The 72,089-nt window shown below is 39.4% G+C and overlaps 1 long non-coding RNA gene across 1 annotated transcript; it reads right to left on the bottom strand.

The window, feature by feature from the left end:
- Positions 1-23,091: 23,091 nt before the first annotated feature.
- Positions 23,092-57,253, bottom strand: LOC144247161 (uncharacterized). Its single transcript, XR_013340865.2, has 3 exons — positions 56,727-57,253; positions 32,148-32,242; positions 23,092-30,382 (listed from the first exon to the last, which is right to left on the bottom strand). It is a non-coding gene; the product is annotated as an uncharacterized LOC144247161 (long non-coding RNA).
- Positions 57,254-72,089: the final 14,836 nt, after the last annotated feature.

The raw sequence follows: 72,089 nt of genomic DNA, 5'->3' as shown, positions 1-72,089 counted from the left end.
AAAATAAATCACATTAATTGTGGTTCAAGAATCAACATTAAGTTCTTTCTAACCATGTCAAGCCACCTCAACTTCAGAATGACTGACAGTAAAGTGAAAGTAGTTTCAGCCACAGTTTTCTTGGCAGACACATGAGCATCTCACAGCACTGCCATAAGGGCAGCGAGAGAGTGGAAAAGGTGGCCCAGAAAAGTTTCGAATGCCCAACTTTTGCAAGTGTTCAAAGCCTGGTTGATTAGGGCCCAGAGTAACCCTGTCTAGTGGATGGTGTCCCTGCCCATGGGCGGGTCAGAATTGTGCTATGGCAGCCAGGAGGGCAAACCCTAATTTTCTCTTATACCTATTAGAAGGCTTTCCAAGAATAGAGGCAATATTTTGTGAAATGGGAATAGTCACTTAGGTCCCGTTGCGACTTCTGCAATCATGAGTAGAAAGATAAGCCACGTACAGAACAGAATCTGAGCCCAATATGGTCTCATGTCTCTTGTCCCAGGATCACAGCAGGCAAGTTACCAAAACTCCGCCTCTGCTTAAAATGGACATAATATTCTTCATAGCTGCTATTGTAAAAATTCAATATGTTGCCTGAGACTACCAAAAATATACATGATGCAATCATGTATGCTACATTTTTAGGTAAAGTAGCTGTAACAATCTTTAGAAAAAAGACAGCACATGTTGGTGGAAAAGAAGGAAACTGAGGCATGAATTGTTCTGGGCAGCAAGGGTTTCTTTTCTGTCTTTGCACTGTATCCCATTTTTTAGTTAATATTAAAGAAATTTGCAGTGCCTGTGTGTCTCCATATTTTCTCACTGTCTCTAGAAACTTTAATATCCTGGCCTGAGGATATAGCTCTGAATGAAACTAGAAACCTTAGGGAGCTAGTTGAAAACAGACTAAACAGGGAAATAGGTTTCCCAAGCACACATTTCCTTTTATTTAGCCACAAAAACATCACTTTTAACAGCTTCCCTGAATGCACATATAACCCTTTCTTCATTTAGACTGGACATACAAAAGCCCATAATTTGATTTGTTTAGCTGACATTTGTAACCTTCACTCCCTGTGGCTTGTTGTAGAACAGGCTATAGAACAACACGTCCTACCCGAGGGAGGGATGAGCTCTGGAACTGAAGGAAAGAGCTGCATGAGCAACATGCTGCCTTCAGGGAAAAAGAGAGATAGGAACCTGCCTGGTCTACCCCTCAAAGGGGAGCAGAGTACAACATCCCTATTGCAGTAGGGGATGTTTCCTGAGTCAGGGTCTTGGGACAAAGCTGAAAGATTAACCCCCCACCTACCTGCCTGATGAGAAACTGCTCTGAAGTGTAAATTATGTATTGCCCAGCCCCATTCCAGAGTTATACCATGTTATGTTAATCATTCAGGGAAAGAACTAGAATCCAGCTTTCCTGATGTTCAAGTGATGCCTCTAATTCATAAGCCAAAGGATTGCTCTTTCCTCTGTAGTGAGTATTTTTTCTCATTACTTGTGAGCAGAGTGCTGAGAGTGAACCTGAGGATGCAGATCCATCCTGGGGCTTAAGACTATTGCCAGAGGATGGAGGGTGGATTGCTGGGGTTTTATGGAAGAGTACTTATGCTAAAGGTGGGCAAAAACCCTCTCCTTGCCTTTTGAAGTGATGGGAAATTTTTTGTCTTTGAAACAAAAAATAAATCTAAGCCTTTAGTTTGGGTCTGAGGTCTAAGGAGGGTGGTAAGTGGTAGTAAGTACACCCCTATCTCAGAACAAAGTACAGAGATTTACAACAAGAAGTTCCTCTGGTTTATGTAGTTTTAGGTCCCATCTTTGTATCTCTCTTATTTGCTGTGTACCTCACAGGAAGCATTCACATTAATTCTGAACCCTGTGCAATGCCAAGAGCACTCTTATGGTCCCCTCCAGGTCAAATGCAAATACTCAAACCCTCAAGATGATCAGTTAGGGAGTTTATCCCCCTTTGCAGAAGAGCTCCACCATCTGTGGTGGACATATACATCCCTTTATAGATCCAATATGGAAGATTTTGTCTTCATACATACACATACAAGCACACTATGGGTATCCTACAGGATATATGTGAGTGTTTCTGATAGAAGCATTAGGTCCAAAGGGCTTTACATAATTTTCCTTGCAATTGGAGAGCATAAAGATTCAGTGAAATTACATATGTTCACATGAGAATGCAGAGGCAGCAATCATTCATGCACTGGAAAGTGGTCAAAAGAAGTTGTCCTCATTTCCTCCACACAAGCCATTTCCAAACGCAATTGCACGTACGAAGTCCTTGCTGTAAAGAGCCTGGCACAAGCTGAAGATGTTAGATTACTTATTTTTCTCCTCCACTTACAATAGTGGTGAAACCTAAGTGATGCTCAGGTCCTTCAGGCACAACTCTAATACTGTTTTAGATTATATTATCAGACAACATGAGCATAACGATACCGAATCTTCCTGTCTATAGTATTTGCACTCCATTAATGCCTGAACATGCAGCAGTTTCAGTCTAATAAAAGAGATCCTGCCTGAGAAATTTTTAGTCTAAATAAGCAAAGATGGAGGAGCTATTTCAAGAGACCTCGCTGAGGGATTAAGGGATGTCAGACTTTCTGGCAGGAAGCCTGTGGGAGGTCAGGGAACTGAACCGAGGGCTGCAAACCCCCAGCAGCATCAGTCTCCAAATTGCTCTTTACCTGGCAGCTGTCTGCCAGAGAGATGTGGTGGTTGCTAAATGAAAAGCAGATGGAGTTAAGTTTAGTTAAAGTAGACAGTCATAACAACAAAGAGCTCTCATCTAATCACCCAGCAGCAGTAGGGCTGAAAATGTAATCAAGTTGTTTTCTATAAATCATTTTCACAAGATAAGAGGCCTGGCTATACAGCATGGCTCACTAAGTATTTACACTGTAAACTTTCCTGCCCTCAGCACCACCCTTTGCTTTGAATTATTGCTTTAATGAATTTAATCATGAAATGTAACAGTTGGATAATAAGGACCCTATAAACTTCCCCCTCCTTTCCTTTTAAATTAAATTACATACGGTAGTAAAAACATGATTATTTGAAGGTTGCATTTATGAGAATTCTTGCCCTCTGAGGAGGGTGGTGAGAAAAAAAAAAGAATTAAAGTTTTTACTTACAAGAGAAAACAGCTTGTGGAAATAATTATACAACTTGTGAGCCCTGCACAGCATCTGTATTTAACAACTTTATACTCAAGCCTTTAGAAACAGGCAAGTAGTCTGTCTTTCAGACAGTTGAATATATAAAGTGTCTCAGTTATTGTACTATTTTACTAATGTAATACCAAGATAAAGTGATTGAATCTTCTGAAGGGGAGGGATGCTGATAATGCCTATTGTAATGAGGAACAATAATGGGCATAAAAGTTTATTAGCTCCACAGGTCACTGCACAGCAACAGCAGAGAAGCAGTAAAAGGGAAATTCAGTCGTGTTCTGTTGGAGCCTGCAGCATGCACTGAACCTCCTCATTTGGTGGGTTCACAGGCCCCCAAATGGCAAAGGTCCCTAGCAGAGGGGAGAGTCAGGGAACAGAGCTTTGCTGCTTCAGCTGCACCCCAGCCTGTTTCTGGCATTCACACAGCTCTTCTAGTTTCCTCTGAATGGGGTTTTAAAAGATTTTCAAGATTAACATGTTTTGGTTTACAGTCCATGTTCCCATTCACTTCTAGGTTCTTACAGGCTGGCCACGCCAACATCTTTTCCTACAACCCCAACCCCTTACACTGAAGGAAATTGAAAAGAATGATTCACTCCAATATTAAACTCCTGCCCACTTAGGTCACTGCTGTGGTCTCTGAAGGATTTAAAGTAAATAAAGGAGTTGGATGACATTGTGTTTTTTACTTACTTTGTTTAAAGATATGCATTGTTTTTTCTGAACAGACAAAGCACTTTCCCTTATTTTGAGTTCTTGCATTTCAGTTATGCTGGAAAACTGTGATGTTTGCCAGGCTGGTCTGTTTCCTGCTGCCAACATCTTCCTGACAATGTTTGAATGACTACTGAGACAGACATGTCCCAGGGCTGCCCTGCAAGCTCAGGTCTATCAGAAGACAGAAACAGGACTGGCACTTTATGAGCTCTCTCAGATGAGTTTTTCTTTCTATCTCATACACTAATTTTAATGGTACAAGTTGCTTGCATGCATACATTCAAGTGATGGCAGCAGAAGCAAAACAGCAAAAGAAAGTGAGCTATTTTAACAGTGTATTTTCAGAGGATTTAGATGCTTGCCTCATTTGGTATCTAGAAGTTGCACCTGTTTAAATAGTTGATTTGATAATAATATCTAAAAAGTCTTTGTTAAACCCATTAAAAAATCTCTGCAATTTAAATACAAACTCTGTATTCATTACTGCATGAAATTCAGCCATTCAATAATGAATATAGCCTCATTTGGTGCAGTAGTTTTTATATTCCTCTCCTACAGTTTGAAATCTGACAACATTGCAGCAAACAAACAGCAGATGGGATTGTAACAGGGCTTTTAAACTAATGAGTATCCATAATTCTGCACTAAGACTCAGTCTCTGCCCTTGGACGGCATTTAGGGTGCTGGTAATGCCACTAACAAAATAAGGCAGATTTCTGTTTGTCTCTCACACAAGTGAAATATTATCAGTACAGTGTGCAGGAGTGTGCTGATGTTGTACATCAAGGGCAGGAGTTTGAGATGGAGGAGAGGGGGAGAAAGGGAAGTTGCATGAAGACATCAGCACAGTGCTGGGGCCAGAATAAATCCTGGGGATGGGGTTTATGAGCTGTGGTGTGTTACACACTCCCAAGGCTCTGGGACAGCCCACAGAGGGGCCTGAGAGAGGTCTAGAGTTAGCTTTGAGCCCAGAAAGAGTGAGCCTGCCTCTGTCCAAAATCTAATGAATCTCTGTCATCCCGCCAAGACAAAAGGAAGGAAATGTTAATAGATGCATCAAAGTCCAGCTCACACAAGCATCCCCCTGGGATATTGGACCAGCTGTGAGAAACACTTCAATCAGTCATGTAGGGCTTTGCTCCCTCCTCACAGGGCTTCTTGTAGATTTTATCCCAGGGAGATTTCATATGAAAGGCATATTTCATATGAAAGCCAAAACCAGGGTCTTCTCCCCAGTCCTCCAGACCCATAATAACAGGGTCACTCTCCCCCAGGAGCTCTCTGAGTGATCTCCTGGGTCTTGCCTTCTTGGCTGCTTCTGTGTTTTAACTTCCCAGCTGCCAGAACCTCAGCAGCACAGAGTGCCTGGGCACCGAGCAGCCCTTGGGACACAGGCTCAGGTCCCCTCATGCCTGTACCCCCAGGGATGAGCCCCTGGTGGGGTCTGTCAGGGTCTATCACCAGGTCTGTGGGGCTGTCTTCCCAGGACCAGAAATTGTCTGAATAAACAAGGGAAACAACAAACTGGCCAAGGTGACTTTGCAGGTTTGCAGACATATCTGCCTTGCCCTAGGGGGAATTTAAACAATTACACTCAGCAAACTGGGTTGCTCAGCTAAAAATTCTCTGTGACCGTGTTAAGGCTGGCAGCTAAAATAGAGGGAATGCATTTTCCTGCATTATTAGAAGTAACAGACTACTTTGCTGTTTTTTTAAAATTTAGTTTTACTATTTCCTTCACAAACTGCTAGGCACTTCTAAACACAAACCAGCTTTTGCCCTTTCAACTTTCCTCACATTACAGCCCAGCTAACTCCATTAGCAAGTAAAGTAAATAGCCAGAGCACTCTTGAGAGTCTAAATTCCCTGAAGGTAATAACTGTGTAAAACACATAGGAGTTGTTTTTTCAAGGCAAGGAAATTGAAAGCTTTTAGTTTTTCATTAAGCCAGCTTAGTATTTTGGTAGGCCTTGGCACTATTTATTAACAATTTATAAAGTCAAACTGGGGTGAATCTACGTAAGTGATACATATTTCTGGACTGAGATGAGGGCCTTGTGCTATTTTTCCTGAACTCCATATAAATAGTGCTTAATAAGTTCCGACTTGGCTTTTCCTATTAAACAGTTTGCCTGTGTGAAGTGAACTCAAGTCACTGCAACTTCCTGCAAGAATTACCCTTCAATGCAGTACTGATATTAGGAAGCAGCTTTCCAGTCTGCCATTAGTTCAAAATTCAATATTTAGAAACAATACCAGTATGAGGAGCCTTTGAGCTCTCACAAAAGGATCAGAAGGTGCTATATCCTTATGCAGGAAGGGGCAGGGATGAATGAGTAAGAATAAAAAAAACGCCCCACAAAGGAGAAGAACAGGAGAAGACATTGTCACAGATGTGATCCCATGGGAACCTAAGTCCATCAGCTTATGTTGCAAGGACATGCAGGTTCAATCTTTTACCTGACATATTTTCTAGCTCTAGCCTGACTTTCCTGGTCTCATCTTTTAGAACTTCAAGTCTTTGTTCCCCTAAATGCTCTTTCCTTTTGGCAGTTCTAGTGAAGCAATGGTTAGACCAATCCTATATTAGTTCTTCCAAGGTATTTGCAACGCTCAGCAAAGCAGTGAAAATGTAGAAATAAAAAACTCAGGTATTAACTTTGTCACCAGTTAATATGATGGGTGCTTTCACTGAGAAAAGCTCTGATTATGAGATGCTCACCTGAGGCCTCATTCATTCTGTAATATACGTGTGCTACCTCAAGGGAGGACACAGGACAGACACACAGATGTGCACAGTGGTTTTCTTCTGATATTCCTGCAGGGCTCGTGTGCTTTCTATAAGCAGCTACAAACTGACTGGTATTGCTCAAAAATCCACCAACTCGCAAATGCTGACAACATCGAGTTTCTAGCTGTGAAGATTGTTATATTAATGTTATTTAAGGTAGAATCAGACTGACATTTAACTCACTGTTTTCTACTCACTAAACTCCTCTGATAGTCTAAGGGCATCCTAGCTCTTTGATAATTTGGGCTTTCACCATTTGTGGCATCATGCAGCATCAGAGGCTCTGGGTTTAATTCTTTGGGCAGCCTTTCTCAGTTTTCCTGTCTGCAATACATGCTGCTGAGACAATGTCATTCTCCAGAGAATGTAGGGCAGAATTAACTTTTTGCAAGACTTTTTTGTGTGTGTATTTTCAGTTTGCTGAGGCTCACATCTTGATTTTAAAAGGAGCAGAGCCCTGGGAATTGATGCATTGATAGTGGGCTTGAGAGACAATACATAAAATTATTGTGGGATTACATACAGACTAAATTGAAAAAAAGGTAAATCAATGCCCCCAAAGTTTCCTGATTATTTAATTTCTTATGCTTTACACTCTGGAGGTCGTGGGGCTGTTCAAGACTGAGATGGCAATTATAAACAGCAATTAGTGGAGTATGCTATCTGTTCACTTTGACAAAGCCTCTGTTATGAAGCTCTTCATATATGAAGAGAAAGTAATAATTTAGTATCTTTTGCGTGGCAGTGTTTCTGCAGTAATCCATTTCAGAAACAAAAATGGAAGTGGGATAAGTAGGCAGAGGAAAAAGCCCAACCCTGTTTGTTCATCCCTTCCCATGAGGCACCAAAAAGGCAGGTATTCTCACTATATCTATGCTTAGGTGTAACACAAAACTTCCCTTTCTATTAGAAATCTCTATTTTAAAAATCAATTTTAAAAAATTAATTGCAAAATGGTATTGCAGCTAAAATTAAAAAAAAAAAAATTGAAGATTCATTACACCACTCATTGCCCATTTCTTTCTGATAACTGCTCAAGGAACCAGGATGATTAATTCAGATGTAGAGATATGCACTGTAACTCACAGGCTTTCCACCTTCCAGTGAAATGGAAAAAATTGGACTGAGTTCATTGAAAGCAAACTGTCTTCTATTGTTCTCTGTTACTGACTGAACCAAGACTGTTCCACTAAGGCCTTCTGCTCACACTGAGAACTGGTGCAGTTTTGTTGATTTTTCTCTCTTTTTAAAGAATCCAATTTGTAAAGTAAGTCTCAGTTTGCTTGTAAACAGGTTTATTTATGTTTTTATCAATACCTTCTATCAGATTGTACTCTCCTAAGGGAACAGAAATATAATTTCTTTTCCAATCTGCTGTGCTAAACAGACTTTTTCCTTTACTCATTCAAGGTCAGGTCTAGATCCAGACATCTGTTTTCAACATCATGTTTTGCATGATGCTTCTCAGATTACACTCTGTGGTAGCAAGAGTGGGTGGGACACGAGCACTTTACAGAGTATTTAAAAAATCAGTTGCATCTTTCTTGCATGTTGCTATGGCCAAGTTCCCAGAAATCTGTCCATGTCCAGCTTAAAGACCAGAAGCCACTCTCTTTGGAAATGTTTGACATATGGGTTACTTTGGTACTTTGCTCTTTACTGTGAATGTTTTCCTGATAAAATTTCACAGATTTTCCATGAATGCACATGAACTAGTGAACTCAACGCTTTTTTTTCGGGAGCTCTATTATCACGATTGCTTGATGGCAATAAATATGGACTTTTAAGTCCAAAATATTGCTTTGGAGTGATAAATATGTGATTTAGTGCTCACAGGAGATAAGTGGCTATAGCTCTGTGTCTGATTTTGTTGTCAGCCAATATGACACGCCTACTTCTGGGTTACTGGTATGGCACACATAAAAGACCATCACCTTCCTCTTTGCTACTCCTCTATTAGTAAATACAGGACTGTTTAGCTAATACTGATACATTAATAGTGAGTTCCTTACAATGCTCTGCTGTTTAGGGATAATACTTTTGTGTTCTAAACCCCATCAGAAAGAATACTAAGCCTCACATCAAAAGCCTGAAAATTATCCTAATCTGGATAAATAATTTATCCCAAATTTGACTTGATTTCTTTGTTATACAAGTGATACCATTTTGTCTTGACCTGCAATCTTCTCTTCTGACCTTCAGAGCAGCCACTTGCAGTTCTGCCTCCAGCCTGGCTGCCTGCTCTGTGGGGCTGGGCATGATCCCCTAACTGTGGCCCTTCTGGACCAGGGCGCTGTACACTGTCCTGCACTCATTTGGCATTCATGCACCCCAATTCTCCTGCTGTGAGGCTCACATCATGATATTTCTATATATAAATGACAAGGTAATACTTCTGGAGTTTGTTGCACAAAAGAGGCAGAAGACACAAGCCTCAGTGTGATTTGGCAACACAAATAGCCTATAGAGCCTTTATGAGGACTTAGAAACCCTGCAAGGCAGATCTGACTTACAATCCCTCTTTCCCATCCTGACATTTCCAGCTTGGTCACAGCAGTCATGAAATAATTATGAAGGGCAGAAGGACTCCTGTAAGAATTGATCTATATTTACATGAGATTCTGTTGCAGAAGAGGTTTTTCAGATTAGAAATCAACTGTACTCACAGTGAAACAAAATCATTTATTATTTAACCCTGAGATGGCAGAGGCAAAGTAAGTTCATCATTATTATTTAGCTTTAAGCTAAGAAAAATACATACTAATGTTGGAATTTAGTTTCTCTTCTGCTACATCTTCCCCAATTTGACTACTTTTTTTAACATGCCCGTCTTGATATCAGATCTTTTCTCTTCCTGTCCTATATCATCATTAACAAGAGCTGAATCAGAAAACCCCACTTGCTACACCGTATGCATATGCATTAGTATATCATATACACTCTATATGCAATAATACATTATATAGACATTATATGCAATAATAATTGAGTGGCCTTCAGGGTTAATAAAAATGCCAACTTCTACGTCATTATTGGCAGTAGTATTTTTTCTATAAAAGGTTATGATGCTGTTTTGCAGCATCTATTTGGTCCTTGGAAGGAAGAAGGAAGGGAGGAGAAATGGACACTCAACAGCTTTTTGGGCATAGTCTCTAGCTGCCAATCATACACGACATCATCACTTTTGGGATGATAAATACATGGAAATACCCTCTCTGTGGTGTTTGTGGGTGTTAGTGCAGTTGTCTGACTACTCTGTTCTGCTTCAGCCTCAGGTAGATACCTTTCACACCCTCCACTAATCAATAGCAATCACACATGCCATCTGCCAGCTGCACAGATGCACAGCAGGAATTTCACTTCCACCAGTGCTGGCTGAAGCACACATCTCTCGTGTGTCCAGAGATCAGGCTGCTCAGCACCCAACTCTTCCCTGAGCACAGTAAAACCCTGTAGCTTGCTGCAGTAGCTGCCATGTGGTGCTTCAGGCTTCTTGCCATTAGAGTGACCTGGCTTCCCAGAAGCTTTCCAAGTTTTTGCAGTGGCAGCGTCCTCCCATAGTATCTGGTGCTGCTCAGACATGCCACCGACAGAAATAAAAACAGGAATAATGGCATTTTTTGAATAGGTCTCTGTTTCCACAAATAAGGTGCAGAAGAGCTACCTGCTAACAGGATATTTGAAACTCCTAAAACTTCAACCTGACCTGCAAATAACCCGTGTGACATCCCCTTTTAAAGAATTACCGACGTCTCAAAACAATAAATATAATTTATGAATATATTTGAGACCAGAATTCATAAAGTTCATCCAAAGTCCTTTCAACCTTCAGCTTTTAATTTTTACCAATTTTACAAGACATTTATATTCCTGCACATTCTGCAGAGAGACAAGGATTTTTTGTTACGTGCTGTAATTTACAGGATCATTGTTCAACACACCTGTGTTTCCATAATTGTGAGAGTCCAGAATTTCTTGTTTAAAAGTTTAATAACTTCATTTACTATGATACTCAAATTTTACAGTGCACATTATATGCAACTTCGAAGCACTGCATAAAATATTTATACCATGCCTAGATGTGGCAGCTACATTTGCGATTACATTTTTATTCCTGTTAATTATAAATCAAACATGAAGTGGTGATTGCTTTTTTTGTTCCCTTGGCAAGAATATTTGCAATAAAACTATCTCTGTGCAGAGTCCTTCTGACAGCTCACCAGCACATTAAACTCCAAATTACGAAGAAAATTCCTATATAAAATGCACAAGATATTATTCTGTGGAAGTTTTCAAGGTCTCCTTCAGGCCTCCTACTTGACTTTGGCTTTGCATAAATTGTAAAGCTTCATCTGAGTGGTGTTCATGACAGATAATGGCATCATAACTCTTCATCAGTACTTTTCTGGATCATCCAGTTTTCCTGCTAGAGGCTGCCTGCAGCTCAGCCATCAGCAATATTGCCTGTGTTCGTGCAAAGATACACTGAAACAGGCAGCAAACTTTTAGGTAAATGCTCTGATGGTATTCCACTGAAAACTAACCTGTTTGCTTTGCTGAATAAAGTAGGGATTGTGAAATCAGTAATCCTGATTCTCATTCTGCCAGCCCTGCCAGCTCAAACCCAGCCATTCCATCTCTTCCTCTAAGTATCTGAGGGGCATTTAGCCTTGTTAACACATATAAATCATTTTGTTTTGCTATCCTACAAGTTAAGAGTGGTATGCTCATGTAACTTTACAGTCTGTTCTCCAGTTATGACTGATTCAGCTTAACAGAACTGCAAACTGCTCTATAAATTATAGAGAATGACATCTGTGGTAATGCTGGTGTACTTGTTATAAGTAAGTCGTCTGAATCCTTCTACACCAGCTTCAATCCTATTTCTCCTTGGTCTAACTGCATGCTCTCCATCTTCACACTTGTACAGCTGCAGAAGAAATTGTTTAGTCAGATTTTATTTTTTTTTTAATAAATTTGTACAAATGGACCACCCTCTACTCACTGGTACTGAATAGCAAGTACATAATTACTGTAACAGTGCTAAAAGCCTTGATGGTACATGTATGTAGGACTGGATGTCATAATTTTAACAGCACACACTGTTTTATGCATCATTAACATTTCAGCTGAAATCCTCATGTCCTAGAGACCAGCTTAAAATTGTGTTCTTTGTAAGGTTGAATGTCCTATTATTTTAGGACATAATTCTATTAGAAAAATAAACTCCTAAGCTGAATTTTTAATTAGAGTTTCCATTTAATGACATGAATTTTGTTCCTAACTGGAATTTTTAGTAACTCATTTAATTACTGATATAGATCTCATTTCTTTCTTTTTTTTTTCCTAGTAGCAAATTCCACAAACATATTGATTTAAAAAATTCAATTAATGATTTTTACACACAAATCATTCATCAGCAATTCATTATAGGTGTTTGCTACTTCAAAATCAAGATAGCAGTAGCTTTGATTAGAAACATGAGCTTATGTACCATAAAATGCTTCCAAGCCTTGATAGGCTAAACTACATTGCTAATGCCATGTGTCATAAACAGATAGTAAATAAAAAGCTCATTAGCTTAATGGATTTTTTCTCCCCAAATGCTATTTTACTGTTACTGTAGGCAAGAGAAAGGGCAGTAAACAGGTGCCTAGTACAGGGATATTCCTTTCTGTATTCAAATAAATTCAAATGCTGAAATTCTATTTTTTATCCTTTTAAGGCTGAAGACAAAAGGCCTTGCACAGCAGACATCATCATACCAAAACCTTCACAAACCCCCACCTCCAGCCAGCAGTGATACAGTGAGAAATATTTGGACAATTCAAAGAGCAGTCTGCAGTGAAGCCAGCTCATGATGTAACTACAGCCTCACCCCTCTCCTTCATAGTTTTAGGCTGAGATTTCTAGAGTCCTAAATGACTGTGCAAATGGGAAGAGCAGACTCACTGCAAGCATTCGACCAAAATTCTCTAATGTAAATCAATGATCAAGGCTTTGCAGCTTGTTTTAGGAACAGGTTTTAGTCAGGCTCTAGAACAGACAAAAATCATTGAACCAACTTTGATCTTCTCAGTCTCTGAAATAATGAGTTGGTGTTGGACTGCAGATTTATGAGCAAGTAGCTGTTAGGCAGGTATGCCTGCGACAGAATATAAGCATTTATTCCTACAGAGAAAAAAAAAAGCCAACTCATCAACAAAGTTTGCATAAAAAGAAAGGAAAGATTAAATAACCATGAATTAAAAATCATTTCCCAGAGGGAGCTCCTCAAACCCCCCTTTAAAAGCCTGATGTGTGATAGTATTTGATCATCAATAAAGGCAATAAAATGCAGAGTTTTGAGTCCTCAATCCCAAGTTCAATATTAATTTTTATGGAGAAATCTAGGTGCTACTTCTTGATTTGTAATGTCAATATTTTTACAGAAAAAAATACTCAGAAACAAAAGGAGATTAATTAAAAAACTCATGCTTGAAATAATATTTTGAAGTGTCAATCAAGGAAATTTGCAGATGAGACAATCACAGCTATCTGTGCAAGGAGTCCACCTCACATAATTTCTGGGATGCAATCAGAATGGAAAGGGTCCAGGAGGACTCCAGGCTACAACTTGTGCTTGTTCTTGTCCCACATTGATGGTTTTCATTAGGTCTCCTACTCAGACAGGCTGGGAGACAGAACTCCAAGCTTTCCCCAAGACTTTCCCCTTCCCCTTCCTGCCCCTGCCTATGCTGAGCAGTGCTATGGCCCAGAGGAGCACCTTAATAATGTGGATTTTACTGGGGAAAGGGGTACAGAGTTGTTTTAGAAAAAAAAAAAATTAGCATAATCCAGGAGGTGTTTCCTAGTTGTTGTGCTGTTGCTCAGCATGGGCAGAGATCACCTCCAGTGCTGTCTCCACTGAGGTCAGAGTTGGGCAGTTAAGTAGAGCAATCAATCAAGAATGTATTCTATACCTGGGAAACAAAATAGACCATGAAACTGAATTCACTGCTATTAAAAAGGACTCTTAGTACGGAATTGTCTTTGCATTTATTTCAGTTGGGAGTTTCTGCAGCTATGCTGTGAAAGGTCAGGGTAATGACAACAGCATGGAGCTTTACCCTCTGCTCATGTTTCCAGCTACAGCTTTTGCCTATCAGCCACACTTGCAATGCTGAGAAAAGGTGAAACTGTTCTTACACAGCTGAGGGAGGAGTGTTAGCTACAGAAAAGGATGCATTTTGCACAGTGGTTGCATATTATCTTGGATTAAATGCTTGAAGGGAAACTTGTACCCCAGGTGCCTGGGTGGGTAGAGAAATGACAACCACAGTTGTATGGGGTTCCAAGTGCATGTCATTCTAAGAAAACAGTCGTGAGTATTGTGACAGCTGCAGCACTGGAGAGCAAGGAAAACTTACAGTCAGGGTGACAAATGGAACTTCTACATTCCCTTGCAGAAGAGAATGTCTGTTCTTATGACAATTCCTGAATTTCTAAATAATAACTATATTACAGAAGAGAACAAAAAAGTCTCTTCAATGATTAAGTAATTAACATTTAAAGTATTGAGGGAAATAATAGAAGAATAGATTTCTGAGTCAGTTTTGATGACAATTATTCTGGTGGGAAAAGGAGGTGGATTCTCAGCTTTCAGGGAAGTTCCATTTGGGATTTCAGCGTGATTGTTCCTGGTCCTTCACAACGGACAGCAAAAGATATGGCTCCAACAAAGGCTTTCCTTTTAATTGCAAATTCAGACATTTAAATGTCTTCGTTCAGGAAGGCAAGATGAACAATCAAAAAACCTTGTGCTATCTGGAAAAGGGTAAGTTCCCTACAGGAGGAGAAGTGAGGAGAAGACTCACCAGCACAATTCTGAGCTATGCCCCTGCTCTGCCCTCCCCCCAGGCCTCCATGGGTGTTTTCCACAGGACAACTCTAGGGCACAGTGTCCATTGACACCACAGGACAATGCAGAGTCCAAGCAGAGAAGGATTTGAAGTCTATCTGATCTGCTAAGACTTAAATAAAAGGACAACAGAGAACAACCACCAAAATAATCCCAAACTAAGTCAATCAAAGTCTCTTGACCTTGTAAGAGGTGAGGTATGGGTAAGGGGATAAAAGCAGAGCTTACTGGTACTTACCATCTACCAATATCTTTGCCAACAGGGTAATTTTGCCAGTGATTGCTACATTTATCATGAGTGTAAAGTGCTGGACCATATTCCTTTCATGGGGACATTTTGTTCCCCCCAGCTCTGGCTGTCAGTCACATTTTGGTTAAGCTGTTTCTTCTAACTGTCTTTCAGAAAGCTAAAACCCTAGCAGCAGCCATTAAAATTATGTGTGTTAGCATTTGAGAAAGGGAGGCCACATGTGAGCTCTTCAGCTCACAATTAGCCATCACTTCAGCCCCCAAAAGTCTTTTGTTATCCTACCCAGTGAGTCTGACCTCCTGGCACCCTGGTCAGCACATCCTGTCCTTTCCTCCAGCTTGTCTGTCCTCTTTTACATAAAAGAAGGATCTGCAGTGCTAGTGCTCTGCAGGATCATGGGGCTGAAAAGCCAAAGCTGCTCACTTCTGCAGCCCCCACACACCTCTCGGATCTGCATTCCAGACCCTCTGAAAAGGAGGCTAAGAGATAAAACAATGTCTTTGAGAACAGGCAGCACGCAGAGGCTGGTGTAATTTGTATGACTGTAAACACAGGAGTCTATTTTTCACATATTGCACAGAACAAATCCCTGAAAGGCAATGAAAACAAACACCTCCAAATAATATTTTTGTACTGTGTGGAAGCATCTCCATTGCAGCTGTTTTGATATATGAAACCATCAGCAATAAATATTTTTTTTCAGAGAAAGAGTTTTTCAGGTCAATGTGGTTTTGTCTGCAAACTCAGAAAAAGGAGGGAGAGACCTCCCGATGCTTTTCCCCAGCACAGTATTCAGTGCTTATTAGTAAATCAAAATTAATTGCCCCATGATTTTGCCATTTCCATTATTTCACCTCAGAGGAAAACAACTCCTGGATTTTTCTGTAGCACCCAGTTTTCCTACAGTACTGATGAATCAGACAGCAGTGATGAAAACTGGACAGAGAATAAACTGGAATGCTTGTCCTTACAAATACCTTGACATTCCCATGAAAAGCAGTGGCCTGCTCTAATATGTGTCATATCATCATACTCTTCTGAGTTTTGCATCTGTTACCCATGCTTGTCACTACTTCCATGAACAAAATTCATTTTCTCCTGCAAGTCTGAGTAGCCAACAGGAACATCATAACTTTGCAATGGAAAGGGAATTTTTTTCATAGCTGATTGAATGACCCGAATAAAATGCCAAGTCAGTGTTTGGTTATCTACCTGTAATCATCTATTCCTAGTGCAAGGACCTGAGAGGGCAGCAGAAGACTAGCAGTCGAGGGAAGAAACAATCTTTGCTCTCTGATGCACTTTGTTACACAGAGGACTAACATCCTTTCTGGGAAGGGGCTTTCTAGTAAAGGTAATGACTTATTTCAACTTGCTTTTATAAAGAAGAGGCATTGCTGGAATGGAAGGTACTTATCAACTTATGTTTATCTTCTGGAAATTTGCCCCAGGCAACAAGTTTCTTTGATGCTTATCATGAGCTTCCCTTTTACAGCACAGTACAAGTTATTGACACCCATAATCCTAACACAGCCCTTTCAGAATTACTCCAGGCCTATTAATATTTTAAATGAAGAATGCAGGGTATACAAGAAGTTTTGCAATACCAGAATTTGAAAGTTCTGGCCCAATCTATTCAAAGTTAATTGAAAAAAAAAAAAAATCCAAAAACTGAGCAACTGGCTGGGCTATCTAATCCTCTACTGTCTAGACTCAAGAATTGCTGTCCACCACATCTTACAAGAATGTAAATTGCACATCTGAAAATGTAAATGGAATCTCAAAATATGTGAGTTTACAAAAGATGCCATGAGAAAAATTGAAGGAAACTGATTAACTGCAGAAGTATCAAAATGCAAACCTGTTCTCTAATGAAAGAAAAATAATTCAGTTCTTTCTGTCATTTTCTACTGTGTGGCTTTAATAAACTCCAAGAAGCTGTTTGGGAGGGGGAGCTATCCATGTGCCCACACAGCTTCAAGCTTATCTTTCTGTAAAATAATGAATTGCTTTATATCCATCCCCTACAGCATGACCCAGCTGCCAAGTAACAAGGTAGTAGACTGAGTGGGTTTCCTGTGCTTGATTGCTTCTTAATCATATTCTGTGCACAAAATGCCTTAGAAATCTATTTTACTTTGTATTGTGTTCTCTGTTCAGAATGAGAATTAATTCAGCACCAAATTAGTACCTGAGAAAATCAGAGTCACAAAGCCCCCTGCATATAGCAGTGCAGACATACAAAGCAAAAAAACCAATCAACATATTTTGAATGTTTAATCCCACATAAGAATCTGGAACAAAAAGTCATTCATTATATTGTTTCAGAAGAACAAGTAGAAACTTACCTTTCAGGTTACTAATTCTTTGAAAAAAGGAAAAAAAAATCCAACTTCATTACCTCACATATCCTCTATTTGTATGGTTACAGTTTTAGCTCTTAATCTGTGGCTTTTCCAGATGCATTTCAAGAACAAATGTGAAGCATCAATCATCTGGCAGTTAGCTGTGGAAATCTTCCGCAAATTAAACAGTAACAGTAAGATAGATAAATCTCATCTGTGTAAATGTATGCAGGACACCAGGTGATTTAGGAGTGCTACCTTTCACAATATATCCATTCAAACAGTATTTCTTAGGTATATTGAGTGGCATTAATTTGCTTAAGAACTCGAGTTCCCTCAAGATCATAAAAAGCATCATTTCTTTTGCAAAAGGCTTAGTACACCATTAATAGAGTTTTCTTTTGCCTTGCTAGTTTAAGTAAACTGACTGGTGTTTTACAATTATTATACTTTTGTTTCTATTTAATTTTTTTTCTCTCAAATTTCAATCAGATTTGCCTTGCTTGCATGAAGATGCTGACAATAACCCATAGACTGGAAGAAATGGACAGTCTCCCATCAGGCACTCAAACTCCTCTCTAAACAGAGTAGAATTCCCAGGGTGACAGCATGTGGGTTATATCCCTGTTCCACAGAAAAATGGAAAGGTATGATCTGTGCCTGGCATCAGAAATCCTGACTCTCAGAATGGCATATGAGCATATCCTTTAACTCTGATTTTGGTCAAAAATTATACACCAGAGAGAGACTCACAAAAGCCTGCACTGTAAGTAGAATCCTAGGAATTTTCTCTAAAACATCCTAGGAGTTTTCTCTGTAAAACCACTTCATCCCACTGCTTTTCCCAGCAGGAACCAAGCAGAAACAAGAGAAGACAGGTCACCTCTTGCCCCAGGGTTGCTGTTCTTCCTTTCTTGTGACAAACACCTGAAGGCCTCCAGTGACCATCCTGACAGGGGCAGCACTTTAAGAACAAATCTTGTCACTCTGCTTAAGGGAGCTCAAAAGATTAAGAGGGAATAAGAGTTAGAGGACAAAAGGGAGGAAAATGTTTTCAAGAGGGAAATACCTGGCTGGGTGTGGAGGAGGGCAAGAGAGCAGCTGCTGAGATGCTTCTGTAAAGCTCTACCTCAGTTTGGAGGATATTCAAGAGTATGGGAGGGATGCACATGGCACAGATGCTTTACATGATTGCACATCCATTTCTTAAAAAACAGAATTCAGGCAATTGCTGTGTGTCTTTCAGGTCCACAGGACATTTTCTTTAACTTCTCTTTTTCCCATGAGACTATGAACAGCTTACAGGAGTTTTAAACTGAGTCGAGCAGGACTTAGATGTAGAGAAAGTATCAAATTAACCTGAGCAAAAGAAAAGATTACACTTTAGATGGAGGATAAAAGTGTCATAAAAATATATCTGTGTGTGTGTGTGTGGTGCATGTTGCCTATCTATATTTACAGATATGTGGAGAACCATATTCATTTTGTAAGTGCTACAGTGAGCCTGGGAGGTTAACAACATTCTTATCCCAAAAAGCAGTCCAGGAGTTGTGGATGTCATTTACTCAACCTACTGAATATGGACTCAGTGATGATATCTGTGTTATCAACATAAAACCGTAACACACAGAATTAAAACAAACAAACAAACAAACAAACAAACAACAAAAAAAAAACAAACAAAAAACCAAACCAAAACAAAAAAACAACAACAACAACAAATGGAAAATTATATTAAAGAAAAAAAAAAAGAAACAAACTAGCCCACTGAATGATTGTATTCTGGAAGGAATGAGGAATGGAGGTAAAGTTACTGCTTGACTATAGCAAAAACACTTGCCAGATTTCCTCATGTATTTTATTTTAATAATAAATTTAACAATTTGTAGCCTATGATTTCTCATGTCAACTTCCTTATTGTCCTAAGGAGTTCCTGTACATAACTGACCCATCTCAAGACATATCTTTGTGTCAGCTGTCTGATTTCCCTCACTGAGATGGCCAACTTAAACTTATAAGTTCTTGCCATTGTCCTTATCTGTGGTCATCTTCTTCTGACCAAATGCTGTAGTTTAGATTTTCCCTTTGATTTTCTGGTTACAGTCCAGCTTCCTAAACATTCACTAAACCCAGTAAAAGCAGGACTTCAAGTAATTTCACATGGGGAGGAGGTAATCTTTGACATCAAGGTCAATATATGCATATATAACTGAATGCTCTTTTTGCCAAAGAAAATGCATGTTAAACATGTCAATTATTAACCAAAGTGCCACACTTGTGCTGAAACATTCCCTCCTTACACCATACTGTAAAAATAAACATAACTGCATGCAGTACTAAGGGTTCAAGACATGCACTGATTCCTAGTTATCATAAATATGCAAAATTTGACAATCAAGTATGGCCAAGGCAACTGCAGGTCTTAAATCCTCTTACATATTCAACAGAGGCACTTTTGCTAAGTCGCTGCATGAAGTGGAACCCAGGCTTGGATTTTCTGCTTCTCGTGTCCTCTCACTATGTTAGGCAGTTAAGTGAGCACTCCACTCAGGAGGATTTCTGCATGGAGTTTCTGAGGCCCCTCCTGGACTGCAAACTCCCACCAGCATTCAGTCTAGAAGGCTTCTTCTGACTGAGCTCCTCTGGTCTTCATCTGCCTTAAAAACCCTGTGGTGGAAAAGGCAAAGAGATTTGCAGAGTGAGTGAGTGAGTGCAGAGGGCTTGGTGGGGCCAGTTGGAGTGCACGGGACTTCAGCCAGTCAGCAGCTGTTCCCTGATGGCTGTAAGGTGTTTTGGGGAATGTTGTAAAGCAGACCTCACAACATCTGATGCTGCCTTGTGAGAAATTTATATTGCAGTTTTGTTGGATTTTAAAACCCTTGTTGTTTTTCATAGAATTTTCATAGTCTCAATAAATGCATCTACTAATGCTGTTGTACCTTTATTTCATATCTTAATACAAAAACACAGGAAATTAAAAATGTTATTAGATGATACATCTTTTACTCTTTAATTACCAACAAAAATATAAGGACACTCTGGAATGTTGATTTTTAATGAGATGATAAAAATATTCAGGTTGCATCAGCCATTCCAATATTACAGCAATGAAAGCCAAACAACCTCCACTAACTTTTATATAATGTATAACTTGTACATAATGTATTAGGTGATATGAAGCCAAATTACCTACAGAAGACTTTTTTTTAAAGAGTGCACACACAGACTGAATCCCTGATGAACATTTTAAGAGTGCTACTCAGAAGAAACCAAAGGAATTGTGCTAAAACTCACCAAAAAATTCCCACTAAGTTTTCTGCAAGTTTATATTTATTACTGAAACCCTTCCACATTTAAATATTCTAACAGCCCCTGTGAAATAATGTCAAATCCATTGAAATAACATTGGGAACCTTTCTTACAAACCTTTACTGATAAGGAGGAATAGCATAGGAGCCTCTGGCCATCATGGCAATGGCATCAGTCAGGGACATGACTTTTTGCTAAAGTTCACAGATAACTGAACTCAAAGTAGCATTCACATGGGTACAGCAGTGCCTTCCAAGATCTGAAACAATAGACGTTCAAACTGTAAAATATTTTTCTGCAGAGAAAAGCTTTTAGGATCCAGGACTCAATGCAATCTGCTGTTTTCCTTGGAGAGGTGTATTATGGAGTCAAGGAGGAGAAAAAGGTTTCCTGTTTGGAGGAAGAAACCTGTATCCATTCATCTGCAGCTGCACTTGCTCACAAAACTAGATTACCTGCCACTAAGATAAATTCATGGACTGGTGTGCTGAGAAAAAAGGCAGTATTGTAAAATCCAAGATAAAAACATGGTATTAAAAGCATGTTATTATAAGGAAATTGATGCAAATGACATGGCTCTGAAATCTGCTGTGTTTAGAGAATGTCTTTTTGTAGCACAGCCACACTTTTATGTAGGTACTTGTGTCCACTCTTTCAAAGCTCTCACAGCTAGGAGCCAGATGAAGAGGTCTCAGCTTGGTGATGGGACAAATGTCCTGGTTTCAGCTGAGATAGATTTAGTTTTCTTCCTAGAAGTTGGTATAATGCTGTGTGTTTGGAATCAGTATGAGAATAACGCTGATATCACACTGATGGTTTAAGTTGTTGCTAAATAGCAATTACTTATCCTAAGTAATCATTATTATTGTTTTTATTATTATTATTATTAGTAGTAGTAGTAGTAGTAGTAATACTACCTTTAATGCAATTTTTAAGCTGTTCTTGTCCCAATCCATGGTTTTAACCTCCTTCTGATTCTTCTCCAAATCCCACTGTGGGGTGGGTGGGGAGCTGAGCAAGCATTTGTGAAGGGCTTAGTTGCTGGCTGCAGTTAAACCAAAACAATATAGATTTAAAATTCTGGGGAAGGAGTCAGTAAAAGAAGCTGGGGTATACAGGCTCCATTCAGGCAGCAGTAAACCTTTTGTACTCTTAAATCCCATGTAAAATATTATCCTTTAAGGGACCTAAACTGCACAGCAGCCTCTGTCATGCTTCGGCACGTTCTCGTGTTAACAACAAGAGACACACAACTCTACTCAACCACCCATTTAATTGAAGTGCTGGATAATATATTAAAAATTACAAAATACCCTGCACTGTTGTGAAGGTGGAGGAAGAGCAGATCCTTCAGTAAATGCTAATTGTCCCAAAGAAACTTTCTAATGTCTCAAGGCAGGAAAGTTTACTAGCAGGTTCAGTAAAAGCTGGCAGGAGGCACTTTATTTCATGTTTCCATCTGCCAGTTATATTTCATGAAATGAAAGATTGTCCCTTCACCCCATAAATTCACCTTTTTTACTGCAGAAATTTTACATTAAATACCAATAACATTGTTTCAGAGGATCAACCAAAGGACATAACTGGCAATTAAAGAGCTCAAATTATATAATAATTTTCTGTGTTGACTTATTTCAAGAGTTTACTGAATTTCTATTGAAATGGTATTCCTAAGGGGCTTAGAAATGTTTTAAGCATATGTTCCAGAGCTACAGTCCCAGCACTGAATACTAATATCCCAGTTTGAGATGTGTGCTCTCATGTGTCACAGATATCATAGTTTCTGTTCATTTTCCATGAATTATTGAAATTAAGAATTATTTCCTGTTTTCTTTATCAAATCAACACTTACTACCAGCAGAGCTGGAAGGACTAAAATCCAGGAAATGTGCTGCAGTAGATAAGAATTGAAAGCAGTGTGTTGAGGATCGTACCTGTATTTACATATTTGTATATTATTAAGTAATTGAAAGAGCCTGCCCGTGTTGTATAATTCATGCATCATAAATAAACACAAACCAGATAACTGGAAGCAAAGGCTCACAGTAGCAACAATTCATTCCTCCCCTGCAGTGACTGTCTGGGCAATTCTCCACTTTGTGCTGCAAAATTCCCACTATCCAACCCTTTGAAAGATTGTTTCAGCTATATATGGGAAATACTATACAAGGTCTTCTTAGGATCAAGAAGTAAAAACAAGGGGTATGAGAGTGCACACAAATTCAAAAGTTAATCTTAGGAATTTGATTTGTGTACTGCATAGGTTTTGAATAGCAGGAATATGAAGAAAAAAGGAGTAAATAACGTCAGTGTAAGAGCTAGTGTAAATCAGATTGTACACAGGTCCAGAGGCATTATGTAGCTATTTAAAGGTGTTCACGGGTTTATATCACCTGTCAGTGACTTAAAAAGGCAGCCCAAAGCTAAGAGTCTAAAGCAATATGTAGCCACGTAAATCAGTGCCTTTCCCAGCTTAAGGCATGTTGAAGAATGTGGATGTATGCGTGCAGATTTATTTAAAAAAATGAAGAACAGAAAGAGTTCAGAACAAAACCTTGCACTTTCTATGCTGTTCTTGTAGGAGACAGCATGGAAGGTGCCAAGAGGTAACAATTATTGATCAAGTTGTCCAATACTTGCTCAAGACTCCTGTGTGACCTAGCAGGGGGTTTTGGATGGAGATGGATTTAAATTAGTCTGGAGCATTCCACAGCTCTCTCCAATATGCACCACAGTTTTTGAGCTCTCCATACTGTTAATACATAGGCAAAATACATTAAAATATGTCTTCAATTAAAAAGCTTGATCAAAACAGAACCTCACTTTTTCTTTTAATGTGGATTTGATGCAAATTAGTTTTGATATTACATGAGACCTGTCTATGACAGACTGCATATACTTAGAGAAAAGTTATATTGAAAATATCTAAATCTTCAGTCAAAATTTCAGAAGGCACCAAACTGGTGAAGAGCCAAGCTTAGAATCTGAAACCAAAGCATATTAAGGTGATAAAAGGTTTTTCAACAACAGCTTTCCTTTCCAACAGTTGTCTTTGTTTCAATTATTTAGTCTAGACTGGTGCTATAGCTACATCATATGATGTCCAGAAAAAAACAGCAAAGATAGTTTGTTTTCCTCTTCCAATCTATCAATTAAAATAAGATACTAGAAGATGAGATACACTAAAATTCTGAAAGTTGTGGCAGAGGGACAAAATGCCTCAGCTCACTGAAGAGCAGTAAAATCTATTTAAGAAACAGAAATCATTAACTGCAAAACACGGCCTGATATACAGAAAAATTGATTTATCCCGTATATTTATTGTACTTATATCAATTATTTAGGTATATTTTTAAGAATTTTCTTTATATCTATATTTTTTTGTAAGCTTTATGGTCTTAGTGTCTAACAATTCTTAACTGTACCAATCATTTTCATATTGCAAAACTAAATAAGGTTTTGGTTTTTTTTCCAGTGGGTATGAACAGTTAAATATCCCAGATCACAATCTTATCCAGGCAATCTAGATTAAATTAAAGATGTATGTTGATGAGAGAGAACAAATTTTAACAGTTTCTGGAGGCAAGAAGTATTTTTCCCAGGCTGGTCCACATCAAGATAAGAAAACTTCCTCTCAAGCTTTCATTTTTGTAGGCCTGACATACAGAATCTGTGATCCCTGCATTTTTTCTACAGTCAGTATTTTTAAAAGCAGGTTTGTTTCAAATGGTCTCTATGTCTGTTTTCTCTTTTTCTAAAAATATAATTCCCATTTTTCTCACCCCTTATTTACAAAACCTGACTTGCCATTTTGCATTCGTTCATAGCACAGCATGACAAAGAACTGCCAGCAGGAAACAAGGATTAAGGTCTTGACTTTTCTCAAGTTAGCAGAAAGTGAATATTTTATTCTTTTACTCAAAAACCCTGAGCATATGCTACATCTTTTCCAAGGACACCAAAATATTTCATTATGTATTTTAGACAGCTATAAATATATTTTACTTTCCAAAACCAGTGGATATTTCTTCTCCTAAAACCATCCTGGGCTCTTGGTTAAGTCTATATTCAGATATTCTTCAAAGAACTCCTTGGAGTCCCTTTTTTCAAAAAGGAAAACTTATTACAGACCCAACGTTTGTCCCAGTTGCTACAGTTAAGTGAGAATTGAGTTTGAGTACAAAAATCCATTTTAATACAACCTAGCAATTTATGTTTCAGGGGATATTTTTTTTAAATTATTATTATATTTGCATAAAGAAGCTGGGACAACTTTACAGACCTTGGGGCTTAGAAAGGCAAAAATAAATATGATTAGTAGAGAGAGAAAATGCCTTTTCTGAAAAATTAGAGAACACCTAGTTTGACTCACATCTCATAATACAGGGGTGCATAGAAGAAACTTCAATTAAACCTTCCTCTCTCTCTCACGAGGGTGACACCACAGGAAATCCTGCACATGGTCTGGTACTACTGGCAGAGACAGTTGCCACAGGCAGAGGCTAACTGAGAAAAGTCCATGTCACACCAGTAAACCCCAGGGGCTTTGCTGTAGATTGGGGAACATCATGCATCATCTTAGGCCAGTGAAAGATCTCAATGAAATGATTGCTCAGACTCAATGCTCTCCAGCATTTTGCCATTTCTGTGCAACAGGAGCTAATGTGGCCAGATTTTGGATCATATAAAGCCAGTAATAAAAGAACAAATATTGAAGGTATTCTCACAAAAGCCCAATTTACCAGAGAGATTTTTGTGTAAAAATAGTTATTTATTAATATTCTGCAGCAGGGAGTTTAAGGTACATGCAATCTTTGCAAATAGGACTCATTTATTTTTCAGAGTGATTCTATTGGGCTTCACTGGAAATACGGAATAGCCTTTACCAAGTATTATTTCTGGAATAGAACTAAAGATGACATTTGAAATTAAACTGGTGCCAAAAACCTATTTTCAGACATCCTGTAAGTCTTTCCTTGCAAAGTTTAATAATGCTCCTGTCTCTTTTCAGTACAGCTTTTGTGTGTAGATTCAAACTGTCTCCTGAGCACAAGAAGCAATATTCAATGTGTAGCACCTGAACATTCACTTCTCCATATCCCAAACACCTGAGCAACTCAAATAATCATTTCTCACAGTGATGTGAGAGGGGTGTCTTGGAAGAGTCTGTGGGACAAATAAGCACTCGAACACATTGCACCAGTGCTGTTATGATCTTGACTTCCTAAGTGCTGAGCTAACACAAACTGATAACACTGCCACTTCATCACTTGGCAGTATCTGCACACTTTATGTTCCACAATGCCATAAATGATACCTGTTACCAAAAATAACATTCACACAACCAGCCATGAAGACAACACATTTGACTACCATGCTCCTGACAATCCAAATAAGGTTTTGAATATTTCCCAACCTTGGAATCAGGTCTTGCTGTACAACCCTCTTTCTGTTTGATATTATCAGCCAGTGCCAAGCCAGTAGTCACTGCTGAACTACTGCACTATTTGATTGGTGAAATGTGGTTATCCTGGGCAATCCATTAGGATGGGCCACTGCAGTCTACCAGAGTTCTCAGAGAGCTTTAATATGTGAAATTACTTCATTTCCTGACCTGGATACCCAGGCTGCTGCCGACCCAGACAACATATTCTCTGGATACGCAGCTTCCCTGAGGTCCAAGACTGATAACGTCTCCAAGAGAGACGTCTCAGCAGCACAGCAAACCTAGATTTGCAGCTCAACAGCTTTTTTTTTTTTCTTTCATTTTCCAGGGTCAAGTTTCAACCTCAGCTGGCTTAGACTCCCAGATCTAACCCACAGCATCAGGAAGCCAGCAGGCTTGAAAACAGACTCTGAATAGGAACCTTGGATTTTTTTCCTCCTTTCCTACCTCTTGCAGATGGACCCACTCCATTTGCTTACACAACAGGCTTCTTAATCCAGGAAGCATTAAGTCATTCCTGCTTCACCTTCAAGATGTAGAAGCTTGGTCCAATTTGTTTGGTCTGTTTTTATTTTTTATTTACTTTATGAGCTAACAAATTCTGCTTTACATCATCTCATTGTTAGAAGTACATAGTAGTAATACATCCATAAACACAATTTTTATATATTATTAACAAAACACAGGCAGTTTGTAGTAAGTCTTACAAAAAACCCAAAAAGCTAAATGCCAGTGTCACATTGTTAATGAGAAAGACAATAATTTTTCTTCTTCCAATTTTTTCTCTTTTTGAAGGACTAATATACTAGAAAGAACTAACTGAAATACCCCTCTAGGTAGCTATTAGGTTGTGAGACAACAAAAAAGCATTATGAAAACATTAGCTTAAGCAAACAATAATTATAACACAAATGAAAAGTTGTTTTAATTTCCTATACCCAGGAATAATATTGCTGGTCCTCATTTTTGGACAGAAAAGTAGAAACATGTGGCTTTTCAGTACAGAAGGAAAAAAGGACTCTTCCAAATACAATATTAATTTCAGTTCTAGCCATACCAAATAAGTATGTTAGTGATTTATTGTCAGTTTGATTTATGGCATCAGCAAGGTCCTGCCAAATTACCAGTTCCTCAAACTGTGGTTTCCATTCAGCTCCTCCACAGTTCACAGGAAAGTACAGCTCAAAAGATGTGATATGGTGCCTAAAGGGACTTGATGTAAGAGAAACCAGGAGATAGCAGAGAGCAATCTGCTAAGGAAAATGTAGCTTGGCAGGAAATGCCCGGAAAATGTGAAGCAAAGGAAGACTGAATCAGACTGGAAGCCAAGGCTGTTATTTATGAAATCAAGCCTAAATTACTGCATAATGTTGTATCTTCCAAACCGAAGGAACAGCACACGCAAGAAAACTTGCTCAAAATAACCTTGCTGTCTTGTTAGAGACTTCCTCTCCTGAATCACCTACTATCCTGAGCTAGTGGGTAACCTGAGGTATTAAACACACACCCATGCATCATAATTTAGAGCCATGGTTGCATTCCTTTGAAGATTTAAAACTGTTTGACGGGAGAAGCATCTGCAATTAAAATCTGAGTCAACAAGCAGAAGTCAAAATACAAGATAAGGTCACACAGATAGAAGAAAACATCTGCTTTATACACTTTACAGAACATAATGATACCATGTCTTGGAGAAAACAACTGTTTCATTTTAATTTTAGAAAATAAAATAAATAATGATGACTGAAAAGATGCAGCATGATTTATAACACAAAGACAGGAAAGAAGAAACTGTTTCTAAGGCAGTATTAGGACAATACTTTGCCTGAAGCCCATGATCCACTTTCACAAATTTGCTGTTGTGAAAATGTATTTAAAAGTAAATAAATTTTATGTGGTGTTTGGAATCTGAGCAGATAAAAGCTGATAAACAAAGACTATATCACCAATATTTAAATCTTGATAAATCTTACAATCAAGATGCCAGGGGTCTTAATTATAAATAATGGTGGAGTCCTAATTATAAGTAATTTTAGTTCTCCTTCATGTATCAGCCACAAATAAGCTGCAAGAAAATCTAGTTTCTAATTGTATAAGCACATTTTTGTCGTTGTGCTGCTTGAAGTCAGCAGTGGGGTTATGAGAACACTCAGCAGTCGTAAGGGACCTTCTCCTGCAAGAGTGAAAAAGGTGGCAGAAGTCACTCAGCAGAAGTGACAATGGCAGCAGATTGGGAACCCTGTTAGAGCAGGTCCAGAGGGCCATGACGATAAACTGAGGGCTGGAGCACCTCTCCTGTGAGGCAGGATGAGACTGCTGGGACTGACATTTTGTAGCAACCTTCCAGTACCTAAATAAGGCCTATAAAAAGGGAAAGAGAGATTTTTTTACACAGACATATAGTGCTAAGATGAATGGGTAAGGTTTTAAACTCAAAGAAGGCAGTTTAGATAGATATTAGGAAGAAATTCTTTACTGTGAGGGTGGTGAGGCACTGAAACAGGTTGCCCAGAGAAGTTGTAGGTACACCACCCCTGGAAGTGTTCAAGGGCCTCTGAGTAACCTGGTCTAGTGGAAGGTGTCCCTGTCAATGACAGGGGTATTGGAACTAGGTGATCTTTGAACTAGATGATCTTTAAAGTCCCTTCAAATCCAAACCCTTCCATGGTTATATGAACCTAAAACCAAGAACAAACCTAGACACAGCTCTCTATGAAAAGCTAACAGCCTGATGTAGACTTACCCATGGTTCAGCCAGAGTTGAACAAACAGCCCTTCCCTGACAGATAGCATAAACTGGCAAGGGATCTGGCAGAAAGTGCAGCAGCAGCATCTGCCTTTCTTTGAACTAAATTTACAAATGGGTTTCTCATTTCCTTACTATACATGTAATTTACAACCCCAACAGCTTTGTCCCTCTTACCCTACTTAGTTTTTCAGGTTTGGGTTTTTTTTTGTTGTTTGTTTGTTTGTTTTTTTCTCTTTGGTTAAGGAATGAGTTGTCCATGTTTTTTTCTCTTTGGTTACGGAATGAGTTGTCCATTTCCTCTTTCAGTTTTTAGTTCCCTCATACCCTTCTTGCACCATAATTTAGCTATGATTTATTTTATGATCCTGTTCCAAACAGGTGTCTGTTTTCTGGCTGCCCCTACAAACATAGTTTCAGAGACCAGATGGTAATAGTTAGCTGCCTTCTGCACCTGCATGGATGAGAGCAGATCTGAAGAACCTCTGCTGTATGTTGAGAGCTCAGAGCAATATTTAAATAATCCTGTGGTTAAAATAAGAAGCCAACTGTATCTGTTTTGGCACTGAAACTGTGGTGATCATTAGTGGAGCTGAATTTAAGACAGAAAATGGGTTTGGGAAACTTAGATAAAGGCAGGAAATTTTGACATATCATCAGCCAAAAGGGCACCTCAGGAAAACAGTACGAATGAACAATGCCTGCCCGCATCCCTTCTGTCACAGGGTCTCTTACTGCAATCACACAAATTAACTCAGTTACTGTATTTCAGACGAAATCCAGATGTCAATGTTCAGCTAAGGGTTTGGGGACTTCTTAATTAAGTACAGTAGAGCAGTGTTAATTTTCCAAACACACAACCGCTTCAATTGGTTCCTGGACCAATTTAACCTACAATGCTCTGACAGAGGATAAGAAAGGTGTGGGAGAGAGATTTGAAGCCTGAGGTTTTTGAAAGAGATAATCAGCCTGAGAACTAGTGAGCTAAAAAGAGTGGGGGAGAGAAAGAGAAGCGAGGATTATAAAGGAAACTAAGGAACATTCTTCAAATCCATGCAGCATAAATGTGGGAGACAGTTACTGAAAGAAACAAGTAAGAGGTTGGATGGTTGGATAGGGCTTTGAGCCACCAAAAAAAAAAAAAAAAGAAAAGAAAAAGAAAAAAAAAGTAAAAAAAAAAGCCAAATCAGTGAAGAGTAAGAAAAAATCTGGAAGTAATCATTAGAAATTTCAGTCCAGGGAAAATCTGTACACTGGAATTACATTTCCAGACACAAACTGAAGGAAGATATTTGTCTCTAATTCATGCAGAACAACAGCAGTTCTAGGCACCAGGTCAGCTATTCGGCTGCACAGCAGAGGAGTCAGGTTCAAGGAGTAGAAAGTCCCATCTCTAAACCAGATCAACAAGGTTCACAGGAAAAGACTCCTACCTCCACAGGCACTTATCAACAAGGTTCACAGGAAAAGACTCCTACCTCCACAGGCACTTCTCCATGGAAACCTTTGCCAGCTCTTCTGTGCTGAACATTCAGGAGGTTAATTTCTTGGTGGGATTCAGGGAACTACCTTCTTGGTGGGATTTCTGCTCCTCGGTGTTTTTCACCACATTGTAGAGCTCCCTGGGAGCTAGCAGCAATGTTGGGTACCTCACTGGGTTCTCCAAGTCAATGATTAGAGGCTTCAGGTACTTTTCCTGGAGGAATAACAAGACACCAGCATGTCAGTAGCTCTCTGCACAGCACAAGGACACTTCCTCTCTGGCATATATTTTTTGTAATTAAAAAGAAGAATGCAGCATAAAAAACCCCCCAAACTGTCACATAAATAAAAATATATGATCTTTCTAAGACACTACAAAACACCAGTAGCATACACTGGCAAAAGTGTGCACAGATTCATTAATGCAGTGTTGAACTTTATATTTCAAAGGGCAATTCCATAAAAGCAGGTAGTTTCTCCTGACTGCTACACTTTAGAAATTCACTGCCAAAGTAATCACTCTTTAGATTTGAGACTCATATTATTCAGTGGGAGAAAATAAATCTCTCTAAGAGTTCTGTTAGCAGAGAGGAATTATAAGTCTTTAGAGGTATTACTGATTTCAATATTAATATCACTATTCCACAAATCTAGTTTTCTAATAATTTTCTGAATCTGTGATCAAAATTTTCAGTCAGGTATTTCTTTTTAGACCCCATAGTTTTCTAATTCCAGGGAGAGAAGATTATAATAACATTTCTTCAAATCCCTGTTAAGAATCACCTCACGTACAGAAAAAATAAGTGCCTTGTAAAGATTGATAGGCTTAAGTAGTTTTTCCTCTATTAGAGTTGAATAATATTTAAGACTTCCTTATCTTGAAATTACTCTATTTAATAGAAAATCTCAAAACTCATCAGTGCAATTCTATTTTGGTGGAAACAAGCAATTTTGCTCAAAATTTTCTCACATGCTCTAAAACCTATGCATTTTTCCATGTTTGTTATATATAAAATTAATAGTCATTTTTAACCTGCCAATCACTTTATTGGCACATTTGCATTATAGGACTCCTGTTTTGGGTTTTTTTAAATGTTATTTTTATGCCAGAAAGCATGGCTTGAAGGTAGACACTGCCCAAGAGTGATTTGATCCTCATGGAATTTATGAAAAATGTTATTAGAAAGGACAGGATACTAATTATAAGAATCTGTATAGACTGGTAATAGAACTGGTAAATATGTTAAGTCTCAGACTCTTGGGAAGGACCAAAGTCAAAACAATTTATTCCTTTTAATTATTAAGAAACTACTTTAAATATTTTTTTTCTCCTTTGCCTTGTGTTGCCAAGAAATCTTGTGATGTTATACACCAAACTAAATCAGAGGATTCATGTTGTCATGGGAAATACACAACTATGAGACAGACTATGCATTTGGTCATGGGTTAAACCAAAGGTCTATTTTGAAAAGTGAATCTTGGAAATAGTCAGCAGACACTTTTGGAAGGACTACGGGGGTGAGTGAAAGGTCTGTCATGCATCTGCAGTAGATGCATTCAAGAGGAATCCAGAAATGTCTCTTTAAGAGCCCCCCATTATTAGTCATGATTAATTTAATGAACTTTTGAATAAACTGATCTCTAATGTAGAGTAGCTTTTTATCATGCATTGTGGGAAATACTAAATAATAATATCATGCAAGATAATACCTCTTATATATTTGCAATAAGTCCACTAATCTCTAGCTCTGTATTGTTATGCCTTCTCTGTGTGTGACTCTTACATAAAATGGTCAAATACAATTTTTAGCTCTTTATCATTTGCTTCCATTTTGGATTAGCAGGCAATATAAAGGTGTGTGTGATTGTCTCTCTTTTGCAGGGCTACTCATATAAGAGAACAATCAGATCATCAATTGCCAAAAGAGGTACAGAGTAGAGGGGAAGAAAAGTGTAATGATTCTTGGAAGAGTCCTTACCTTTCAGAAAGCAGTTCTTCCAAGGACTATTTTCTTCTTCTCCTTCAGCATTATGCACTCTTTTTTCCTCTCTTCCGCATCATAATCATGAAGATCTGTATACCAAGGATTCAATATTTACAAGCAGGATGAAGCAGAAGTTATTTATTCCTCTTATTTCAAAGTGCAGAGGGGAGGTTGGACCAAAAGCCAGAGGCACACTTGCCAGAGTTATCTTAGGTCAATACTTTAGGGAGCCAAGGGACATTAGAGGCACTGGCACATGCCCCTACCCCTTCCCTCCCTACAGGCTTCTCCTGGCCAAGGGACATTTTCCCACCTATTTCAGATGAGATCTTACTAGCCATCAGTCTTTTGCCCCCACTACTACAGCCCATTTCTCAGCCAACGGGCTCCTGAATCCCAGCTATTCCTCACTCCAGTTATCACCATGTTTCAGCTATGAGGGAAAACATTCCTCTGAAAAACGAGGCACTAGAGGTGGGTGAGAGCACTTAAAGTGCTATAAAGTGTTTGGACAAAACACAGACCAAAATGCATTTTTCCCATGGTGCTTTCAGCCCAAAGATTACTTTTGGCTGAACCAATATCAAATGAGATCTATTCAGCTCATATCTGCAGAGCTGCTCTAGGCTGACACTGGTAGAACCAGAAGCAAAATGCTTACTTTTCTGGTTGAAATTATTAATTATTTAGAAACAAATCTATCATAGGCAGAGCATTTCAGTAATAAGACTATCACAGGCAGAGCATTTCCTTCAATTATTTCAAATTAACATTTTGTTTATAGCACAGAGTAGGCCTTTTCCTTTCCATAGTTCAAAGTGAACCCTGGGAGTTCTAAATATGCCTCCCGGTGATTTAATTAAAAGATAAATATTCATTCAAAAAAAAAAAAAAAAAAAAAAAAGAAAATATGGAAAGAAGTAAAGCTACAATTAAAAAAGTGGCAGCTGTCAGGAAAGAAGTTCACTGAATAAGAAGTGAAAAGGAAAACAGAAGTGACTAACAAAAGTGTATGAATTCAGACAAAGAAGAAATGAAAGAAAAGAAGTTCTGAATGTGAATGGGAGGTAAAGAGTAAACAATGCACAGGGAATATACTGTTTTGTACACACAGGTGACCAAGTGAGGGACAGATCCACCAGGGCTTGCTTCGCTTTGCAGGGCGGAGGAGCAGAGCTATGGTTCCCCAAAAGGTTGTTGTTCCCCACAACACAAGACTTACAGCATACAACAAATCCCACCCTATTCTGGGGTAGAAGGCTAACCAAAGGAGGGTTCATTACAGGAGTCAGGATCCTATCTGAAGAGCCTTTGGAAGCCAGTGCCAGATGCTGAGGGGGAGCAGGAAAGCAGCCAAGTCTGATGCATGCTGTGTGCATGAAAGCCTTATGCACTGATGGCCTCTACCACACTATGAGAGCAGTAGAAGTGGAGTATGAAGTGAAGTGGGTGTAGATTGCCAAAGACAGGAGATGGGATGGAATCTTAACTGAGTTAGAGGGTATGTCCTGATGCCAAGGTCTGTCCCAGTGCCAAGGTGCATTGCACATGCACAAGTTAATCAAAGACCACCACAGTGCTTCACAGCCTACCAGCATGCTGAGCTCCACATGCTTTTGAGGAAGCAGAAATGATGAGCAGCACCAGCCTCACACTGGTGTGCTGAGATAAAGCTGCTGTTGTGCTGCCTGAAAAGCTTGCCCGCAGCCTGTACCCACAACAGCATGGGGGGAGAATCCCTCCACTTCAGCCTCTGCTTCCTGGAGAGCTTCAGGTGCTCCATCATGATGCATTTTCCTGCTGTCAGAGCTCCACCACTACACTGATGCTGCCAATGAGTCAGCCAGCCTTCAGTTCTCTCAGGCATGTAATTATAATTGCCTGTAATTTCAAATGACTACAGAAAATTGTGTTTCTGTTGATGATACAGTTATGAAGTAAGTGTTCTCCTAGCTCGCATTCTTTTAACTGCTTAGTTTAAAGATTTTCATCTCTTAAAAACCACATCAGATGTCCTATTATTTCATATTGACCACTGAGTGTTCACAAAAACCTGTTCCATTTCACAGCTTTCTGGTGATACAACTCCCTGATATCCTTTTTGTCTGTCTCCTTTTTGTTCAGTCTCCAGATTGTAGTCTTTTCAACTTAAACATGGAGACATTATACTGGCCTAAAAAGGAAAATTTTAAAGCACCACTGGTAGAATCAACTATACACTTAGTTCCAGAAATCATGACTGAAATACATTTTGCCTTTCTGTATGGTATTTTCTACTGGTTGAATCAAACAATGAATTGCAATTTAAAAAAAAAAAAAAAAAAAGGGAGAGAACAGATTTACTGTCAATATTAAATTGCAGCAGTGAACCTGAAATTTAAGTTCCTGCCATTTAATACAGTCAGTAATTTTTAAGGATGGGGGTATTCCATCCATCACCATGTCTATGGATGTCACTGACCAGGTCCAGTGCATGATGCTAAGCTCTGCTGTTCATGCTCCCTTTTCAGAGTAGCTGTGTTAAAAACAGTGTGAGTAAAACAAATGGGTCCTATGGATTTAGAAAGCTGAGGTATTTCTGGTCCTATCCAGTGAGTATACACTCCATAACCGGTTTTGGATTAAGTCAGCAAGCAAGCTGATTTTCTTATTGCTTCTCAGAGTAAGAAAGGTTTCTTCTAGAAAACAATAAAAGTGTTAAAAGGAAGACCCCACCTAGCTGAACATTCCCTTCTCAAAAACTTTCTTCCACAAGGACATTTCCACATAGCTTCCATTAACATCAGGGGAAGGTAAGCACACATGGAAACAAACTATACAGCCTGAAGAATTGTAATATGCACATTCACTTGCACAAGAATATACACTCTTCACATCTCCACCCAGAAAGTGGAAATCTAGCAGAACAAGGATATTAAAAAGCCTAACTGATCTTGTCAGGAACTCCAGACAATTTTTAATTCTCCATCTCTTGGAGGAGAGGATTAGGAAACAGTTTTATAACTTGGGTGGGGAGAAACTGTTGGATTGCAATAAAGATTCTGGGCTGATGCAACAGCTCAGCATTTCTGAGTTCCTGTCTCTCTGGTTATGATGAGGTTCTGCTCATGAGTATCCCAGCTGAAGCTCAGGAAGGCAGCAATAAGTTTCAAAGCCTTGGGGTTGTTGCCAAGGAAGTGGAGTGTTCTCAGAGAGAAAAATGAGAGAACATAGCTGTCTCTATGTTCATATCTTCAGTATTACTGCTGTGACTGCAGGAGCTGGTGGTATAGCTGTACCTGAGAAAGCCAAAGGCTGGGCCCTACTTTGAAAATGTTGCTTTGGGCATGAAGAATTGATATAAATGTAAGGTTCAGATGTATCTGATAAAAAATTAGTCCCTGAACAAACCAAACCTGAGTTTCCAATACATAAGGAATTATTTTAATTTTTTTTTCCACAGAAACTGTCACTTTTTCATCAAAAAAAAAAAAAATTAAAACCTGGATATTTTAATATAAAATGAATTTAATACAAGAAAATCACAGTTCCAGTAATTCAACCTTTTATTTGCCTAGATGAGTCTAAATCTTCAGTTGAAATATGTTTCTCAGACATCCTGTGAGATTCGCTTGAAACATATGCTTCTTTTCCCTCTAAACAAGACTGTGTTGCATCAAATAATTTTTCTTCTAAAATTTTGATCTGTGGGAGGTAGAATAAGCTTTTAGGTATCTGAAACAGAACTCTGATAAGCCCCATCAAAATCTTTTATCTTTCTACCAGAAGGCTGGATGATCAGCTATACAGCACCTTGGAACTGTTCAAAGGCTTTTGCTAACTGGTAATATAAAGATCAGAGCCCGTTTGCCTACAATCATATTCAAAAGAGGAGATACACATCAAATCCAGAGAGCTGGAAAAAAATCTCTAGGCTGTATAAGTGGAAGCCACAATGCCTGAAGCAGCTTTTCATCTCTTTCACCTCTACAAAATTTTCTCGTCTTCAAAACTCCCATATGCTGCAGCCCCATGGAACCATTTACTTTCAAATACATATTTATATACCTACCCTGCCAAGGGTAATGTTAGGACTCCAAAAGAAATGGATAATCATACAAGTTTGAATTCATTGCCAGTCTGCTGCAAGCATGAAAAAGCAGCTTACTCTTTTTTTGCCACTGATGTTCTGGTTTTGTCTGGGGTAGAGTTAACTTTCTTCCCAGTGGCTGTATGGAGCTGTATTTTGGGTTTGTGATGTAACAGAATTTGTTATTGCTGAGCAGGGCTTGCACACAGCCAAGGCCTTTTCAGATCCTCACCCCACCAGTGAGGGGGCTGGGGCTGCACAAGGACCTGGGGGGTGCACAGCTGGGGCAGGTGACCCCAGGTGACAAGAGGAATATCCCAGACCATATGGCATCATGCTCAGCATATAGAGCTGGACAAAGAAGGATGAAGGGGGCATGCTCAGAGTGTTGGCATTTCCCTTCCCAAGTTGCCTGTACATATGAGGAAGCAGAGGTTTCCTGGGGATGGCTGAACACCTGCCTACCCAGGGGAAATGGTGAATGCACTCCTTGTTCAATTTAGCTGGTGTGCAAGGATTTTGCTTTCCCTATTCATCTCAACTCAGATCTCTCACTTTTACCCTTCTGATTTTCTCCCCTATCCCACAAAGAGGGAGTAACCAGTGGCTGTATGGAGCTTAGTTGCCAGCTGAGGTTAAACTGCAACAATTTTGTAGATCTTCATCAGAACAATGGTATTTATCCTGAAAAAAGGGCATCACAAAATATTACCCTTGTCTTCATTTCACATTCACTTCCCTGAAAAAGCTATGGGATTAGACATAAGGAAAAGTACAAGGAATCTTCAGAATACGTCAGTGATTTAAAACACCTATAATGTACTTTTGATGGTAGAAGTGAATGCTGCTAAAAATTAAATGCACATGATGTGTGGGGATACTGCTGAGTTTTGTTCGTCTGTGACGGCAATGCAAAGTATTCAAACTGCCTGACTCCTCTCAAAATGATTCACTCTATTTAACTAAATCTGAAAGAAATTGTGTGGCAGTACATGCATAATAGATGCTTTTGCATTCAAAAAAATCATGCATATACATTACCTAAAAGGCAAACACACATCAGCCAAGCAAGGCTCACAATGATTAATCATATTCTCATTTCCATCTATCTTCCAACTTAATATGGTGGCAACATTGTTATTATCTGAAACTGAGCTAAAGTCCACAGCAGTGCCTGCTGTGATTATTGATAAGCTGTGGCTTGATAAATATTTTAACTCTTGATAAAGCCCAGTGCACTATGCATTTTAATAGCACTCAACCTTTCTCAAATCTTCATATGGGCAAGAAACTGCAGCTCATGAGACAAAGTCTGATCTACTGGTCAGACACAGACAAAGCAGTGCAGGGCAGAAATCTGCTTCACAGAAATGTCACAGTCTCCTCCAAAGATAATGTAATTGGTAGTATTTGAAAAGGACTACTTTGATCACTATGCACAAATCTTTGTCTAAGTGCTCTGAACATCCTGTAGATGTAGTTTTCTGCATCCTGTAGATGTAGAGGTAGATTTCTGCAGATTTCCAGCCAAGGACCATCATATTCCTAGCCCTGGTGCTGATGTCACGGACCACTCAGTAGCCTGAGGAAATTCCTTGTTGCAGCTCCACTTCCAGTCATCTCTGTAGAATGGTATGGTGAAAGAAAACAAACTGAACAGCTCTGGGGAAGTTTGGAAACATGTTTATGCCTAGTTGTGGCAGATACTGCTGACCAGGTCTCCTTTCAGACTCCCACAGCTCTTGAGTAACACGTTTTGTGCTGACCACATAACATGCTGCAGGCACCTCCTTCCCCTATGAAACCCTGTGAAACCCTTAGCAAATTTCAGAATTCCCTTCTTTACTTCCTGCCTCTGCAAGCAATGTCAGAGGCCACGTAAATAACTTGCCATGGGTCAGGGACTATGACTTTACACAGTGAGTCTGCATACCTAAATATAAAATAACAAGCAGCCTATGTATGTGCTCAAGATGCATCAGACCAGAACTGATTTCCAAAGGAGGGAATTGCCCTGAGGCAATGCAGGTTACTTCTGGAACTCAAAAGTATTGTGGGAAAGTATTATATACTTCCAATAGTTTTGCATTTTTTTTTTCTGAGGCCTTTCAAAATGATGGGATAATGAACAAGACTGGCCTGATGAAACATTTCATCCATCACTGAAGGCTGGGGATGGGTGATCACCTCTGGCTCTCCTATGGGAAAGGACTAGATGATCATTGTAGGCCCCTTCCTACTGAAATAGTTCTATTCTATTCTATTCTATTCTATTCTATTCTATTCTATTCTATTCCATTCCATTCCATTCCATTCCATTCCATTCCAAAAAGGTGCCTAGTCTGCAAATTGGTGCTTGTCTGTGATTCCCCTGGCTGATTTTCTCACAGTCCCAGATCCTCCAAACTTTGTCACCACATAGCAGGGCACTATTCATGCCTCTTCTTTCTCCTGGAAGGAGAACTTAGTCTCCAAATATATGTATTTTCAGGCCAAGGTCCCTCAATTTCAAAAACTAGTACTGAACATTCATCAGAAATGAAAATGTGGAGATGCAAAAATCCTACATAGTATGCAGCCCCAAGATCAGACGGCAGCCTTGAACATCCATTCTTGGCACATGAGTTTTGTAGTGTCAACCAGAATTCATAAGAAACATTCGAATTGTCATAACTCTTCCTCTTCTTTTTTTTTTTTTTTGTTTTGTTTTTTCCCAGGGGAGTTTGGGTTTCACCCCACTAAAAATTCAGCTTGTAATACTTCAAAGCATTTAATCTTCCCTGTTTTACAGGAACAAACAGAGTATGCCACATTTCCCAGTAATATAAACAAACTCCATCTAGCAAAATGAAGTATGTCTTCAGTAAAAATAGGAATTTCCCTTTGCTCTTCATTAATTATCTCAATCCTAACCAAAGAATCCAGTGGCTTGTGTAAAGTGGGGTAATGATTGTGATTTGAACTCTATTTCCACACAGCTGGAGAACATCTCTTTACCTCATCCAAAAAAATAAAAATCAGAATTGCCATCTCTGTTCCCCTGTTTGCTTCAGCAGTCATTCCCATTTGTGTTAATTCTAGGTGACTTCTTCAGCAGGGTTCAAACAATGCAGCTCTGGCTAATTTCATTATTCAAAATGCACTTATAAACTCCACTTTATTCAGATGACAGGATGGGGTTGCTACAGAGTATTTATTTAACCTTCTAACATCTATAATGCCATGGTGGCACAGAAACATCAGGGATAAATCTATGTGACTCCAGTTGCTGGCACAAGAGGAAAAACTGTCAGGAAAAAAGTGTTGCCAGATTCCACTGCTCTCCAATAAAGAGACCTAGTCAGCAGGTTGTTTTGTTTTGTTTTGGTTTTTTTTTTTTTTTTTTTTTGTAGAAGTGTCTCTGAAGAGAAAATATCTTCCTGAAAATGACTGGAGAGAAGTAATACTAATTTTTCTATAACTTTTTGATCTACCACTAAGAAGGTATTTAACCCCTAATTTTCCATTTGTGCTCAGCATTGTGGTTTAGGTTGATTAAAAAATAGCATGTACCTGCATGAGCTACTGTGGTACACAACAGGGACAGAAGTCTAGATCCCCTTATATTCCCCTTTTCTCAAAAGCACAGTGTTCAGGGGAGGATGCAGCATAGATTGTTTGGTCCACCAAGAGTAGAATGGTCATGAAGAACCTGAGCTACAGTGACTATGCCAAAACTCAGGTGCAAATACTTAAAAAATAGTCCAAATTCAAAGCAGATGTTTAAATGCAATTTTTAAATGTTTTGTTGAGACAACTGCCTTTTTATAATTTTTTAACAGAATTTTTTACTTAACTGATGCTTTTACAGCTAATTTTTGCATTTTTCACAACTCAGGGTTGCATAGGTATGCTGAAGTATGAGGGGGTTTTGTTTCTTTCAGAAATATCCAGTTTGCAGAAATATCCAGTTTCCATTGGAAAGCCCCAGCTTCCTTACAGTCACTAAAGAGGATTGTATTTTACTTAGGTCACAAATTATATTCCTTTAGCAGCTGTTGAAATTAGGAGAGCATCTAAGTCAGTCAAAGATACCCTCCTAAGGTAAATTTTCTGTACAGAGCAGAACTGAATAGAATTTTAATGAGTATAATATAACATGAAAAAGAATAAATCCTACTGACTTTTTTCCCCCATAAATATGCATATGATAGCAACACATTTCTCCTAGTCTAGCTGTTTTCCAAAAATAAACAAACAGTTTGACACTGAATCTGCTTTGAATTTCAAAGGTAGTGATGGAAAAGAGAGGAGAGGACTAGATACCATGTGGTTTTGCACAGAATTGGTTGAACACTCTCGAAGAAAAATAAAGCTATGTCATTAGGGATTTCTGCCCTTGAAAAAGATATACATTTCCAGCCATTTCTAAATTTTGCTTATGTCCCAGACAGCTCCAAGCCTTAATATGCTGATTTTGCTGGAAAAAAGGTTTTTTAAACATGGTTTAGTAATGCCAATAAGTATCCTGATAGGCAAATAAAGCTATAGGAACAAATTCATAGACTGGGATAAGACAAGAGTTTTGAATCTGAGTAAATATTTCCACACAGTCAAATCATTTAAATCACCAGAATTCACATTTCCCCTGTCTCTGGAACAGTTAATGGTGTGGCTAATTCAAAATTATTTTCACCAACCATAGGAACACTTTGATTTGCCTTCAGAATAACTTGAGTGAGTGTCCAAACTAGAAAATCATGTTCACATGAGGAAATTCCTTGTGTTGAACTGGATAGAGTCATCATATAAGATATTATGAACCACAGCTGAAAGTAATGATATTAATATAAACTGAAACAATAAACCAGACATCATGCCATTTAAACTTATTTTCTTTCCTGTAAGATAACAATGCCACAAGAGAATGCAAGAGTTTTTCACTGAGGTGGCATTAGTGGGATGTGGGAGTTCAGATTTCAGCCTTCTCATCATTACTTTCCTAGATTTATTTACATCATGGGAAAATGATGACCACTGAAGGTCACTTAGTTCATTTTCCTCCTCAAGCAGTGTCAGTTATGAGTTTAATCAAGCCAGGTCACTCATGTGTTTATTGTGTTCAACATTAAATAAATACTGTGTATAAGCTTAAAGAAAAAGAAAAATTAACTGAATTGAAAAATCAGCTTCTAAGGAACTAAAAGAGCCTCAAACCCAACAAATCATGCCAAAAATTTTAAATCATTGATTTCTACTAAACGAGGTGTTCTTTAATGGCTGTTGCCTCTGAAATAATTTTGTGGTAATGCCAATTGCCATTGCTTTACTGGCAGTGATGACAGATTCTTTGCTGTCTGAGGCTTGAGGTGAAGACTTAAGTTACTTTTTTTCTACGCTGTCCAGGATCAGCCACAAATAAGATGCAGCTGAGTGGTGTTTCTTGGGAAAACAGCTTGAACTGTGCTTACAGAACAAGAATGAAATGAGAAAATTGCATCAGAAATGCAGCACTTCAAAAACATCTGATAGCATTAATTCAGTTTATGTGAGTCCTGATACTGCTCAACTCTGTGCTGACTAGGAATGGACAAGAAGCAAAACACAGATTCCCCACCAAGCTCATTCTGTAGAGAATGTGAATCTGAACTATGAACTTGCTCTGATTTGGCACTTGAGGGGTTTCTAGGAGGTGCCCCCTTTCCTGCTTTGGTCAGAACTGACCAGGGTTGGCCAGCGTTGCAAAATCAACAACATAAATGTTTAACTTCTGGCACTGTGCTCTGAGAAGTTACCAGGCTTACTGCTGGGATATCAGAAACCTAATTCAAAACCTGAATTTCCAGTTTTAGTTCTCATTTGTTCTCAGCTTAAAGCCAAATGCCTGTTCAACTCTAATCTTTCTGAAAGCTTTAGCTCTCCCAAATCTTTCAGTATTCTATCCACTCCTGAAATACAAGTTCTAGCTTCCTCAACTTGCAGCAATGATATTGGTTAAAATGTATGTTAGGCATTTGCCATTCAATCCTTCAGGGTAAGAAGATCCTGCAGCATTCACCCTGAGTTTTACAAACACAGCTTTCTTCTGTCTGCCCTTAATACAATCCTGCTGCTTTTTGAGGCTCCAGCAAGGATGCAGCATGTGGTAGATAATGGCTTCCCCTTTCCCACTGTGTGTGGGAAATATGTAAGTCTCCTTACTGAAAAAATGTTGTTTTGTACTGTCACAGGGGATAGAAGTAAATCTCATTTCAGCCTGAAGCATTTCTTTCAGTCAAAAATCTGAAAGTCAGAATTTCAGAGTGGGCCAAAAAGCATCTTTGTGCTTACTACTGATGTCTTTCACTGGTTACAGATGCACAGTTAGTCCTGACTGTCCACACACCAGGCATTGAAATGCCACCCTCTTGCCTTGGGGACACAGTGTGCATCACCCAATCTGGATTCTGCTGGTGAGTCTGACCAGTGAGAGTCACCCACTCTGTCACTGAGCCAGCAGACAAAATCTCATCCTGCCTCTTTGCCTTGTCCTCCTGAGCAGGAGCACCCAGACATGGGAAGCTCAGCAGAAAGTCTCAGCACAGATGATAATATTAGCAGAGAGTGGTTCTCAAGCCATCCAGCTGTGGACTTTCTGAAGCATCAAGCACTTACTTCTGTGGTGAGAGGTGAGAAGAACAAGTGCCATATTTTTCTCTGCTGCACATTGATATAATAGAGGAAGGGATTTTTCTGTTAGCTCTCACTTCACTTTCTTGACAGGCTGCAGCTGCAGCTTGAGTTGATTTCAAGGTGAAAGAGGTGTCTAAGAGCTTTTGAAAGTCTCAGTGAACCCTTATCTGCCTACCCTTAAAAATGTAGCCCAAGGTCATGGAGCCACCAAGCTGGCAGACTTCCTCTGGGGGTCACCTCTGAACCACACTCATCAGGGCCTTTTCTGGGGAGGTATGTGAGTGAGTGTTGTGCTGTTAGGGTGAAACCATGGTGATCCTGGAAAAAGCTCTGTCCTACAGCAGCTGCCAGCTCTTCAATTCACTTTGTATTAGAAAACACATATTCTTCTAGCTGGGGAAAATAGTTCTGAAGTAGTGTGGTAGTAGAAATGAATAATAAATTGTGTGCATTTGTCAAAAAGCAGAGCTTTCAGTTTCCTTGGAAACAGAGCATTTTGTGGGTTTATGGTACTGCACTCAGCAGCTGAGTCCTGAGTGAGTATATACATGGCTACAAAGGCCAGGCTCTCTTGGCTGAAAGTTTCAGTGTCTATTACATGTTTGGCAAAACACAGCTAAAGACTTCTCTGACTGGGCAACTCAGAAACCATAATGATGGGAAAAACTTTTTCATCAAAAATAAGTGCAGTTAAAGGAAGAGAACATTATTTGAAATCTTCTCTGCTTAGTCACTGATGAAATTTGTATTTTATTTTGTTGCAGAATGAAACTGTGGTCAGAATCTAGGTTTGATAGTTCTGTGATCCTCCTCTAAGCAGCCAAAATACTAGCCAAACCCACTCCTTTTGTCTCTGGACAGAAACAAAAACTAAGACAGTAATTACAGCATAACCATACCATAAGTAAGACAAAAAATTATTCTCATTAAAACAATATTTAAGAAACTAGCAAATAGTAGAGTCCTCACAGTCAGAGACAGAATCCCAAAGGCCCACAGAAAAAAATCACCCTTCATCTCCTCAAGGCATCCAGACTGACACCATTTTTCCTTATAAATCCCCTTCACTTCCAGTTATCCAACAAGAGGAATCTAGCCTGAGGATTAAGCATTTACTCAGAACTACTTCTCCTTCTAAGGCTGTAACACCTAAAAGCTGTCAGCAACACTTGTCACCAAATATTCGCTTTACTCAGAGCCAGAAATCCAATCAGTTTTAACAGTGGCCAGCAGCAATTTGGGAATATTTCTCTGGGCACAAAAGCACTTTTCCCCAGCAGCTCTGCAGCCCATGGTGTCAAATAGTTTTTCCAGGCACCATGTTAGAGCCTGAAAAATACAATTTTCTTTTTCCATTTGTCTTGGTCCATTGCTCTGCCATGCTGTATTTCAGTCCAATCTGCAAGAAGATTGTGAACTGGAGGTTTCAGTAAAATGAGGATTTGTAAGCCTGAGGAGCAAAGCATATAGTTAAAGGATGTGACAAGGGAATCATATCACAGAATCACAGAATATGCAGATTTGGAAGGGACCCACAAGGATCACAATGCAACTCCTGCCCTGCACAGCACCATCCCCAAGTCACACCATGTCCAAATGCTTCTTGAACTCTGTCAGGCTTGAGGTTGTGACCACCTCCCTGGAGAGCCTGTTCCAATGCCCAAATACCCTCGGGTGAAGAATCTTTTCCTAATATCCAACCCAAACTTCCCCTGACACAAACTTCAGGCCTTTTCCTTTAATTCTGTCACTGGACACCTCAGACTCACCAAAGAGGAAAAAGGCCAAAACAAAATTAATTTCTCTTCTCCTTTTCACTAAGATATGGATGTCTCAATCCTTAGCACAATATTTTTTCTGGTTTTGGCAGTATGTCCCTGCTCCCTAAGGAGTATATTGGATATCTGTTCATGATGGCTGCAACAGCCCTGGAGTAAAAATCTTAGAGAAAATATAATGAGAATTCTCTCACACCCAATCCAAACATACATGACACCTTTTCCACCACATTTAGGAGAGACAGTGAGGGACTCCAGCTTCCAGCTGCAAAGCTGGAGAACAGATGTTTCAGCTGCATTGTGGACACAGGTGTGAGGATGTACAAATGTAAAACAATGAAGTTTAAAGGGAATATTTATCCAATTGAGTAGGAGGTGTGGTGAATGGTAGATAGCAGATTTCTGACATCCTGGAAAATTTTTGCAAATTATCAGGTCTGTAAGATTACTGCTAGTTTATGCTAGCTAACCTAGAAGTACCACATGACTTACCAAAAGCTGTCACCAGGGGCAGTGCTCTGGGATGATTGCACAGCTCTGCCAGCTCAGCCAAACCCATCAGGTTCATACAGCTACAATTCTCCTACTTCTGGACAGAAGTCGCATGAGTGGTGTCATCAGGTGTCAGGAGCTGTGTGAGAGAGGACGTGGTGACAGCTCTTATGGCTGAGAATAAGAAATCCCTGAAGCTTTTCACACCATCCTCACTTCCACCAAAAACCAGTCAGAGCACAGCTGGGAGGAATGGGGACTTTATTTTGCAGAAAAGCAATCGCTTTCAGCTGTGTTTCATTTCTAGCGCTGCCCTCTCGAGGGACTTAACCAGAAACATGAATGAAAATCAAAGCCAAATGTCTTGTGCAAGTCCCTGTAATGTCAGGGAAGGTGTCACCCAGCCCCAGAAGTGGAGCAGTGCTTGGAGGTGCTCCTCACATGGCAGGGGCAGTGATGGCAGCAGTGCTCACCCAAAACCATTCACACTGCTGTTCTAGTCCTTCTCTCACCAGAAAGCATTGCCAGAGCAAGAGAGGCTCTGCCACCCACTGCCACAGACAGAGGAAGAGGCTTCCCTGGGCGTTTCACAGTGCTCCAAACTGAAAAAGGCACAGGAATAAAATCCTACAAAGTGCTTTAGAACAAATAAATTGACCAGGATCTGAAGAAAAGATAGGCTTGCTTTTTTGTTCTCCAGGAGAGCATTTAAATGATCCCCTGGACCAAATAACTAAATTTCCCTCCCCTCTATATGCAGCATTGAATTTCATGATATAAAACTTCAAATTTTTTTCCTTCCTGTGGTTAAACCTGTATGGCATATAATTGGTTAACAGTTCCTGACAGAAATCTTTGCACTGCAGTTGGCACAGAAATGTCAATTTTAATTCAGCATTTTACATTCAATAGAAATTCTAAGCTCATATATAGGAGAATTTTTTCTTGTGGAAAGAATCAGCAAAGCTTGTATGTGGTAGAGTAGTGTCAAGATGTGCACTATGGCCATGAAAATTAGTCTTTACGGTAGATGTGTGATGTGTATGTATGAATATTACATATGTATATACATGCACACACAAAATTTATTTCCAGCATTAAGGTCATCATGTTAGAGTCATTTACACTTCCAAGACTGATTTAATCCTCTTGATGCTGTTTTTGTCAAGCATCACAATGAACTTCAGAAGCCATCAGTGCCAGCTGAACGATGTTGTTGAACCAGTTTCTAAGATTAATTCATATATTCATGTGCAAGAAGAAAACTGAGATTCAAAGACAGTTCCTAAATTACAACATGATAGATGTTTCTTTTCATAAATAGTCTGGACATTACTGCTAGAGAAGAAAGCCAAAGGGGAGCTGATAACCTCTGTTAGCATTTTGGACCTTCCTTTGATGCCACATTTGACTGAGGATGATAATCAGAATTGCAAGGTGGATTGAGTCAAGTTTCCACTACACAGGCAGTCTTTTTCCTAAAGCACTGCAGGTCAGAAGCCTCTTTAGTAGGTGGTTTTAGACCAACCCAGAGCTGAAATGCAGAGCACTGTAGAAAATCAGACTCAACACTTGACCTCAGGAATCCAAACCTGCATGCTCCTCAGCACCTCTAGGTGCTGGTGCAACTGTGAAATGAGTAATGAATTTTCTTTAATGCATGGAACAGGATTTTCCCCATCAGTTTAAGTGGTTTATTCATGTGCATTGGACATTTTGTCTAGCAGTGCAGTCAATAACAGTAATATTGAAGCATGCTGCCTGCTGTGTGAAATGATGTCGTTTGAGCTTTGCCTGCCACCACAAGCTTACCTGAACTCTGGGCTGCCAGGAGCATCTCTTTCAGTCCTGCCTTTTCTATTCCTAGCATTCGATTTTCTTTTATCAACTTGTCTAAAAGAGCAAATGGCTTTGCTTCCTCTTCACACTGCTCCTTCTTACTGATGTCTCCTCTCTTGACTCAAGGGCCTCCCATGAGCACTGACAGAAATTCACATATACTAAGAATTATTGCCACAGCTCTTCTGCTTCCTCAGTCTTCAAGGGTGCAGTGGGCAGGGTGTGTGGTACGAGGCTGTGTGGGTGCTGTACCCAGTGTACCCAGAACACTGGGTGAAAGTTTTCCAGATCCGTCTTCCCTCTTTTACTGGGCAAACAGGGAGCAACTCCAGCCCTGGTTTTAGCTTCACGTGACTGAATAACACAATCTATGTGAAGGCTTGCAATCTATGTCAGTCTTGCACACCTCTTCCCTTTCTCCTTTCAGCTATAAACCCGGATTCATTCTTTTGAGCAATGAATTTACAAAAGCTCTTTTCTTTTCTTTTTCCTGACAGTAATTCAGCCCTAGAAAAACAAAATATACAAGTAAACATTGAAAATTAATTTTCAAAGATCTCTAAAAACATGATGCGCAGCAGATTTTTGGCAAATTTTTATTGATTGTTGTGTGCTACTCCGCCATTGTCTTTACAGGGTAAAAGACTTGATTTACAAGTGAAATACATGTCTGCAAACTTAGCATGCTCAGCTGGGAAACTTCCAGATGCGAGTCTTGGGGCTGCTCCAGAAGGTCCATTTCTGAATGTTCTACTAGGCTTGGAAGGCTTCATAGCATGTTAGAAATATTAAACAATGAAGAGTTCACTTATGCCTTGCTGAAGGCATCTCTGACTTACAACCTGCAGAGTGAGGCTGGCAGAGTTTATTGAGTCATTTTGTAAAGTGGATAGGCATCCTGTTTTAGCTTTTCAGTTTGTTGCTTCTGTATGGGTACAAAATGTCAGGTGGACCTGGAAGTGGGGAAGAAAAAAATTCACATGCCCTCCTGCAATTTAAGTGCAGGCAGCATCTGATAACAACAATTACAGCTTAATATAACATTTGCCATGAACTCATATCTGTGAGTGTTTCAGCTTAGGGCTTGAGCATCAAACCAGTGACTCAAAATTACACAAACAAACAGACCGTATTCATAAACATGGTTTATAATCCCATTGTGTGAAGTGATTACTATATTACACAGATAACCAGATGCTTTCATGAGTGAGCATCCCAGATGAGACAATTCCCTCCTCCACAGTGCAAACTGACAGGCCTAATTCTGAGCTCAGGTTGATTTAGATGTATATTTTTCAGTGCATGTCCCAATCAATGTCACTGACACCAGAATGAAGTTCTAGGTTATTTTCTTTCTAATGCTTTAAAAAGTCTTGTATAATGTGGTTGCAGAATAAGCAGGCAAGATTATGACTTGGGAATCATTAAAAATGTGCACCCCAGTTCTGAAGCTCCAGGGAGACTGTGTATGGACCACCAAAGTTTGTAACTGACTGTGAAACAGGATGATACAGAGTGGTCACAGGAAGAAACAACCATCTTCCATTCTGGTATTCACCTTCTTTAAAAGAGCAGCAAGAGCTAGAAGGCCTGCTTGTTGAAAGCCAGACCAGGGTGTCTCTTTTTAAACTGGTACATTCAAAATCAAGACCTTTCAGCCCAGAACAAATGAACCCTGCAGCAGCCTGAACTGTAAACTACGTTATTGGGTGCCTGGGGAGAAATGTTCATTCCCTGCTGGAATAAGTTGGTCTAACTCTAGCAAAGCAGCAAACATGACAAAAGGAAAAACCTTTTTCCCTCTGAAATTGCAGTCTGAACACCAAACAAAAATCCACTGGAAGTTAAAGCTCTGACGAAAATGGGTTTCATGTGGACTTTAACAAAATGTCTTCCTGAACACAACAAAATGAACATCACAATACTAGCAGTAACTGTTTCTTTAAAGACTTTATCCTAAGTAAAGGCCAAGAAAGTCAGCTGGACAAACGGATGTGCTGGATGAGAACTGCTGCCATCACTTACACAATGCTGCGCCTAAGGTGGTTGTTAAAAAGAACAGCATTAAGAAGAATCAGGTAGACACATGGAGCAGATTTCAATAGACTGGAAAGCAAAAAATGCAACAGCTGTGGCATTATATTTGATATTTATTATGCTCTATTAGGCTTTGTTTTAATACTGCCTTATTTTACAAAGCACAGCACGCGTTTTGCTCCTTCAGCAGGCACGGACAGACGTTCGCAGCAGCGCGGGGCCGCCCGGGCACGGCGCTGTGTGAAGGCGCGTCGAGCGCTGTGTCTCGGCTCCTCCCGCCGAGCATCCCTCGGGCTCCTCCCCGCGGGCGCCTCCGGGGCAGGACGCTGCTCCTGTGCTCACCTTCTACACATGGCTTTTTACTTTTATAGCCAAAGAATCGTAGAATAGTTTGGGTAAGAAGGGACTTTTAAAGGCCGTCTAGTCCAACCCCCCTTCAAGGAGCAGGATCATCTTTCACGATCGGGTGGCTCAGAGCCCCATCCAACCTGGCCGTGGATGTTTTCAAGGATGCCGCATCCACCGCCTCTCTGGGCAGCCCGTGCCGGTATTTTGCCGCCCTCATTGAAAGCAAAACTTCCTTCTGTCTTCTATCTTAGGGCTTTAGTAAGGGCTGGATTAGGTAGTGAGCAAACCTCGTATATTTGTGCCATTGTGCCACTGCTGTGCTGACAAGGACTTGGAGGTGAAACACACTTTACAGTCATAGATAAACAAAGGTGGAAAAAGGAGGTGGATAGGTGCAGGTATGGCTGGTTTCCTTTCCCTCATCTCCCAGGGGTGTTCTCAGGGGTCTGTGTTGGGGGGTTGCAGAGATGGGTCATCCTCTGTGGGTGGTGGAGCACTCATCTTCCACCCCAGGAACTGCAGTAATTCACAAACCTTATTTAAAATTTAAAGTTGCTTTTAACATTTTTAGCAGAATTCTCAGAAAATTTGGATAAGGATGCATAAATTTGGACAAATTTGGCACTCAAAATAAGGAGATGCACTGATTTCTTAAGGTTCAAAAACAAAATTCAGGCAGATTCACTGACAATTCTGGGGGCACAAAGGATTTTACTCTCCCCACACTGAAAATGTATGGAGAATAAACAGTAATCTATGCAACTGAAACAACCCCCCTCCATACACACAGGCTGCTGAATGTACAAACCCTGGTCCTGTTTTGGAAAGGGGACCTGCATTTTTAACTGTATTGGTGAAACACAATATTCTTTCTTCCCACTACAGTTCTTGATTTGTTTATACCTTTAGGCTATGTCAGCTACCTGAACCCTGATGTAAATAACATCAAATAAGTTGCCAGTCACCTAAAGACACAGGATCTACAAAGGTTTATGCTTTGGCAGATCTTTATACCTTGGCTGATTAATCACTTGAAAGCAGAGTGGCAGAGGCCAGTGCATGATGCCAAGCTTAAGCATCAGTTTTTATTAGAGTGGGACCTAGGATGATCAGGAACATTATATAAATGTACTAAACAACCTTTCAGTCCACTGAGATGGAAATTTAACAGCACTGTTTGACTGAACACATACACAGTGCTTTGCAATAGATGACAATAGCATACTGGTGAAAAAGAGGAAGGCATTGACCTTAAGTGTCTGTGAGAATCTGTAGATAATTCCATGACCTGCAGCTTCTGAAGAAAACAGTATTTCAAACACAGGGCAAAATAAGCTGAACTCTGGCATCAGCAAAACAGAGATTAAATGCTTGGAAAGACAAAAAGCCTGTGCTGGTTGTTCAAAGGAAATAAGCTGGACAATAATCAAAATTCAGCTTGGCTGAATAAAAAAAAGAACATTACTGGAGTCCGGTACAACCTCTAAGAGGCAAGTTTTCCAATTCCCTTTTTTAAGAATTAGAGGGATCCAGGAGTCATATAAGAGCTGATCAGGTTTTTTTCAGGTGAGGCCAATAGAGGAATGTTAACATTCACATTGTTTGCAGCTTCATTGCTAAGTGAGTAGTTAACAAAGCAGTGAACTTTGCAAATTCAAGCATCTGCGCACTATTGTGCTAACTAGATAGTATTTTCCAAATTGCTTAACTGCATGAGTGACTCCAAAGCAAGCTTGTGTTAAAGAGAATCACCTGGAATTTTTTTTCTTTAGACAATGCTAGGCATTCATATTAATTCATTTGGTGGTCCTCAGTTAATGTCTCATCCCTTCTTCATGAGTAACACTCCTGGCCCAAACTTGCTCATGCTCTCTATGAGACTTATGTAACTACAGATAAAAGCCCTTCCTCACACCAAAGTCACCATGGACAAAAATAAAGTTGTGCACCATCAGCACAAAATGATGAGTACAAACAAGGGAAAGGAGACAGCTCGGAAGAATAGTTCAAAAAGGGAAGAAAACAAAAGCCATCAAATAGATGCTCATGGAAACCAGACTGAATTAGTGAGACAAAGGATGTCTCCACAGTTATGGACTTCAGGGCATTTGTTTAGATGAGAGCATAAATCACCCAAGGCCCCCCCAACACCCTCAGGCTGAGATGCTTGTGGTCCATTTCACAATGCAGTACAGTTACCCTGCTGAAATAAGCCAAATAGACATAAATATTTCTGATCTATTAAGGGAATTTACAGTTCTGAAGATCCTCCCTTCAAACAGTCATGTCTCGCTATCTTATTCACACTGGCTGGTTCCTTTCTCTGGACAGCAGAGGTAGAAAAGCAGTGTTCCTGGATGTGATTTTAATGATTATGGTAGTCTCGTTATTGTAACTACTGAAGTGTAATCACAAATGCTCTTCAGTTTCATGTGATTAGCAATAGCTGTTCAAAGAGTACAGGCTGCCATATTAAGGTAATCCACGACAAGAAGAAAAGGAATTTCCACAAGGAACAGTGAGAACTGAAATCTCTAGATGGTCACTAAACCTACAGCTATATGAAAGCTCCACCTAAGGGAACACAGAGAGAAATAAAATAGAGATATATTCAGGTCATGCTTAGCTGAGGAAGTAAGCATTGCTTTGTAACATGATGAAAAGGTCAGTATCAGATCTGAGTTATGTACTCTGTTACTTCACATGGCAAGTACAGGTAGTTTTCTCTGGAATACATGCTACCTGCCTTCTCCAATGTTCCCCATAATGGGAAAAGCATTACTAGCCTCTGAAAAGAAACAGATTTTTAATTATATTTATAGCTACATCTGTGGGCTATTTATAACTCAAGTGTAGACTTCTGCTTTTCACTTCTAGCCACAGATGCGACTCTGCTGAGTGCCACTGCATGGGAAATTGGTTGAGAAAATGGATTATTAGAGACTGAGCACTTTGCAAGGCTTTAATGAAAGCACAGATGATGAATAAATATCAATTAAGGGCTGTCTTATTTCTTGACACTCTGTCAGTTACACCAAGAACTGGACAAGGAAATGTATTAGCCCAACTGGATTGATGGGTGGGAGTGGGAAGGAAGATAGAGACCAATACTGAAAGAAGGAAAAATACAGCAGAGTATCCTGTTTTCTTTCTTAAATTGCCATATACCAAAAAGAACAACAAACCCAAATTCCAGATAAACTTTTTTTAGGTCAGCCTTCAAGGTTTTTTTCAGGCAAAAGAAAAATCAATGTTTCAGTTTCGTTGTTCTCTTGTTACCATTGCTTTTAGAGGCAGATCAATTTTAAATGAAAACAGTGCTCTCTTGAAATGAAAATTAGAAACTTTTCATCTAGAATATGTCAAGATAAATAGGCTGATGTTTTTAATTTTTAAAATTTCTAATGAATGCTTTTGCTCTTTGGTATCTTCCCCTATTTTTTTTTTTTTTTTTCATTTTTTGACTAAAATTATTGACTTAGGTTCAGAAAAAATAATGTGATTATGATATGTCTACAATATGTGCACTTCTTTTTGCCAGGACAAAAGCAGTACATGACAGACCCTGAGGGTCACAAGAGCTCATAGCCAGCTGCTGAGGCCATCCCAGCTAATGGGAGCTGCCCACCAGCAGAAATCTCTGCACATGAAGCTACTGTGACCCTCTGACTTGGTAAGAAAAAAAGAAAGTGACTGGGGGAAACAAAACGCAGCTGCTTTTGAACCCTTTTTCTCTTTTTAAAGCTATCATTAAATGGAAGTAAGGAACATAAAAATTCCTACCTTTGTCTACAGGGTTTCTAAAATAACTTTGGCTAATAAGGTGTTAGGGTAAGAATTCTTTTTAATTCTCTCTTTTGCCTAACCCTTCATTTCAACTTCCACAATACCTGCAGTAAGGTTTTCTCTCACTATCAGATCAACAGTGCTGCTTCTCCCTGTGTGCTGAGGGGCCCAAAGTAGCACACATGGGTCAAATCACCTGCCCTAGATCACATCACCTGGCCCTTTTTAACCAATGGAATTACTGGCTACCTCCCAACTCCTACAGGATAAGGAGCTTCCTAGATGTCTTATGGAGGCAATAAACCAAAAAACCTGACGAGAAAGGGGAGGAGGCTTACCAAAGCAGACTTCTGCTACTTCTGCAAGCAAGAGGGATCATTCTTTGTTAACTCATGTGTGCTAAGTTCCTCAAGCTCCTTTCCCACTCTCCTCTGTCTAAACTCAATGTTTCAAACCCTTTCTGAAGGGCTGACTTTGGTAGCAATGACTCGATTTTGCTTCATGGACCATGCACCACACTTGTGAATTTCTGCAACTTTATTTCTTCACTTTAAAAAAAGAAGGTTCAAATCACAGACTTGTACACTAACTGAGCCTTTAATTCTGACATTCACTTAATGCTGACAAATTAGTTGAGTTCTTGCAATTTACATGAGGTCTCATCAGAATATAGTCCAATATTCAATTTAGAACATTGAGGCATCATGCAGAACTTTGAACACTGTGATCAATATATTAAAGAACAGCAAGCCTTTGAAGCAGAGCTGCTTTAATTAATCTACTTTATTTTGCATTTTGCTTGTCTCAGAAAAATATTCTTTCTCTTCCAGTCTGCTCCCAGAATTAATAACTGATCCTGTCCCAGCATGCAAGGACTGGATGAGCAACTCTCCCAGATGATACACAACTCTCCATTTCTGATACACAACTCTCCATTTCTAAGATACTCTACTGAATGAACTAACCTTTGAACAGCAACTTGCAAACAAAACCAAAGCATATTGTCTCTTTGCAAATGCATCCTGGTTATTCTACATTTATAGGCATAAGCAATCTTGTCTGCTTTTTCTAAAGCACTTACTGATGTTGTACCAGCCAGGCCTTGATCTACTACAACATGCCAGACTGAGAATCCATTACAACACAACCACTAAATATATGCTAGTAGCAGATGTGCTCAGTGGCTTGGGAAAAATAGATGTTATATTTAATTATGTGACATAGTAAAGCAAAGCAGAAACAGCATCACATGTGCACCTAACAAAGGGCAGAAAACTTAGATTATTAGATTTATTCATAAATTATTATAGATTTACTTACTAATTATTCAATTTAAGAACAAAACACTAAGAAAGTATTTTGCTCAGATGAGAAAATTTGCTGAATTCAAGTCGTGCTAAACCTGAACAGTCTGTCTGGATCCTACTATTCCTAATACCAAGAATCAGAGTGTAGAACATTAGGGTCACAGTATCTGAGCTCAGATTCAGATATCTCTAGAAAGAAGTATAAATAAATGGTTTAAACTTGACGCCATTTGTGGTGAGAATTATCATCCCTTGACTCTAAAGAGAGAGCAATTACCAGTAGTCCTCAGCAATCATGAAATGCAGGGTGATGTTACTTTACCACTGCAGGCTTCAGATACCATTACATATACCTACATCACACTACAATTATGGGATCCCCAAATTGTGTCCTATGCTGCACTGGCAGCCCTCAAACTCTTCCTGTGCAGCCTGCAAAAGGATGGCAATATATGAGGCATGGCAGGAAGGGAGCATACACAGATCCACCACTTTCCTCCCTTCCACTCTCCACCCTGTACAGGGGCTGGGCACACCAGCAATGCACAGGTCACAGTTGTGAGGACAAGAAATGGTGCCCTGTTCACAAATAATGCATTGTCACTGCTTTCTGTACAAAGCCCAAGGGATGCTTCTCCAGGGCATCAGTTCAGGCAGGACACTGAAGTGTGGGCTAAATGAAATGGGCACATCAGCATTTCTGCCTCACCATCAGCACAGATGGCAGAGGGTTTGTCCTGGTAGAAACTTCACAGGGATATATTGTGCTTAGCATGGGCCATAGAAATAAAATGGTGCTCCCCATTCATCTCACTCACTGTTTTCCCCACCTTTCCCTGATTTTCCCTGGCCTGCATGTTTGAGAGCTGCGCAAATGGATACAAAGCTAAGGGGGTTAAAATGATTGCTGGATAACATGTTGAGCTTAGAGCATGACCAATTTTGTCCCTCTTTATAAGACTGAGTGATTTGAGATAAAGCCAGAGTGTGATTATGCCATTATTTGAAAGACTGTAGTGCAGCCTCAAAAATGCAAAGTGCAAGTTTGATTGTACAAGCAAACCTACCTTTGGCACTACATACAAGTGCTTTACCTTGCAGATCTACCACTCATTCAGTGGAGGTTTTGATGAAATCCTATTTAACATGAAAAAATATTGGTACCTGAGGACAGATAGATCAACAAATATTACTGAAGTAAAAAAAAAAAAAAGCTATTAGTAAGAATAATACTCTGTTGCCCACTGTCCTTCACTGTCCTTCACCTTCAGGGCATCATTGCATTTACTATATTTGCAGCCCAGTATCCAGTTGCAGGATTTTGCTAATAATTGACAACAGCTAATACAATACAGAAAATTATCAGTAAGATTTATGGAGATTGTAAGGCTTAAAGTAGAACAGAAGTCATCTTCAACTGAAGAAAAATTCCCAGGACAAGAGAGTAAGCTAAAGTTAGAGTGGAATTTCAACTAGCTCTCATTGTAATTTGCAAACATAAACTGAAGTGGTTACTGTATATTCTATGGTAATAATTTACTTTTAGAGATATCTAGCACTAAGCAATTGTCCAGGAGCACTGTAATGTATTGATGATGAATTATCTGTGAGCAGCACTTTGCATCTAGATTATGCTAGTGTACTTTCTACATTAAGTACCTGGCTCTTGTAACCTCACTGCAGCTGGAGTGATTTCAGAGAATCCACACTTGTCCACTTGAGTGAAGGATGCAATAATATTTTTGTTTTTATGCACGTTGACATTCAGCTATTGGCGAACAGCTGTCTATTAGCTAACAACACTGCTTCATGTGACCTCAGATAATAGTGCTATAAATGAAAGCTGCAGGGAAATGAGACAGACCCAAATCATCAACTGAGAGGTTTGCATCTCAATAAATCTGCTGGGGCCCAATTAGCAGCACTATTATTGATTCACATGCTGGAACGCATAAGACAATTATTCAGCTCTTGATTTTCCTCCTATAAATCTGTCCAGAACAGACATTTTTGTATACAGACTTGTTGAGTCCTTTTGTTACCTAATCACTCCCATTCCCATCACCAAACACTTCATGGTGGCAGTGAGATTCCCCCAATGTAGTTTCTTTTCACATCAAAGTCCTCATATTCCTTCCACATGTGGTAAAAATCCCACATGAATTCAGGTAAAAGTAAAAATAAGTGACTCAGAACCTTGTGATTAACCTTCAAGCAATTTATCTAGGATTGATCAGCTAGCTCAAGTCAAATATTAATTACTCACATCTGTTCCTGAGGTAGGTAGGCCTGCCAAAGCCCTCCAACACTTGGATCCAGAAGGCAACTTTCCCACGTCCATGGGTGTTTTGGCTGGGGTTTTGCCATCTCTCCTTTCTCTGACAGAATGCTGTGGTATTATAAATAAAAAACTCCACCTGCTGTATGGAAAGCCAAATTGCAGCTTTGTAACATCCCTGTATTTCTCTTGCCCGTGCTCAGGGAGGGGACTGCCATCCAGGCAGCACTGTGCAGATCCAGACAGGCTGTCTGTGGGTCTTAGACTCCCCTCCACTAATATGTAGTAACAACAGAAGAAAAATAGTTCTGACAGGGGCAAGGTGGAGTTTTTTCCATACAAGTAACCCATTGGGATGACCCCAGAGTTGAGAGGCCAAGCACAGGAGGGGAGGGACTCCCATTCATTTCAGGAAGCTCTGGATCAGGTCTGAGTGCTCTGCCCCACCTTTCCATGCCCCGTTTTTCCATGGCTGGCACAGCTCCAGTGCTCCCACAGATGCACCTGCAGGCTCTCAGCCTGCAGCAGGCAAAGCCTCAAGCAGAGGAAGGGCAAACCCTGCAGGAAGGCACGGGGCTCCTGAGCAGCGGCTGGAGGAGACAGACCACTGCAGAACATCATTAGGGTGTTTAAGAGATGGGACTACAAAAGCTTAGAGGTTTGCACTTCAAATAGCCACTTCCCTGGTGCAACCTTTTACCCCGTAACAGCATCTCATAGCAACTCCTCAATAATTTGTCTAAATATGTTTCCTTTAATGGACTCCCAGCCTTTCTGACTCCTCTCACTTCTATACACCTACCCAGAGCCATTCCTGCAGAGGCAGGCGTGATGGAGCAGGCAAGGCAGGTAGCAAGGAGCAAGGTGGCTGTGACCACACAGCAGAGCAGGATAGCCTGCTTCTTGCCCCAGGCAGCCAGGGGTGAATAGCAGAGGGGGCCAAAGAACCAGGAGAAAGTGATATATTAGGAGTCCTTGGGATGTCAACAGCATGTTGGGGCATCTGGAACAAAACTGTGACATTGCAGGCATCATATTCCCTCAATAAATCTGTTGATAAAAAAAAAAAAAACAAACACCACAAAGTTTTGGTATTAAAATACAGAACTACAGAAAGATACCACAGTAGCAATTCCAGAAAAAATTAAAGAAATTTTTAACTCTAGTCAAGAAAAAGATCTTAACGTGTGGTGAAGAGGGAACCTGAATCTCACATCTTATTTTGCTCTGGGGTTTAAGAAACCTACCTGACATTTGAAACATACAAAACTTAAGAGATTTCAGAAACAGCAAAATACAATCAATGGACTTTATCCAGCTGTCAAAATGTCAAAGTTGTTTTTTACTTAATTCCCCACACTTTAGCATTTGCTTCAACCTTCCAGTGGTTTAATATCTACTCCTGATACTTTTCTTCTGGTACATATTAAGGAGGGCACCAGGATAACTGTACTTGCATCACCAGTTTGGAATGTTGTGATCCCAAATGAAAAAGCATTGCTTACTGTACTGAGTTCATAAAGACTGTTCTTGTATTTTACATATGTCTGAATTCTCTTATTTGATATCAATGTACACAGCCTGTAATCTGATCAAACTCATGGTAAAAGGTCACAGTGTGACACCTTCAGAGTCATCATGGCAACCCACTGGGCTACTGTGAGCTCACTACTCTTCAAAGTACTCTGCCTAAATATCCAGCTACAAGACTGTGAGACACACTCATTAAGCACTTTCTATTTTTCTAGGAAAGTAGTTTGTCAAGTGCCATTCAAGCTCTATGGCTTTTTGTTGGTCACTGTTCCAGAATTCATTGTCAGGAGACAGCACATGAGAATTCAGAATTTCCAAAGATATATAAAGCAACCTGGGAAAAAAAGCCAACAGAACTAACTAATAAAAGCATTTAAAATAGATTCCAGAAAAAAATACTGCCCTGCTAAAATAATAACATCTCCAAAGTATTTTTATACACAGGATCCACCCCTGACAATTAGACTGTGTTAGATAATCTGGAGAAAAAAATTGTTTTGTGATAATTTAAGATTAATATCTTATACAGAGCTATGCTTTTATGTCTGCTCTTATGTCAAGCTGTCAGATAAAGTGCTAAAGTACAAAAAAACAAGTACCAGATTTCCTTTTTTGTCTGGCTTTAAGAAAAGTATACTGAGTGCCCCAAATAAATTCTTATTATGTTACTTTTCTTAAAATAAGATTAGTGAGAAAATAGTGTAGCACATAAAAAATTCCTCTGCTATCTTGGGTTAGTTGGCAGGCCCTGAGAGAGAGATAGTAGACATTCCTTTTATCTGATGGAATAAAATCATTCTTCCTGGGCTGAGCTATGGCAGATTTATTCATTAGTATTTTTTTTTTTTTTTTTTTTTTTTTTCTGTAGAAAAACGCTGGTGGATGAAGGAAGCAGACTATCTTTGGTAGGAAATTATTAACCTAGACTTTGGGAAGTTGCAGTTTTCAGATTTTCCCTGCAGGCTGGGAAAATCACTGAAATCTGCACTGAAGTAAATTCCCTGAAGGAGCTGGGACATTATCTCTCCATGCCACTGTTCACAATCTGGAAAATAAGGGTCAAGTGTTTTGTCACTTTAAAGGAGACATGAAAGAATGACACTGTTTGACTTACAGGCAGTCTGGATACAGATATCCACGAGCAAATGATAAAAAAGTATTCATCTGTGAATTTCATCTCTTCAGCTGAACAAAAGTGTCACCTGTAATAAGTAGAACATTTACCATCTTGTACTGAAAAATATTCTAGCACATGCATAGTGAGACATAAGGAGACCGAAACCTGTGCTTGGAGGGTTAACTTCTCTAGGATGAACGGAGGTTGGTGCCTTTGTGATCTACAGGATTCAGGATCACACCCCCTGTTTGGGGTTTGTGCAGTCATCAAAAAAGTGCAGTAAGTGTCCTGATTGGTGACAGGTGCTCACAGGCTCTGCAGTGCCACAAACAACACTGACAAAGAATAGGCTCAGAAACAACTTGAACAACCACTAATCTTCCTTGGGTTCAGAGAGATCAGAGATTTAGGGATATGCACATAATACATTGCAGGGCTTCGAGTTCTTTTCAAATTGCAAGGCTAGGCAATGTCAGTCCCTGAGTCTTTAAAAGTATGATCAAAATAAGCACATACGGAGCAGAGGAATGCAGCACATTTGTTAAGTGGGGTATCATGATGTCTCCAGGAAGACACTTCTGCCAGTTATGGAAGATTCCTGAACACTGGTAGTATCATTTTATTAGAAATATTACCAGGAAAAAACAAACAAACAAACAAAAACAACAACAAAAAAACCCTTAAAATTGGGACCAAAACTGTTAACGGAACATTTGAAAATTAGTGCTTTCTACAAGCCAAGCAGCACAGATTTGTCCATTGTTCAGCAAGGCTGATTCACAAATCAAGGCATCAGAAATTATGTAATATTGTAGCAAATGTCACTTCTGACTTCTGTGTTGAGAAACTGTGGAGAAAGAATTTTCTTTGGCAAGGCAAATCAATGTCTACTTTAAACTACAGCCTACCTGAGTCCTCGATGATAGACTCTAGCACCTTCTTACTTTGGTTTCTGCACTAGCAATGAGCAATATCCCACAATGTGTGGTTCTCACTACCAACACCTTCCCACCAAGGGCAAGACCATGGCAGATTCACCCAACAGATATTCCTTGCACCATCTTCATATCTGTTTCAATAGCTCATGATCAAAACAGCCTGGGAAATCTGGATACAGTGCAAGTTGTCAACGCATACATAACTTGAACAGTAACCATGGCATTGCTCTGCCACCGCTGTGCTTTTAAGCATCCAGCCTGGGCAAAACACATGTGAAATCTCCAGATGTGAAACATAGTGCTCTGCTGAGCTTCTTGACCAAAACTGCCAAATTAACACCCTATTAATGATTTAATCTGGCATTTGCACACTGAACTGAAATTGCATAGCTTATGAGGAAAACTAGATCAAGACTAATGTCTCAAATTTCTTATTTAGGGAAACCTTCCACAATTTTTTTAAATGATAGGTTGAAAATTTCCTTCTTTTTTCCATGTGAGGAGAGGCTGAAAGAGACAGGACTCCTCAGGTGAAAGAAGACTTAGAGGCACCTGATCACTGTACATTGATTAGAAACACCTCATGGGAACAAACAACGGTGGGGAAGCCAGACTATTCTTAGTACTGGCCACTGATGGGACAAGAGGTAACAGACACAAATTTGAACACAATATTCCAACTGCACACAAGAAAACATTTTTTTTTTACCATAAGGGCTGTCAAAATATGGCATAAGTTACCCAAGGAAGTTGTTGAGTCTCCATCCTTGGAGGAATTCAAAACCTGATTGGACATGATCCTGGGCAACCTTCTGTTAAGTGACCCTGTTAGGTGACCCCTGTTGAACTGGGGAGTGGAGCTAGAGGGCTGGTATCAACACAGACTGAGGATGGACAGGTCAAAAGAAGCCCTGCTGAGAAGGACGTGGGGGTGCTGGTGGATGAGAGGCTGGACATGACCCAGCAATGTTCGTTTGCATTTCAGAAAGCCAAATGTATCCTGGGCTACATCCAAAGCAGCCTGGCCAGCAGGGACAGGGAGGGGATTCTGCCCCTCTGCCCCCCTGCTCTACTCTAATGAGACCCCACCTGGAGCACTGCATCCAGCTCTGGAATCCCCAGCACAGGAAGGCAGGAAGGACATGGACCTGTTGGAGCAAGCCTGGAGGAAGCCATCAAGATAATTAGAGGGATGGAACACCTCTCCTCTGAGGAAAGGTTGAGACAGCTGGGATTTTTCAGCCTGGAAAAGAGAAGGCTTCAGGCTGACCTAATTGTGACCTTTCAGTACCTGAAGGGAGCCTTGAAGAATGACAGAAAAGGGCTTTTTACAAGGGCATGTAAAGAGAGGATGAGGGATTTGGTTTTCAACTGAAAGAAAGTAGGTTTAGATAACATATTAAGTAAAAGTTCCTTATTCTGGGAGTGGTGAGGGATTTGAACAGTCTGCCCAAAGAAATGGTAGATGCTCTTCCCTGGAAGCATTCAAGGCCAGGCTGGATGGGGCTTTGAGCAACCTGGTCTAGTTGACAGTGGCCCTGCCCACAGCAGGTGGTTTGGAAGTGGATCATACTGAAGGTTCCTTCCAAACCAAGACATTCTATGGTCCTATGATGAACTTCAAAAGTCCCTTCTGACCCTAACCATTCTGTGTTTCTTTGATTCTGTTTTACTCATAAAGCACTGCATTTCAGACATTATGTGCACTGTAAAAGTTTTTGAGACAATGGATGATCCCAAACTTCTCTAGTAGGATTCATTGAAGCTAAATCCTATGTATTCCAGAATATCTTATGGCAGCCACAGTCAGTCACCAACAAACATCTGAAACATAAGAAAGAAATACAGCGCCATTCTGAACCCAAAGTACAAATGATGGGTCATGGAAATTGGTATCTCTTGTAGGTGTTGATTGAAGTATTTTAAATCTGTTCTAGGGTTATAGCAGTTGGTCTTGGAAATCTAACTCTCTCTGCATTCTCACATTTAGGAATATCAAGAAATTATTTTGCTTCTCAGACCCAGAAAGTGTTGTGGTTCCCCTTTAAAAATCAGATAATTTTCTGCAAAAGGATGTAATAGACCACTGAATGGTCAGGAACAAGACTAGTAATGTATCTAAGGATTTGGGGCTCTGTTGCTGCAAATACTTCAGCTGGTAATTAGTTTCCTTCTAATAGATTAATTACCACTAGTTGAACTAATTATTTGCATGACTGGAAACATAAGTCAAGTTCCAGTCTATTAGTAAGGTGACCATGAAGGCACAGATTCACCAAACAGGGATGGGGACCAAGATGGAATTTAGTTAATGTGATTTGAATCTTCATTATATAATTAAGTAAAATGAATAAAGAATATATCTTCATTATACAGTTCACATTAAAATGTGAAACTACCACCAATATATGTAGTTCATTTGAAAATTTATGTCTTACCAAGCCTGATTACAGTGTAAGGCTAAGTTCACATCTTCTTAATGTTCTCTCCATCACATCATCAAATCCACAGGACTTTTTTCTTTTTTTAAAAAAACAACACTTCATAGTCTTAGCTAACTTCATAATATCATAATTACAACCACCAATCCTTTGAGCTAGAACTGCAGCTTGGGAAGAGAATATACACATTTTATGAGAAAAATGAAATGGAAACAGGTTAAATTTAAAAAATAAAAAAAATATCCTCAAAGAGTACTTCTTTACTTTTGCTGTTTCAGTTGTGTAATAAAAGATTTGCAAATGGTAAGAGAAATGTGGCATCTGGCTGTGAACTAAAGAGTGTTTTTAATAGATCTCAGAAACATATCTGTTGCAAAGCGAGACCCTCAACTCTCTTATCTAACTGAATAATTAGCCTCAGTAGTGATAAACTGCTTCCAAATGAATAAGCTTTTGATAGGAAATGATCAAATTTCAGTGAAAATCTGATAATGGGAAAATTGCTCATGGAAAAAAATGGCTTGACACCTGATGCATCCCTTAAAAACAAGGACTCCTTGGTATTATCTCATTTGGTAGAGATATTGCAAAGAATAGAATCCCCAAATATTACTCATACTAAGCAGTTTTCATCTGATTAAAATATATTAAAATTGAAATTTAAGTTTATCTAGAGTTAGAACTTTATTCCATGGTGGTTGCTTTTGTATTTTTGTTTTTTGTTTTTTATATTGCCGCCTGGTTTTGTACTTCAAATTCATATTTAAATCTACGCTAGGCAATAAATGACAGGCCTAGGAAAAACTGAAAGTTAATAATTATTTTGTTTTGTTTTACATTAAACACCTGTCTTTTTAATATTTTCTCCACTGTGCAATTTATTTCTTCTCCTGTCTTAATCATAGGTAGTTAGTGATGGGACCTTTTCTATGCAGGCAACCAGCGGAGGTCTCATCATTTTGCAATATACAGCAGCTACCATTGCTTTTAATGGGTAAGAGTTAGAGTTAAGCACTTTTGCAGCTCTGGTCATTTCCGTTAGTTATTTAATTGCCAAAATAACTCTTTGCAAAGGCCTGCACTTCTCAGAGTGAGTAGAAAAGGAAACATTGATGAAAAGCTAGGAGTATTGATGGGATGCATGAAGGTAATTGAAATGGAAATGCCTTCTAATTAAATATCTGATTTAGGATTTGGAAAATGTACATTGTCCTAGATAGACCATTGATCTAAAACTATTGCTACTGCAGAGCACTGTGTTCTGCAGGATAAGTTCTTGGGACAGGAAAGAAATCATTTATTCATTAAAGATTTCAAATTGCTAGGCTATAAGGAATCCATTCCTCATTCTCCTCCTGCCTTCTTCAGTGCCCAGCATCCACTGCTGTCACACACTCAGCCCCGCCTAAAAGCTTCACACAGTAACAAATGATTTTAATAGGTCTAAATCCCCAGAACATTTTCAAAAAACATAAATAAAAATCCCAGAGATATTTCATACACTGTCCAAAAGGGATGAGGTTACCCTTGTTGACCTCTTTCCTTTCTCACCTATAGAAGACATCCTATTGCACTATAAAAAACACTGAGGCTCTTGGCCATGATTGCCAGACTCCAGGCTTGGCTTCTGCCTTTTAGACATGGTGGAAGAGGGCATGCCAGATGGGAAGGAAAACAGAGAAAATTTCCCTGGGAAAATTGTCTTGCTTCTCTTGAGCTGATCTACAAACTGACACAATTCTACAGGATGTTTGGATTTCTTTCGGACTGACATTTCTTGACAGAAATCAAAGTTAAAAAAAAAAAAAAAAGAGAGAAAGAAGAAACAAGAAATTTTCACTTCCATGTGACTGTATTCCAGATCTCATACACTAGCATGTTTTCTTGTTAAATCCAAAGAGTTAAATGGAAGAGCTCTAAACAGCACAGTGATCAACAGTTTATGTTTGGCTGATGTTAAAATAGGTTCTGGAGATCTCTGGACAGTTTTGCCCAACCATACTGTGAATTGCTATAAATATCTTCACTGACATAAGGCAGTGTTGCTGCAGTGTGGGAGCTCAAAGTAAGCCCTCTGTGCTTAGCAAGCTCACCCTTCAATCACAAGCATCAATTACCACATCACCCACTTCTCTGCATCCCTCCTTCTGTGGGGGGACAAGCCCTCACCCCCAGGCACAGGTTACCTATACATGCCCTTTACCTGGAGTTGAGCAGATGAAAAAAGGTTTTATCTAGGATCTGCCATATTCACTAAATAATTCAACAAACTAGTTTTTCTTAAGATTGCTGCCTGAAGGTATATGTATTCTGAGTTTGAGCACAGCACTGTTTATTTGGGCTCATTATGTTCCTACTGTTCAGCTGAGCTTGTCACAGGGTTTTTGTTCTTTTTTTTTTTTTTTTTTAATTTGTTGTTTTGGGGTTTGTTTTATTTTCTTGGTCGGGGTTTGTTTGTTTTTGGTTTGTATTTTGATTTATTTGGGGGATTTTTGAGAAACAGCAGCATGATGAACATTTTTTTCCCCAGTTAATATAAAGAAAGTCTCAAACGTTTAAATACAGGCCTGGGTCCATCAAGACTGCTTTAAGGAAATAAGCTGTTATTTTATTTCCTAGTGGGATTAGTTAAATACATTTTTAATATACTTCTGGTATCTAATGAATTATGTAGCATGCCCCTTCTTCTGTCAAATGAGTTTTGGAAGAAATCAGGTCAAGTCCAATGGCAAAAAAATGATATAGTATTCTGAAATAACCCCTAATCAGAGTGAAAGAATCATTTTGGTAGAAATTAATTCCAGATGAAGAAAAGGAAAATACTACAAACAAAAGCCTGGCCTCCCTATTTTTGTGGCCACCCCTCCCCCCAAAATTTCTTGCAATAGGGCAGAGATCAGGTACAATTTTCACAGGCCTTAAAAAAAAAATAGTGAAAACCAGGTTTGAAATTATCAAAAGAATGCTATTTGTCCATCAGTGTGTAGCAGGCCCATGGCACCCCTAAAGGGAAGAGGTTTCTCTGGGTATAAGTAGAGCCTGGATACAACTTTGAAGAGAATCCTTGCCAGTTTTAAATAGAACAATCCTGGAATTCCCTTGAAATGCCTGAGCTCAGAAAGTTCTGATGCATGAAGAGCAGTAGGTAAAAAGTCATATGAGCTTGTCCTGTTCCACCTCCTTCCTGGACACCCATTGTCATCACTGTTATGACTATTGTGTTCCCATCATTATTAAAGGGTAAAATCTTAGAACAAAAGAAAAATTGCCAAAGTAATTTTAGCTGTTTGGTCGTATTTTTTTGTGATTTAATCCCAGCCAGCAACAAAGTACCCCACAGCTGCTCCCCCACTGCCTTCCATCCCACTGATGCCAGTGGGCTGGAGAATGAGAAAGAAAAGATAAATCTTGTGGGCTGAAATAAGAGCAATTACATAATTGAAACAAAATATAATAATAATAATAATAATAATAATAATAATAATTTTAAATATTCTCATAATAATCACAATAATGGTACAATACAGTAATAGAAAGGATAAGAAGGTGAAAGTAACAGAACCCAAGAGAAGCAAGGGGTGCCAAACACAGTTGCTCACCATCTGCTGATCAATGGCCAGAGCATCCCTCAACAGTGATCTACTTTCCAGGTAACTCCCCCAGTTCATACACTGAAAATAACTTCTGTCGTATGGGATTCACATTTGGCCAGATCAAGTCTCCTGTCCTGGTCATGCTCCCTCCTGGAACCTTGTACAACTCCTCATCGGCAAATCACAAGACACTGAAAATTCCTTGTCTTAGGGTAGCCACCACTTAGGAACAGCCAAGACACCAGTATGTTATCAACATTATTCTCATATTAAGCACAAAAACCACAGCACTGTATCCGCTACCAAGAACAAAATGAATTCTGTTCCAGGCAAAGCCAGGACATACATCCAAACTCAAAACCTGTTCTTTTTAAAAAAGGGTTGACTGTTATTTCCATGGAATAACACTGCTAATGTAGGAAGGGCATGTGTTTTTCAACATGAGGTGTGGGGATGACTCCTAACATCTCGCTCCCTTAGGTTTGCTTCCTTAATGCTGACACACTGATTCACTCCAGGAGGAGTGATGGAATCTCTGGCTAGGACTGAAACTAAACATGTGTATTCAGTAAAGCCATTCTACTTATGTCAAATATCTGGGGTTTCTCAGCTCTTATTTGTTCTTTTTTTTTTTTCCTAGCCTACAACATTTTGGTTACTGTCATCAAAAACAAAGCAGGTACATAATTTCTAATTAAACTTTGACCACTACCTCATTTGTTCAATTTTTTTTTTTAAATTGCATATTTGTAATTTTCCTGACAAGAATCAAATTAACAATTTTGAATTGCCTTGAGCTAATACCATTCTCAAAGTCCTGCACTCTTATGTGCTCTAATTTGATTGGGATAACTGGCCTTTCCAGATCAGACTTGGAATATTGTTTTTCATGTGGGTTTTACACCTTATTAGATATCTGTTACCTTGCTTTTTGACTGAAGCAATTTGAACTCAAATACTCTCTAGGGATTCTGAAGCAGAAAATCATTCTTCTACCTCCCACTTTCACTATGTTGATTTATTTTCCAAAATTTCAGTTCCTAAGGTAGCTAATGTCACACAAACCTTAAAAGAAGGAAAAAAGTTCTTTCCAACACAGGGCTTTTACTTTTTATCTCCTCAACAAATACTATTGGCTTTCAATTTCACTTTTCATTTTCCTGAAAAGTTGTCATTAATCACTGCTGAGAAAGGCTTTAGTTAATCAAAACCTACTTTGACGCAAATGTCTGAAATTTATGTGTATGTGTAATTGTTATGTGTAATTGTTAGTATACAATCTCCTACAGTTACTCTGCTCTTCTTACATCCATTCAAATTCCCTCTGTGTGACTCAAAACTGGAACAATCACTTGGCTTATCTGCCTCTCTCAAAAGTAGTTTTGTCAGCAGTTTAGACCATCTGAAACGGGTTTCTCTCAATTTCTTCTTTTGGAGCTCTTCCCTTGGATACATTTAATTAAATATTAATTGTACCCAGAGAGAAAAAAAAAAAATGGGGAGAGGGTGACTTCTGCTGGGTGGAAATGGGAAAGCCATCTTGCAGTCCCTGCTCTGAAAAGTATGTAATTATACATACAAAGCAGAGCAGAAGGGGTTTTTTAGAGGGAAAAAAACCCTTCTGGGCCACCCATAGGTGCAATAATTTATCTTTTTGCCAGTTTGTCTCTCACTGAAAATGTTTTCAACAGTGAAAGAACTGGGAGGTAGAGATGCAGCATTAATAGCATGTCTCCCTGGGCTTTGTTGCAGGACTAAGCACATCCTGAGACTGTCTTGAGACAGCCTTGTCACAAGATGAGTGTACACAAGGTGTGTGCTAAGCCACAAGCTAGCAAAACTGGAGTAGTTTTTACATGTACACAATTGGTGAGCAGCACAGTCAAGGTCCCAGGCACATATGACTTTATCACCCTGTGCGAGCAGCAGCCCTTCACCACCACTGAGTAAAGGACACAGGGAACGTGGAAATTAGACAGGGAATTTCATGTGTGACAAATGAGATGGGGTTTCCCCACCAGCACTACAGGCAAAGGCATGGATGTCTTCATCATATTTGACCTTAGCCTCTCTGAAGGGGCGATGAGAATTGCAAGACATCTGGACAACAGATGTGAAATGCAATCCACCCTTGCCTACTTGCTTGTACCAATATATTCTGAGCAGAGCTCAGGGACTTGTATCATCATTGTAAGTGACTACACAAGGTGAAGGATAACTGTGACTCTGGAAATCCACCTCCAGATGGGCACAGAGATGTGCGGGATCAGAATAATCAGGCAAACAAAAGGAGGTAGGAGTGAGACTGATAATTAATATATGAGAAGAAAAAAATTGTTTCTGTAGTAAGAAGTAAATTGAGTGCCTTTGGATGAACCTTCCTGAGGTGATCACTGTCCATGCTGTTTGTACTCTTGTGTGTTTCTTGGCTTCTTGATTCCCCTTTTGGCATAGGTGCAAAACTCTGGTGACCAGAGATTGTTTTTGGATGCTTGGAATTTTATGCAGTGATATGACTGGGAGGAAGAACTGTTGCCTCTCACATGGGGTTGGCTGGGAGTGATAACAAATTCAGTAATGCAGCATGGGAAACTGTAGTGCTTTAGCAAGCTAAACTGAACACAGTGTGTAAAAATTTGGACCATAAATAGGGCATTTCTAACACTGGGCTGGAAATCCTAGTCTTTGTTTCTTTTTAGGTAGGCACAAAAGCCCCAGTAAGAAAACAATTACCCCATCATTCTGTCTGCTATCTAACCATGTGTAGAGAGCTCTGCTTCAAAGAGATAAATGATGGATAACAGAAAGTGCACCAATGAACTCCAGCTGACTCATATTTTCCATAGAGCACTTTTCACACTGGAAAGTATATAGAAAGACTGATTTCAAACAGTCTTATGTTGAGTTTATCTGATTGGCTTGGCCTCCCTAGAACTGAAATACAACTTCAAAACAAGTTAAAATGTGCCAATCTGTCATTTTGAATTTTTCTCACTTTTTAAATTCTGAAATACTTTGTTTATTTTTTCTTAGACATTAAAATCGCTTAAGGGAACAAAAGCCCCTTTCATCATTGTCCTCCTGGAATAACCTGAAAATCCTTTTTCAGACAGAAATTGAGTTTTGTTTCTCTTTGTTTAGAACAATTAGACTGCTGTGTTTTTTTCTTTTCATTTTCCTTTCTTTTTAATAAATTAATCTATGAAACTCAAAACACAGCTGCTTACAGAGCTAAAAACCAAGGTGACCACACTTCTACACTCCACAAACCACCAGCAACAGACCATTAGTGTTGATTGCTTAGTAGGTATCAGAGAAGAAATTAGCTTTCAAGAAATCTTAGAAGCAAAGTCCAGTGACTACTGAAATTTTGGCATGGAAAACCATAAGAGAACTGGATGGAGCTTTAAGAGCCAGCATGATAGTCAGGAAAACAGAGAAAAGGGGGAAGTTACAGGATATAAATTGGCTGTTGAAGGCTGTCTCTGTGCAGTATCTCTATTCTATGTTCCTTAATAGCCTGTGTGCATTGTCACCCACACTTGTACTTCTGAGGAAGACAAAACCTTGAAAGAACTTGAAGATAATAAGTCCACAGACACTTTTTAAGATTAAATATCCTTTTGTTATCTCATAACACTTTGATGTAGGTATTGAGCATTGCAACTGTTCAAGCTAACATGCCCTATCTTCCATCCTGTCTTCTAGTGACGGTCTTCTGGGGAGGGTCTTTCACAAAATTCTGGAAAGCAAATTAGCAACATAATGAGTTGTAATGTCATGTTTTATTGATTTCCATATGCCAACAGATTCAGCTGAATTGTCACACAGACAATATTTGGGGATAAAGGCCTGAAGTTTTATATGACATTGCCTGCCAGGAAAGTTTTAGAAATGCAGGGGGAAATTCCCTATTTTTTATTATATGTACTGCATTTTTCTACCAGCTATTGGAAAGCATTCAAACAGTCTCATTTTTCATTTAAATGTTGCATCTCTTCATACTGCTGATGTTATGTGTAATAGTAGATCAGGCTTTACTCTCACATAGATCAAGAGTGGATAGCATAGACTATCAGAAAATAGATAGCAGATTACCTGCATTCATTGTGCTTATATCAGTAAAAGGAGTTTGCATTTAGCACCTTGGCCAAAGGATAAAGATCAAATGTAGCTATTGAACTTAGTGAGTTATTGATCATCAGATTTAATTCAACATATTAAGGACAAAAGGTTCCATGAGAAAGGCAGATGTTATCCTATCTACTACAATATGTTTTAGGAGGTGAAAAGATAAAGAATCCACCTCCCTCCACCCAAAAAGCTCAATAAGCACTCCCAACAACTCATTAGAGAAAAAAAAATTCACCTTCTAGGCAATTAGGCTTTTATTCACCTAGTCAAATTTTGTATATTATTTCCATTCAACAAGCCACTTTTTCTGACTTTCTGCCTCTAGTGGGTACCCATATGGAACTCTGCTAGGAAAAAAATTACACAAAAATCTTGTACAGCTATTGTGCATGCTGTGCTCTGAAAGATGTAGAAATCCTTCCTGTCACAGGTTTTTTCACTTGCATCCAAAACCACAGATTATATTTTTACTTGATAATCAACAGGATATTATAATGGACAAAAATACATGTGAGAATGAATACAGTGGATGGCAACTCTGCTTCAAAGTCAAGAAAGGCTGATTAAGATTCCCTGTGCTGCTTCCCTGAAGCCTCTTTCTGTGCACTTTTTATGACATTGTCTCTCATTACATGTTCACATACAGCTATTTTCACAGGGCATGAGTGCACTCTGTGCCTCAGATGAGCAATGATCACTGACAGAGGAATTACTTCATGTTTTCTGCATTGCTCAGCATTAGCATAGCACATTTACTGCATCACACCAAGGCAGAGAGCATCTCTTCACTACTCATTTTGGTCTATTCTCCTCTGCATTAGATTTCTTATCCTACCCATTTCTGGCCCCACCTTTTAATTTTAGACTAAATTTTCACAGTCAGGTCTAGACTTATCTGGTCTCTGACTCCTGTACGTTCATTCCAGGCTGAGTGACATTACTTCACCTAGATGGAGCCTTAGTTAAGGTAGCAGAGCCAGCTTTAAGCTAATTAACACAGAAAGCATTAAGAGTGAAACCTGGACTGAAACCTGCTAAAGCCCTGAGCAAACACTTGGTAGCCCCATAGGGCTGAGCCCTTGTCACCAGTGTTCAATGCTGCTACAGCAGTGCAGTGCCCGTGGCTGCCTCTCCATTTCTAGTGCCAACTGCTTTCAGCCTCCCTCTTCACATCTATTTTCTCAATCAACAATCAAGCCAGTTTTGGACTACTCTGCATAGAAACTGGGATAGATATCATCATGGAGGGGTCCTGATACATTATTTTCTAAACAACAGCAGAAATGGCAGTAATATTGCTATTAATTTCTGTGTTTCTAATACAGCTCTGATATCCTTTTATAGCAAGGCTTCCACTTTGCCTCAACAGTAGAAATCTCAATGTGCTCAGTCTAGGTAATAGCACACATGCTGGATCTCCAACACTAGCTCAAAGGCAAAAGCAAAGCTGTTTGGTCACCTTGCCTTGATATTCTGTGGGCCATCAGTGCAGAAAGCAGATGCTTACAAAAATCCATTTATCAGAGAAGAGCTCTATCTCAGGCTGATTCTCAGCCTGCAGCCCTCAGCATTGCCCAGCTAACAGACACGTACAG

The sequence above is a fragment of the Lonchura striata genome, chromosome 2 (genome assembly GCF_050655825.1).
Source record: "Lonchura striata isolate lonStrDom1 chromosome 2, ASM5065582v1, whole genome shotgun sequence".
In the NCBI taxonomy this organism is placed as follows: Eukaryota; Metazoa; Chordata; class Aves; order Passeriformes; family Estrildidae; genus Lonchura; species Lonchura striata.
Note: the sequence above shows the minus strand (reverse complement) of the source record. Positions and strands in the feature narration are given on the sequence as shown.